Source organism: Alosa alosa, chromosome 6 (assembly GCF_017589495.1).
Source record: "Alosa alosa isolate M-15738 ecotype Scorff River chromosome 6, AALO_Geno_1.1, whole genome shotgun sequence".
Taxonomy (NCBI): Eukaryota; Metazoa; Chordata; class Actinopteri; order Clupeiformes; family Clupeidae; genus Alosa; species Alosa alosa.
The window spans coordinates 3,445,940-3,518,028 of NC_063194.1; the positions used below are offsets into that span (position 1 = coordinate 3,445,940).

The window sequence follows — 72,089 nt, forward strand, 5'->3', positions numbered from 1 at the left end:
GATGTGGACCACTTGTAAGGCTGACTTTGTATAAACATGTAGCTGAGTTATGGATGTTCTACAGGATGTGAAAAATTCTTCACAGAATTGTTCACCTATTAAATACTCAAAATATAATATGTAATACTGTATAAGTTAAATACTCAAATAAACATCGCTAGACATTCCATATACAAGGATACAAGGATACAAGGAAGTTTATTGTCACATGCATATAGTTACTGGAAGTAAGAAATGCAGTGAAATTATGTCTGGTGTCAGCCTATTTGTGCATTAATGGGGGGTAAAAAAGTGCAGTAGAAGAGGGGTTTAGTAGATTAAGTGGCAAGGGCTGCATAAGAAAGGTGGGGGAGGATTGGGATTGGGGGGGGGCACCAACAAGGAGCACCCAAGAGCAACAGGGGCAAGGAAAAACTCCCTTACCAAGAAAGAAACCTTGGCCAGATCCACGGCTCAAGGGGCTAACCAAACTGCCAGGGGTCTTGGTGTGTGTGTTGGGGGGATGACAGGGGCAGAAAGGCTATCAGAAAGGCTAGGCAATCAAGGACATGGGTAGATAGATGGAGGAGAAATCAAAAATAATAAATAAAAGTTCTATGGAGATGTGCAAAAGTTGGAGAAAGTCAGATATGTGTTGGGAAATGTTTGAGAGTGCTGAGGAGTGAATGTGTTCAAAGTCAGTATAGTGTGAGTTCAGAGTTCGGATGGCCTGGGGATAAAAACTTCTCCTGAGTCTCTCAGTTCTGGCTTTGTGACTACATAGGCGCTTTCTTGATTTCAGCGGTAGGAATAATCCATTGTTAGGATGAGAAGAGTCCTTCAGAATCTTTTGGGCTCTTAGGAGTACTCTTCTGGAATAGATATCTTGTAGAGCAGGGAGTTGAGTTCTTATAGTACGTTCAGCTGAGCGCACTACTTTCTGCAGAGTACTACAATCTCTAACTGTGGAGTTCCCATACCAGGTGATGATGCTACCAGTTAGAACACTCTCAACCGCTGTAGAAGGCCTTCATGATGGATGTAGAAACTTTGAATTTCCTTAGCTGACGAAGGAAGTAGAGTCGTTGTCTGGACTTCTTCAGAACATATTGAGTGTTAACAGTCCATGTTAAGTCTTCAGTAATGTGGACACCAAGGTATTTAAAACTTGTGACTCTCTCTACAGGTTGTCCGCTGATCATTAGTGGGGTGTAACTGTAGTTCTGCTGCTGCCTTCTGTAATCCACCACCATTTCCTTGGTTTTATTGATATTCAGTGTCAAGCTGTTAGATTGACACCACTGTGCCACCTCATCAACCTGATCCAAGTAGAGCTGTTCATTGTTGTTACTAATCAGGCCCAAGATCACTGTGTCATCTGCAAACTTGATGATGGAGGTATGACTACTGTTGGCTTTGTAGTCATGTGTGTAGATGTTATACAGCAGTGGACTCAAAACACAGCCTTGGGGAGCACCAGTGCTGATGGTTAATGTGTCAGATGTCAGACCCCCCACTCTAACCACTTGTGAATGGTTGGTGAGAAAGTCAAATATCCAGTGACACAGGGTGGTGTTCAGTCCTAAGGCCTTCATCTTTGTGACCAAGGTGAGAGGTACTATCGTGTTGAATGCTGAACTAAAGTCAATGAACAGCATCCTCACATAATTCCTATTCCCCTCCTCCAGGTGAGTTAAGGTGGTGTGCATGAGGTTTGAGATGGCATCCTCTGTAGACCTGTTGGCTCTGTAAGCAAATTGGAGGGGGTCGAAGGAGGCAGGGAGGGATGAGCAGATAATGTTTTTCACAAGCTTCTCAAAACACTTCATCACTGTAGACGTCAGCAGAGTTCGTCTTGAACATCTTCCAGTCAACGTTGCTAAGGGCGTCCTGTAGCCTGGCTTCCGATTGGTCAGTCCAGCGCTTGACCACCTTCGTCACTGGGGGGTCCGTCTGACTTCTCTGATATTCCATATTAGATATAATAAACTTGGTTTTAAATTATATTTTAAACTAGTGTGCTCTTAACTTGAAACTGCTGTAGTTTATCCTATGGTGAGTAAGACTAGGCTGACTATTTGGGTCAAGTTAAAACCATACCATCTGAATCATCTAAGACATTGTTTTGATCTAAGTATATATATATACTCTTTTGATCCCGTGAGGGAAATTTGGTCTCTGCATTTATCCCAATCCATGAATTAGTGAAACACACACAGCACACAGTGAACACACAGTGAGGTGAAGCACACACTAATCCCGACGCAGTGAGCTGCCTGCTACAACGGCGCTTGGGGAGCAGTGAGGGGTTAGGTACCTTGCTCAAGGCCACTTCAGCCGTGGATGTGGGCATGGGCCCCTAACAATCAACACATCCCCTTCACTGTGCATAACTAAAATGCCCAACATTGTGAAGCCAAATCCACCCACTACATCAGCTAGCCCCACTCTGTGTGCGTGTGTGTGTGTGTGTGAGAGGGAGTGAGTGAGTGAGTGTGTGTGTGTGTGTGTGTGTGTGAGAGAGAGTGAGTGAGTGTGTGTGTGCGTGTGTGTGTGTGTGTGTGTGAGAGTGTGTGTGTGTGTGTGTGTGTGTGTGTGTGTGTGTGTGTGTGTGTGTGTGTATGTGTGTGCATGTGTGTGTGTGTGTGTGTGTGTGTGTGTGTGTGTATGTGTGTGTGTGTGAGTGTATGTATGTGAGTGAGTGTGTGTATGTGTGTGCATGTGTGTGTGTGTGTGTGTGTGTGTGATGTATGTGAGTGAGTGTGTGTGTGTGTGTGTGTATGTACAGAGTTGGGTGGTAAAGCAGTTTTAAAAAAGCAGTTTTGAGAACACAACTGCTGACTCATGAACAGACCAGGCGCCCAATTACAGCCGAGGAACGCCTGGCGCCCCACCGAGAGACTGAGCCGCCACTTGAGCTCCTCACGGCAATTTGTCACATCATGCCATTTAAGAGCTGTGGACGAACCCCATGCACACAGCACAGCACTGCACAGCAGCAGGAATTAGTCCAGTGACCAGGCTTATTTGCTGCCCAAATGAAGTCCTTGCCAGCACTGCCAAGAGAGTGGCTCTAGAGTGGTTTAGGTTGTGCTGGTGCCCTCGTCACGTTGCCTGCATATTTTTCACTTGAACTTTCAGTCATAAGACTGACATGAGCTTGTTATGAGTGTCTCTTGGGATGTCACTAGTCATCACAGCAGTCAATGCACATTGTGTCCATCAGAGTGCCATTTTACCCTCTGTAATTCTTAAGAGAGATCTGTAATATTTTGATAAAAAAGAGGATAAACATAAAGTGAGTACTCTATAACAAAAACATACAAGTGTACAGCAGGTGTAAATATAATATGCTTTAGATATGGCATAGGGATGCCATATCGAAAGGGATTTATGGGATAATTCAAAGTCAAGATAGATTTTGGACTCAGTTGGACTCAGTGTGTGTGTGCGTGTGTGTGTGTGTGTGTGTGTGAGATGGCTCAGTCCACTGAACAACAGACGACAAAAGGAGTTATTTATTTGCCGACACTGATTACCTTTCCCGACAAGGCTGTACCCGGAGTAAAACAGCAATTTCCAATTTACAAACCCTGCACAGCAAATAACGCCGCCAAATTGGCCAACTCTGGGCACAACGCTAGTGGCAGATGCAGATAAGTGCGCAAAGGCGCAGTAATTCAAAAGCGAGGGGCCGACCTAATCTGTTGAATGTGACAAAGCCTTAACCCAAAACTCATTTCTGCTTCAGGGGCACTGTGCTTTGTCTGCAGAAAAGGAGATTTGTAGAAAGTTTTCTTTTCTCTGTCTCTCTTTTTTTCCAGCACAAAAGCCCAGCCCCGCAAAAAAAAGAAGCGAGTTATAATTCACGTCACACCAGATGGGCAGTCGGCGCTTGTGCTCAGAGGGATACTTCTACCACTCTCGCCACTCCATCGCTCGTCCCCATCAGCCCCTGTATGGCTTCCTCGAGTGCACTCAGCAGCAGGACCATGGGAGGGGTGTGTGTGTGTGTGTGGGAGGGGGAGGGGAATAATGGAGTGAGACAGGCAGGGGGGATAAAGGAGAGAAAGACAGAGAGAGGGAGAGAGAGAGAGAGAGAGAGAGCGAGAAAGAGAAAGCAGCAGAGCCCATCAGCAGACCTCATTAGCGGCCCACTCAAACTCACAAACAGGCCTCAGCTCTAATTGGGTGGCGAGCTGGGGAACTGGAAATAGACAACAGCTTTCAAAACAAACATTAGTGCGCCATCTACGTCCCCTACAGACGTGGCACGAGCACAAGTGTCCCTGTCAACGGCACAGCCAACGGGGGCTGCGGAGGTTCCACCTGCTGGCACGGCTAGCTGCTTGGAGGAGCTTCAGAATAGAGAGCTAAAACAAGACGGCTGTACTAGCGTTCCTGTTTGTTTTGGAATTGAAATGCAAGACTAGCATCCAATGGCACAGTTCAGTCGCAGAGTCACATTTCAAGAAAGAGCGCCATTTCGATGGTGGAAGCCTGAGGAAGGGATATGGATGTTCATTAAATACCAGGTAATTCCCAGCGGTCTCTCTGCCATTCATAATAATATTAATGAAAAATATACCATGTTTTTGGCCTCTCTCACTCTTGCCCAAAGGTACGGACAGAGATTAAACCAAATATTTCAATCATGTGTGCACGAGTGTATGTGTGAGTGTGTGCGTGTGTGTGTGTGTGTGTGGGTTTAGAGGCCTTGAATGGGATAAAAAAACTAAATAAAAAGCAGAATGAAAGCCTTAAGGGAGAGAGAGAAAGAGAGAGACTTTTAATCATAGATGAGGAAACAATGGTCCAGCTTTGGTTTGAATTATGAATGCCAGAACAGTTCCCTATTGAACTGTGATTATAACTAGATATCTCTGACATGCAAGAAAATGCAATATTCATGTTTTTCCCCCTATGCATCTAATAAGAAGTGTGTCTCTAATTCATGCGTTTGTCATCGGGATCTGCCTGCACAAGTAATTACTTGCATCAGAGATTACTTCATTAATCCTTCCGTTTTAAGATGGCATTCCAGAGGAGATTACGCCTCAGCATTCCAGAGGAGATTACGCCTCAGATGGAGGACGAGAATGCTGCGGAAGCCTGATGTGGAAAGATCCTCACCACCAGCCCTCAGTTCATGAACGCATTAACTGCATCTCCAATGTGCACATGTTGGAAATGAAACAATGGCAATTGTGTTACAAGCAAGAAGAGTATGCCTTGTTTGGTGCATGCATGTGTGCGTGCGTGCGTGTGTGAGTGTGTGTGTGTTGGTAACTCGAGTGCAAAACCCCCTTTTTCAGCACGTCTGTTGTTTTTCCTCTAGCTCATCCACTGAAAGGCTGATTCATTTTATTGACTGATGAAGACAGGGAGTAAGGAAAGCTGAGGAATGGACAGGAAATGCTTGCAAAGAGACAAACACTGCCTGATGATCTAAGTGTGTGTGTGTGTGTGTGTGTGTGTGTGTGTGTGTGTGTGTGTGTGTGTGTGTGTGTGTGTGTGTGTGTCTGTGTGTGCGCGCATGCGTATTTGTGAGTACTTGTGCAAGTCTGATTAAGTGTGTATGCTTGCGAGTGTGTGTGTCTGTATGTGTGGAAGTCTGATTGTGTGTATATGCGTGCATGTTTGCATGTCTGTATGTGTGCAAGACTGAGTGTGTGTGTGTGGCTCTGTGCCTGTGTGTGTGTGTGTGTGTGTGTGTGGCTCTTTGCCTGTGTGTGTGTGTGTGTGTGTGTGTGTGTGTGTGTGTGTGTGGCTCTGTGCCTGTGTGTGTGTGTGTGTGTGTGTGTGTGTGTGTGTGTGTGTGTGTGCGCATCCTTCTGCACAAGTGCGCCCCTGCATGCATCTCCCCTCTCCAGCTCTCCTCGCTCGATATGTGATGGACCTCATTGAAAAGGCAAACTGACAGCTATGTTTAATTTCCCCGCAATAACAGAAAATTGAACACACCACGCGAACGGGAAACGAAAAAAGGCTTTTCATCAAGCAAGAGAGCTCTCCAGACAAAACACTGCTACTGTTGGCCCATAATTCGACTGCCAGCGTCTGGCCCAAACAGCTTGCACAAACTTATTTGTCACAAATCATAACGGAAGAACAAATAACCTTGGATTGATACTCCACAAACCCTGGGCAGCGAGGTAGAAATGGCCAAACTCAGGAAGACTGAGTGAGCAAGAGAGTGTGAGAGAGGAGAAAACAAAAAACTGAATATGATCATGGGTCTCCTAACCTGACCTCCAGTGTCTCTGGACTAAAACAGACAAGGTGAGCCAACAATGCATGTCGCCAGGACACTTCGGTATTCCGGAATCCGTTTCTCTATTTCCGGCCAAAGCTGCATTGTACTGATGATATGAAGTGGTTTCATATGATGGTAGTCAGAACAAAAGACCGGACGCATCCAAAGCCATATAAAAGTAAACTTATACTGTATTATATAAAATATCCCTATTGAGTGCAGAGTTGTCAACCATTCAAAAGTTATATAAGTTGAAGAATATTCAAGTTATTCAAGTTGCGCTCAGTTGTACAGCATGTAAACAGAATAGGTTAAGATGAAAACGGAATGGAACGGAATGAAATGGAGGTTTCAGGAATAAGGTGGAAACAACAGTTCTGTACAACCACAATGATGCCCACACATCTGTGATGGCCATGGACAGATTATGAGCCCTTGGGCCCAGACATGAAAAGGCCCCCCCCTGCTCACCAGAGAAAGTTGGTAAGGTAAAAAATAACTCCTTAAATGATTTAGATTTAGATAGATTGAGACTGACAAATATGGCATAACCATCAACAGATTCAAGGCATCTTCCTGTGAAAAAAGATGCCCATTACAAAGCATTATTATTACACATAGTATAACCTGTTATTGAGGAGCCCTACTCAGATATCGGGGGTGGGGAACATAGTAGCAACTTCACACAGAGGCTTGGGCTTCAGGACCCCCTGGGGACCCTGGGCCTGGGCTCAGTAGGCCCGTTCAGTAATCCATCCCTAGTGATGCCCACACCAACCACACACACACACACACACACACACACAAACACATACTGCCTCCAGCACTAGGGCAAAGCCATGCCTCTGGCCGCGGTTACGTCACCATTGACCCATTAATGAGCTTGTATAGATGAGTCACCGCAGCAGGAGGAGAGTAGCAGCAACCCTATGGTGCCGCTCACATGCGCTAATCACATTTCTGAGGCGTAGAAGCCCATCCGTGCCCCGCGCACAGAACAACACAACAGCGGCTAAGTCTATTTTCTGAAAATTTTTCTTGTTGCTGAGATGAAAGTGTTTTTGCAAAGCTGACGACGCAGGCGAGCGGAGCGAAGATGAATATTTATACATGTTTATATATAAACAGCACACAAGGGACCCTTCCCTTCGCCTCCATCGAAACTCCAGCTGCAACTATCCTCCACCTCCTCCTCCAACTCCACCTCCTCCTCCACCTCCTCCTCCTCCTCCTCCTCCTTCACCTCCTCCTCCTCCTCCTCCACCCTCTTCCCAGGCCTCAACAGCAAACTCGGAGTCGGAAAACACAAACATGCCCGTTTCTCCTTCTCTCTGTTTTTTTTTCCAACTATCTTTCTCTCTCTGTAAGAACTCATCTAGTCTTCTTCAGTTGTGTCAGTCCAGTCCAGTCCAATTGCACTCAACTTTTCTGGGGAGTGCTCAATTCAGAGGAACGCTAGCTCACCCCGCTGCCAGAGTGTGGTACAAAAAGCTAGCACTGGCACATATTCCCTCCAACGACTGTCCTCCTTAAAGAAAGTATGTTCCCTGTGGAGTCCCTATCTCACTGGCTGAATTATGGGTCTGAGTGAGAGAAGCAGCTCAGGCGAGACGCCCACCACTCTCAGATGAAAGTGATGGCGGGTGTCACTGTGCTGGCCATTTTCGTACGACACCCATCACCGCAGGCCCACTAGTTGATTCCATTTCTGTTCACTGTGTACTAACGAGGCTGCTGAGAGACTGAGAGGCATGTCGACATAAGGAGAGTGCATCGGCCGGTCAGACTCGGTATCCAGCAGACACCGTCAAATCCTTCACAAACTACTTTTCTCAACTCGCTCTACTTACTCAAGACTTGGCAAGATATACTCACATACAACAACATGTTTAAACACTCTATTCATTCTATTCACTTATGCACTTATATAACCATCATAGAATTTTGTGAAACCATGAAACACCATCTGTGTCCTTTGAATGGTCCTTAACGTGGAATTAGAATCGGAAAGTTCTGTTCAATTCCCCTTAATCTGTTCTTAACCTGTAGCAATCCCCTTTATTACCACAGAATCCATGCATTTTACATTCCCTTTCAGGACATTGAAGAGGCATGAGCACCACTAAGCGCTTGTTGGTCTTCATGTTACATGCATGTACAGTACACAGGGATGGATTACTGCACGGGCCTACCGGGCCCAGGCCCAGGGGCCCAAGGGGTCAGGGGGCCCTGAAGCCCAAGCCTTTGCATGGAATCATTGCCTCAATATTATAAACAAATCAGGATGTAGGCTATGAATCTGATTGAATTTAGCATTGGCAATCCCCAAAATGCACCAGAATACAGGAAATCACAAACAAATTAAAACATTTCTCCCCGCCCACATATACAACAATTAGTGGGGGGCCCTTAATACATCTGGGCCCAGGGGCCCAAAAGTTCATAATCCGCCCATGCATGTACAGATGACTGGCTTATGTATGTAGGGACACCGAAGCCTATGTTCACACTACGCTCTCTGCTTATTATGCCTGTATGCGATGGGGAAACTAAAGCTGAAAAGCCCTCGTATATGCATGTGTGTGTGTGTGGAATATGACTGATGCAGCCAATTTGGAGCAAGTAAATGAGCAGCAACAGCCATGTGTGAAAGTGGGGCTGTTAATGCTCGGCAAAGCTCCAGAGTGCCAAGCACGGGCTGTCACATGGTTCCTCTCTGTTCATTAAAAAGATATCAATGTAAATGGTCCCCATACGTTTTAAAACAGCAGCAAAGCACTGCTTTCCACCGCGCTGTCCCTTTCAAATGGCAGAGAGCGGATCAGAAGTCCTTAATTCACACAAATGCACGGACACACGTGCACACAAACACACACAGTGTCTTTCTCAGACACACACAGACATGTACATGTAGACACACACTCTTTCTTTCACTCTCTCTCCTTGTCTCTCTGACATACACAGAGACACACATGCTCTCTCAGACTCACACACACACATACACAGAGAGAGAGAGAGAGAGAGAGAGAGAGAGAGAGAGAGAGAGAGAGAGACCCATGTTCCCCCCACACACACACACATACACAGACTCTGTTCTCTCTCCCCTCTCACAGCACTCTAGTAATCATCCTTCCACAGTGCTGCCTGGCCTCACCTTCCCCACTTTGCTGGGAGACACACAGGAGGTCCCCTAGGTGACCGCTGAACCCGCCTTCTACAGGCCAGTGATTGCATCTCAAAACGCTTGCAGTGGGAGCAAACGCGCACGCGCGCGTGTGCGCGTGTGTGTGTGTGTGTGCGTGTGTGTGCGTGTGTGTGTGTGTGTGTGTGTGTGTGTGTGTGTCCTCTTTTCCGTCCTGATACACAGGCCGCCAGCTACATCTGCATGAGGCACATTCATCACTGCAGCAACACTTTTTTTCCTTCTCCCTCCCCGACACCGTCTAGTAGACGAGGAGAGAGGGAGGCCTTGTCTCGTGATATTAACCATATGGTTTGAAAAGATGCAAAAATGTTTGGGGATGAGCGTCACTTAAATGATTGATGGTGTCTCCTCACAGGGCGCTTTAAGAGAGGAGGAGGAGGAGAGGGAGAGAGAGATAGAAAGGGAGGAGGGGAGAGAGAGAGAGAGATAGAATGGGAGGGAGGCTCCGTCACTGCTTCCATAGACAGAGAGACAGTTTCTCCTGACGAGGAAGCCTGTTTGCTGTTGATCTTCTTGCAATGCATGGCACATCATGTGACCATAGGCAACATGCACGCCACGCACACACGCCTGTGCACTCATCCGAGGACCGGAATGAACACGCCAGAGCCCAATGCTGCACAAAATTGGAACTGATGGAATGGCGGCTTAATATGGAAATCGTGTGGTCCCATAGTCCCCATAGTGGCCCCCTCAGCTCAATTGGCAGAGCAAAGAATGATCACCAACAGCACAGCATAGACTCCCTTTCCCAGTCAGCACATGCACTGATGAAAGACAGATTTTTCACTCGGCAAGTCAAGTCACAGCAAGTCGTCTGGCATAAAAGCATGGGCTATATGAATAAATAATTATAAACATATACAACTCCCTCCCATTAGGAGGCTATGGCCCAGAGCTACTGCAACGAGCTAAGCACACTGCCTAGAGGGTTAGAAATGCAGTGTGGCTGGAGGCCAGCTCACAGGAGATTAAATCCTGAGAAACGTTATCTAAACATATAGGCTGTATGTGATGCAAATGAAAGGGAAGTGGAGCTTAGGCCTCCATGCTGAAGGCTCTGTAATGATCTACAAGGGTCTGCCGCTGAGGAAAGTCATATCACATGAGAGAGTGGAGAGTGGAGAGTATTGGGGTGGAGGTATGGGGGGTTACTTGAGCCAGCGAGAAGCCCAGAAAGATCAAGAAGCGAGTCTAGCGAGACTAGCGTCTCCCAAGACGGCAGCGTTAGCCTGCAGATACATGAAGCTAGGCTTGACTTGAGCCCTCAGAGCGAATCCTTGATGTTTCATCTCCGCACTAGGGACATTCGTTTGATTGGTCATCTTCCCGAAAGACGAGTGGCTCGCCTCCGGGCATGTAAGAGGGAGAACACAAGCGAGAGTGGAGTGTTCTTTCAGCGGAACTGGAGTTGAATAAACAAACAAACAAACAGATTCGTTCTGATTTGTTGTACACTTCTGGCTGCACATGGAGAGATTTGTTGTAATGGTGGAATGTCAGTTCATCTTTTGCAAATGGCAACAGCAGCATTTCCATCAGCATTTCCATCTGTCAAGGGCAGAGAACAACACAAGTCAGTTAGAATGCAAGTTTGTGTGTGTCTGTGTGTCTTTATGATTGTGTGTTTATGTGTTTGTGTGTGTGTGTCTATGTTTGACCATCATCATCTTTAATTTACTCTAACCTCTGTGCATTGGAGCACAAACACAATGCAGCGCTAGTTCATTAGCAAATTCAGTAAACAAAAAATGAGTGCCGCTCTGAACGACCTCCGACATCTGTTTGGGCTCCAGCATTGAACACCATCCAGATGCTGCAGCAGAGGCTCGCTCACAGGGCAAGGGCAGGTTGTCAGGACAAGAGAAGAGCGCTGTTAAAAATCCACTTTTAAAAAAAATGTTAAAAAAGAAAGAAAAAAAAGAAAAAGAACAGATACGGAGGCTAACTGCGATTAGCGGCTCAGACACCTCAAAGTATTCCGCTCTGCGTTTATCTGGGCGAGGGAGCGAGGGAGCGAGCGAGCAAGAGGCCTCTCTGCCGGCTCTGCGCCACCGAGATTAAGTCAGGTGATGATGCATACTAGTGCCCCGGTCGAGGGTCTATCTTCTGGGTGCTGACATTTAATCCATGTTCATTCATCTTCACTCTTGACTCACTGGCAGGCAGGCAGCGGCTACTGCGCTAACCTACCGTTACCGTACCAAATGGAAGACGCGCACCGTAACTGACACTCATACACACTCCAGCATACACACACAGACACACAAAAGCATTCATGTGCATTGAGATTAGATATATAAAAGGTCTGTTTTGAAAGGATATAATTATATGTGGCATAGCCTACTTCATCCACGGCATGAAAAGGGACGTTTTTATGACAGCAGTTCACTAACGCTATGAATCTTGGGTAAATTGATTAGCCGTGTGGGGAGTGAAGCGCACAACTTCCTGACAGACTTTCATTTGCATATTTGCTGCATTGAGAAAATTGAGTTGGGGATTGCCTGGGCTTCATAAATAGTGCGGGGGTCAATGGAGAGACATCCATTACGTGTTTCTGAAATACCAACAGGCTCACTGCGTCCATCAGCCAGGGCTTCATCCTGAAGTCTCAAATCATCATCGCAGACTAGGGGAATATTTTCACACAAGTCTACACAAAGTCTGGTAAATCTGTCCTCTGTCTACGCAAAGGTAATGAAACACAAATTACATTCATTTCACATCATTTCACACAGACACTGTGAAGCTTTTCAGAGGGCACTGAATTGGTTTGCCACACGCAGAGACACATACACACTCTCTCTTACACACACAAACACACACACACACACAAAGCTTTAAAACATCACAGGACAACTCAGGCTCCACTCGGTCGCGTTAACCATTCAGAAAGCGTCTGCTCAGCGCCGTGGGTGCTGCGCTCGGTGTCGTGTTTGTGTTGGCTGGTTATGGAGTGTGTAGGAAAGCAGCAGAGAGCAGGCTCCATGGTGGTGCGGTGGCATGGGAGACATTTGGGTTGTGGGGTGTGAAGACTTGGCTAACACTTACAGCCGCATTTACACAGAAATAGAAAGCATCAAATGCAAATACAAATATATACAAATATAGGCACAGAAATTGGCAAGTATATATGTAAGTTTGTATTTGGCGTTACCATGAAAAGCTTTTCATAGAACCACGCCCATGTACAAAAACATCCACACAAATACATCCACCTCCACACACACACACACACAAAACCTCCAAAAAAACTGAAGCAGAAAAAATATTGTATTGATGTTTTCAAGAGAAGAAAAATAGTTTGGGCCATGTGGTGAATGCTAGATGAGCAGGATAGCCTCCAGATGTCAGACAGATCTCCTGTCTGAAATATTGCTATTGATTGATTTACCACCATGTCTCTTTGCTGTAGCGCAAGACAATGAAAACATCACCCAACCCAAAACAAGTGGGTTCCTCACTGATAGGCCACGGATGGCTAACCCAGCTGGAAAGGGCTTGGAGAGTCGTTTCTAATTAGGCAACTAACAGGCAAAGGCTCCATCCAGGGGCTTTTTTGTCTCCCGAGCCTTTGTTCCACTTTGCCGCATCGAGAACCACACTAACGAACACGAGGGGGCTTGCTCGTATCGTGGACAGTATCATTTCACCACTCTTCCCATTCCTCTCTTTTTTCCACAGCTGCCAAAAAAGCCCGACGGGCAGGGTTCGGCCTCTGTGACCCATCAGTCCGGCACGGACCTCCGAGGAACTATCCATCACTGGGCCCTTGCCTGCAGCCTGGGGATAGATTTCCGCTCCCCCGGCCAGCTCATCAATCAGGGAGGACGCTGCTGCATACCCAAACAGGCTGCTAACTCAAAGAGAGCCGAGGGGTGGGGGGTTTGGTAGAGACAGAGGCAAAGTAACACCTACACCTACCAAAGAGTGGGTGTGTAGGATAGGAAACTGGGAGATAGGTAAGGGGACCTCCTGCTTCTGGTCAAACAAGACAAACAGTGAAAAGCAAGCCAAAAAAATGCAGTAAAGTCTTGGTGTGGTACACTGTAGAGGAATGACTCAATCTTTTTTGGGAAGGCAGAGAGGCTTCTCTAGACCATAGCTACTGCTGATGGGCAAACAGAGTGGCTGTTATAAAACTTCATAAAAGCCTGTTGCACCTTCCCCCGATTTCCACGAAATTACCGATGACTGATCCAAAGCGAACATGGACTCAACGGGTGGCCACTGTTTACTGATGCAAACCGTAGCAAGGAATGAAAAAGCACCGAGCAAAGCAGCAGACTACAGATGATGGTAATCAGGAGTGCTGTGGAGACACACAAAAGGGCACTGATGCAACAACTATGAAAGAACGCACACGGGGCGTGAACACAGACAAAAGAGCGGGTGCAACTGCAATCACACAGCCTGGTGGGCCAATGGGAGCTTTAATGAGACGGCATGGGGCTCAGGAGTGCTCTCTGGGGCTAATGAAGAGGACCGAGTGTCTTCTGCAAGGCTAAACCAGGGCACACAGGTTTCAAAGGGGCTGCAAACAGTGTTAGCATTTCTTGCTAACTTCCGGCAGACTTAGGCAGTGTAGACTTGCTTGGTAATTTCCACCAGATTTAGATTTTGCTAGATCAAGTCACTACAGAGTCTTGAAAGAGTCCCTGACACATTTCTCTCTCTGTTAGAGCATCTAGCCAGCCAGCTGAAATATTGCTTTCAATGGGCTGAGAAAGCTGTGTTGCCGTAGAAGTGCTGGATGTTGGTTGACATGTGCCACAAAAACAAAACCCTTAAGATGAGAGCCAGCAGGTGCCCCCTTCACTGAAGAAGTGACATGGGCTTGGGTGAGGAAGTGACATGGGCTTGGGTAAGGAAGCTGGTGCTGAAGAAGTGACATGGGCTTGGGTGAGGAAGCTGGTGCTGAAGCCTCTGACGACGATTTGGCAATTAAAACCTCTAATTAATCAGAGCTATTTAAAGCAGGCCATTCATCCGCTTCGGTAGCAGCTCAGACTGAGGGGAGGTGGGGTGGGATGTGGTGGGGAAGATAAACTGCTAACTGCTCTCTCTGATTTACCTCTTCCCCTCTCTTCTCTCTCTCTCTCTCTCTCCAACTCCATCCACGGTTGGTTTCTCAGTGGGGCTGCCTGCATTTGCTCGGACGTGTGGCATAAAGAATGGCAGGCGGGAGAGAAGCGAGGTGGTCAGGGGGGTTCTGTTGGCTCAGCAGAGGTTACCCAAGGCTAGAGAACAGGTGCAGGATTTAAAGCTCTACAGGGCAGTAGGTTTATGGGAGAGAATGAAGAAACGAAAAGACTACAGGAGCCTGGTGCAGAGAACACGTTTCTTACCTCATCACAACCTCAGGAGAACATTATGACCTATTGATTACCACCTAGGAAGGATCAACACATTGCATGTAAACACAGCCCATAGTTAAGTACACAGATCCCACACACATCTCAACAGCATACTAACAAGGCATAGATTTTTATATAACAATAACAAATAGAATTTAGAAGAAACAACTCATCTACATTCACACTCATATCAACTGATATTAACTTTCCTCTACAGTAGTTAACAGCCTCACATACAACACGCCCAGGCATTTCTTGTTTTATTTTTTTTGTCCTGTTGATACAGACTTGGTAGTTGGTCTTGTTTTAAAATCTCTAATTGCCTTCCTTCTGCTAGGCCATGAAATAATTACTTGTTATTTTGGAGCAACGCTGCAGTGAAATGAGTGCGATACATCAACAGCAGCCTGACTGGGGCTGACTGAGGGAGAGCAGCTCCATAATCTAGCCATGGCACCACTGGAGGGGTAGAACTTCAATCAATAGCCACAACAATTTTTGCTTGCACTCTTGACATGCGTGGGCTAAAACTTTACCCACAACACTAATAAAAAGTAGGGTTTTTGAGCATTTAACAGAGTTGTTGTTTTAAATGAGGGAGCTTTATGAAGGGGGCCGGGGGGGTTCTCATCCTGTTCAACTGCACTACCTGCAGTTATGTGTATGCCTTTGTGTTAAAGTAACAATCACTGTCAACACTGTCTATTTTCAACACACTGGATACTCATTTAGCACTAAGGGGGTACCCACTCTAAAACTGACATAAAGGGTACTGTGGTAGCCTGGCAAATGACCATCCCCTTGGTCTACGCTTCGCTTCGTGGAGGGAGATGAAAATCGAGCGGAAGAACGTAGGAAGGCAAGGCCAGGCTAGTACTGTGGCAACAAAAGTAATTATCAGTTTAATGCTACACCTTCCTGTATAATGTGTAATTATCAGTTTAATGCTAGACCTTCCTGAATATGGGCTTATGTAACAGATTAAAGTACCAGTAAAGAAAACGCTACCATTATCTTATTGCAAGAATTGTGTCTGCTCTCCAATTGCTCGGAAAGCGGGGCTATTCTTGAATTTCTGCTGGCTAACTCCTTTTGTGTTAGACAAGCAGACCTAATGTGGGTTATTACTGTAATGAAGTTGAGTAGATAATGACAGGGTTTTTCTTTATGGGCGTACAATCCTTTTAAGCTGAAAAGTAGGCTATTTTTTGATGCTGAAAATTAAAAGGGATAAAGAAACAGAATGTTCCTAGGAATATGCAAAAAGGATAATAACGTAACTCTCGCCGGAGGAATGCAATATTAGAATCCCCACCTATCCCTTAATGTCTCTGAATCTGAGACTATGAACATATGTTTTATTAGATGTCTAGACTGGTGAGTTATGGAGAACTAGTTTAGAAAAACTAGATGTACCACATAGCGATACAAAACAAACAATATGATGAGTGCATGGTGATGTCATGTACTGTCCAAAGAAAATAAAGCACACTTCTCAACTTCTCTCCATCCCATAGTCCTGCAACTCCCTGTAAAGCACAACTCTCGCATGCACTCTCTTTGGATGCTCAATGATTGAAAAATGTGTTGCTGAGGTAGGCCTATATACGTACATTTTTGTACAAAAATACATGTGTTCTAAAGCCACACTCATCCTCATATTCCCTATAAAGTCACCCAAATGTACGACTACAAAGTGTGTCAGTGTGCATGTGTCTGCATGTATACCTGCGTGAGCGTGTGTGTGCCAGTGTGTTCTGTACAAACCTGTGTGTGTCAGGCATGTGCAAATTCCAATTTGATTTTTGAATTTGAATTGTCAAAAACAGGATCTAGAATTACAATTTGTAAGTAGAATTGAATTGAAGTTTAATTAAAATTCAATGAAATTCAAAGAAATGCATATATATTAAGGGTAGTGTTTAACAATGAAGCTTCACAGTATATGTCAGATATGATTGCATCAAACATACAACTTATAACAGTAACCAATTAGCCTACATTTCCAAAGTAACCTTCCCAACACTGAATGTATGTGAGATTGTTTCAACACATTCTTTCTGTTGTGTGCGGAATTGCTTTGAATTGCCATGAATTTACCGGTAATTCCACTTCCTTCAAATTCAACTTCCCGGGGAGTCCATTTAAATTCCAATTCATGAATGAAATGGAGGCCCATTTTAAAATTCTGAATTTGGCACAAGCCTGGTGTGTGTGTCTGTGTCTATATGTGGCAATGGTCAGTAGAAAGAGAATGAATGGAGGGTTTGATGAAGGGAGAGGGGAAGAGGTAAATCAGAGAGAACAGTTAGCAGTTTATCTTCCCCACCCCAATCCTCTTATCAAACATCAAGCCCTCCTTTCAATCTCTTCCTACAGAATAGTCTTTCTTTGCACACATTTTGCATGGGCCTGGAATATTCCTGTGCTAATTAAAAGCTAACAATTAACAGTTGACAATTCACAGCTTGTGTCATCCAAGGATGGCCTTTCAAGAGTATGCTACCAGTCAAGAATGGCAAATGGAGCCCACATCCTGTGAGTCGTTTCTAACCCCAGCAGAGAGAGAGAGACCGGCTGGAGGAAGAGAGGAAGAAGCTTATTTAATTTGAGGAATCATGTTGTTTGCTCTTCTTTCACATCATGAATGTAAGAATACTGCACTTTATTTTGCCGACATGATTCACTATTTGAGGACACACTACAAATGAATCGAAGCCTATAGGGCTAATGGCCTCTTCCTTATCCTGCAGACTCACTCAAGTTTCCTCAATTTGAATTGTCTCTGCCAGACACTCTGGCAGTGGCAATGAGTAATGATGCACGTTACTTTTACCCCTTGCATCACGAGGAACCAGTTTCTGATATAGGCGGGCCAGAGACGAGCTAAATAGATGACAATAGCGCTGCAACAAATCAGTCAGTAAACATTGGTTGTAGTGTTATCCAATTGCATCGAAGTCCGGAATGAGTCAGTAAACATTGGCTGTAGTGTTATTCAATTGCATGCAGTGAGATTTTCAAATGCATGCTTGGTGCTGCCCCTGGAGTTGGGCCATTATAATTTCCCTTGGGGATCAATAAAGTATCTATCTATTACATTAGTCATGGCCAGACCCTTAATCTTTCTCGATTACCAGGGTCTGGATTTTCCAGGCTAAAAATGGTTTTCAAGCCATTGCCTAAAAAAAGCTGAGCCTATTCCCCATTCAGGTGGAGCTAGCAGGATGTTGAAATTAACATCTTGCAGGTATACAAATAGTCTATAGGAGCCATAGCCTACACCAGAGCCCGTCTTACTATTAGACATTCTCTGCCTACACCAAATTTCGTGTACATTGATGAAGCATAAGCAGCCAGAGACTAGCTTCTTTCTACATCTACCCAGGTGGTCTGCTGTCCGTGCTGCTGAGCCGAGGTGTTCTTCGGTCTTCAAATAAACTCAAGACTCAACTCGCCCAGAACCCCTAAGAAGTCCAATGCATTTTAAATTCCATAGTCTATTCACTTAAAATAGTCTACTGGGGTTCACGTAGGGTAGGTACATTTATAATCATAGTTTGACAAGCAAATTCAGCTCACAAGTTTCAGCAAACAGTGAGAGAAATGCCCCTTCGGTCTTTTAATAATTTCTGTTGAATACTCGACAGCAGTCAGCTCCGGTGCCCATGACATCCTGTGGGAGTTTCAGACGATCCGCTTATCTTTTAAAGGCGGCTGCCTCACAGAAACGGCAACCTATCAATCTGGGACAGGCAAGTATGGTAAAACTGACCTTTAATGTTTCTTAGATAGTGATGTGCATACAAATCTTCCTTAGACCACCTCAACCAATAGGGCTATTTGGTACCCTAATGGATTAACTTGTCACACCTCATGTGTGAATGAAATAGAGAATGAATGGCACATCCCTTTTTCACAACAGGCATTCGGACATGAAATAGGAGGGTAAGGTAGCTATTAAATAGCCTACGTTAGTTAAGTCTCTGTTCAATTTAAGTGTAGCAGAATCAGAACCTTAATTAATGTCATGTCATTAGTAGCCTAACATCTGGGCCGGGCACATATTTCATGTCAAAAATGTCTGCTGTGAAAAAGGGCCTCAGCACTACTTTCCATCCAAACCTCATCTGCCCTTCGCATCCAATTCTCTTCTGCTCGTTTTTTGCCAAATCCATTCCTCACATTCATATCCATACTACTAACCATTACCTATACATTTCAGTAGAAGGCACAAGCACATGCATATTTATCTAACTAGAAGCTGCATCGCTCGCCCCCATCTTCAAAACGATAACCATAAACGCAAGCAACGAAGCAGCATTGACACTGACTTTACAACATGAAATCTATATACGGCTCTGCCTGAAATTGCCCAGCACTGCCACCTGGTGGATATTTATTTCCTTTTTCTTCATTCACAATAAAGTGATACTGCAATAAACCGTCCATGCGCCTCACAGCCTATTCAATGACTGCCCACCTATCTTGAATAAATATTATGCGAATAGAAGAAATCAATCATGTATGCAGCATTTCATTTGACAGACCCATTCATGCAGAAGTCCTTTAAGTACTTGGCAAGCGGGAACCCTACTGAGAGAAAAGCTAACTGCAACAAACAGGAGCGCGTATTACAAACTGTTTGTGAACGAATTGCTGTAGAACACCAGGCACAGCACAGAAATGTATGAACTGAAGCACTGTATGACAATAATCCATCATGGACTACGGTGGCGATTGTGATGAAATCATGCACAAATAAATAAATGCAAATAACAATAAGAAAAAACAAAACAGGACACAATTTAAATTTGAAAATGTGCTTTACATATATGAATATCTATAAACATTTTAACACTTTATGTATGTAAATGTGGATTATATACAAATGGCTGCAAACTAGGAAGGCACCTGGACACAGAGACAGTTTTGCATTGAAAATGTAAACCACCTGGCTCAAAGAGGACAAATCAAATCCAACAACTTCAGACTTCATCAACACATCCCTCTTTAAAACATCCTGAAGTAAAACAGCTCTCTAACTTAATCTTATTTATTTATGTGGAATAAAATGCTAGTAAGACAATAGTGGTGTTGTGATCGCTAAAATATATTATTTCTTAATTAAATATGATAGTCCTAACCTTGCATTTTTAATGTCTGTACTGGTCTTATTCTTCTCGATATCGCATCAGCTGGTTGCAGACAAACCTCTGTAGGCTGGCGTGCAAGTGTTGTGTAGAACTGTGTGAGCATCACATCCAATATCTAATTGTATTGATCACTATATCTGTGCCATAAAGATACTAACAAAAACTTAATAAATTATCTTTTTATGCCTCATAAAAAAAAAACCTTACTGTTTAGTACTGGACACGGCAGACTGTCAGTCGCTGAACATCACTTTGCTGTCTCCAGAGAAGAATGAGGCTATGGCTGAGACGTGACATTCGGCATGGCGGTATGTGTGTTTTTGTATGTGTGTGTGTGTGTGTGTGAGAGAGAGTGTGAGAGAGAGAGAGAGGGAGGTGTCCTATCTCAGGAGAAAGGAGAAGTCCCCAAAAAATAGGTCTTTGGCCCCGCCAATGCCTTGCATCACAATAGGACTGAACAAAAATATGTGTGTACACATACTCTCACACACCTGTACAAATGCACAAAAAAGGCATAAGTGGTGTTGGAACCACATCTCACCTCATGCCACATGGGTGCACACATCCTTACACAGCTGCTTTACTAGGCCTAAGTGTTTAGATTGGAATGAGTAAGCCAAAGTTGTGTGTGGTTGCTAATGTGTTAAGAAGCCCACACACCCAACATAGTCCCTGCATCGTCACAAAAAGACAGGGGAGGGGGTCGCCTTTGCCCCATCACAAGAGTGAACTTGTGGATTCCACCCCTCCAAGACTGTTATAATGTGTCCCAACCTCTTGGTGTGGTACCTGAGTATCCCGCCCCGCATGTCAGGTTATCCTCTCACAGAAATAAAAACAAAAAAAACGAACATGACCACAGAAAGAGAGAAAGCGAGAGCCATGACAAGAGACAAATGAGCACAAAGCTCACAGCGGACCGGTGCACCCATGCAAATGGAGCTCCGCATTCAGCTGTGGCGGTGACGGCACATTCATCATCCCGTCAGGCGCGGGCAGCCTCAATACCTCACTCGCCCCCCCCACCACCCCCGGCCTGCTGACCAGGAGCTCAAGTCGGAATGAGGACGCCCAGGAAGCGGAGTGTGTTCGCTGTGCCCTCGTCTTTGGTCCATTACACCACAGCCTGGTCCCACTGAGAGGTCCGGAAAGCAATGCAGTGCTTGGTTGGTAAGGAGCTGTGATTTTGGTACTGTAAGAGTCTCATGTGGCGTGGCGTGGTGGAGAGGTGCTATGAGGGGAGATGGAGGAGCTGGGGTGTGGGGGCAGCACATTGCTGCAGCCCGTCTGTCTGTCTGTCTGTCGGGGACGTCAGAGGTCACTTGTTGAGGGTGATGCTGACGTAGGAGGTGGGGATGTAGCCCTCGTCCCCGTTGGAGCGACGCACGCGGGTCCAGCCGTCTCCTTTGTCCTCCTCCACCACGGACAGCACCTCGCCCTCCTGCATGGCAATGGTGCCCTCGCTGGAACCTGCAGGTTGGACAATCAAGAGGTCAAACACAGAAGATGACATAATTAGCCATTTCAATCTTTGATAGTGCATGCATCTAAATGAGATATTTGCTTAAAGCAACACACCAACTTTGAGGCACCCACTTCCAGTGAATTACGCTAAGCTAGGCTAACAATGTCAGACTGAGTTATTGTTATTGCATGCACAGAGAAGATAAGGGGACGTATCCGCTCATCTAACTCTGGTGCAGACAGCAAATAAACTGATTTTTCAGAGAGCTGGCGTGTTCCTTTAAGGCATACCTTGACAGAAACGGATCGGGAGATTTCGGTGTGTACCTGGGAAGTTATAGAGCGCTGTGCACTGGCCAATGGGAGCGGCTAACTCCTCCTCCTCAAAGTCGTCATCAAACTCGGCGTAGATGGCATGCGAGGGGTCTGGGGTGCCCTCATCCGAGTGTGCTCCGTCTGGGCTATAATGATAAACACTAATTCTAGACCCATACCTACTGCTATTTCTACTGCAAATACGACACATACGGCATCCATCCACAAATGTTATTACAGCAGATGGCATAATTAAACTCAATTTCATTTTATATATACATCCATTACATATGAATATGTCTCGGGGTACTTTGAACTTCATCCCCCAAAAAGCAAGCACTAAGACAAATTGGGCTTAAACAAAAAACCTCCCCTGCAGGAAGAACCCTTGAGCAGGAGGGGGCGCTAACTAAAGCAAGTCATCCATATTTAAATATACATGGCATGGGGTCATAAAAAATAATCCATGAAGATGACAACCTACCTGTTCTTGTAGCTCAACTGCTAGTTCAAGGTGCTAACAATACAACAAGGTTGTGGGCTAGACACCCAGAGGAAACATGCACTGATAAAATGGGTGTCTGTATCTGTTGTGTAAAGCCCTTTGCATTGGCATTCAAGACCAACCTGTATGTATCATGGGCTCCATTATTGTTGAAGGATTGCGATGAGTAGCGCAGCGTGTCCCCTCGACCTCCTGCCTCCGTGAGCCAATTCTGCCAGACGACAACAGACAGATTGATGGGATTGAGCGCCACAGCGCTAATACTGATTCTCAATTAATCCCTGAAAGCCCGTGCCACTGCAGTGACCGCAAGCTACCACCAGGGGGCGACCCGCACCTCATACTTGCTGAGCTCTCCCCGCAGCCTCTCCATGTTCTGGGTTGTCTGGTTGATCTGAGGGGCCAGGCTGGCTGGGTCGCCCATCTGAGGGTTCTTCTCGTAAACGTCCTTCATCTTACCCAGGGCCTCACTGCACAAGAGAAAGAAAGAGAAGATATGGGGGGAGTGAGAGAGGAAGGGACAAAGAAATATATAGGGAGAAGGGAGAGCAAGACAGAGAGGGAGGGAGAGAGAAGAGAGAGAAGTGAAAAGGGGAGGGAGAGCAAAAAAAGGAAGGGAAGGGGAGAGGAAGAGAGGAAACAGGAGGGATAGAGAGAGAAATAGAGGAAGAGGAGGGGAGACGTGGTTACGGTCTAGGCCTACTGAACTGCATTCCCTGGTGACCTGAGCGGCTCAGTAAACAAAGCTGACTAAAGCCCTGTGACCTCAGGGGAGAGGAGCTGAGGGCTACGTCGGGCTGCACTGTGATGCACGCCACTGCCACAGACGACACGCCAGGGAGTTGCCACGGAAATGGTTGCCGTGGGGGGCAGCGGCACTCACCTTTGATCCACCTCCTTCTGCAGCTCCTTGCCCAGCTCCTCGATCTTCTGCTGCAGCCGTTTACGCCGCTGCTCAGGGGGCAGGTGGCCAAAGTCCTCTGTGGCTGTGGGCTGGAGAGGAGGACGCATGGGAGGGCTAATCAGTCCACACCATACATGAACACACACACACACACACTTCCTCCAAGGATCCCTCAACCATTAAACAAAGGTAATGAGACACACACACACACTTTCTCCAAGGACCCCTCAACCATTAAACAAAGGTAATGAGACACACACACACTTTCTCCAAGGACCCCTCAACCATTAAACAAAGGTAATGAGACACACACACACACAAACTAACACACACTTTTAATGATTAACTACTGTAAAAATTAGATCGATTTGGTTAGCTAGTGTACTAATAAAAGACCAAATTGTATCTTATCTCCGGTGTGTGTTACTCTGTGAAGTTATAAATAAAAGAGAGATATATATTTTATGCTGAGCCAAGACCAGAACAGCTTCCTATTCACCACCAGACACCTCCCGTGCACCGTCACACACCCTTAGAGCCACCCTGCGTGTAGGCCTAACTCTTAGATCAGCGGGATTCCTCCTGGCAGCTGGCTCTGAGATTAAGAACTCAGGGTAAATCTGTCAGAACCTGCCTTTGATGGAACCATTTTTGTTTCGTTTTAAATAGCCAGGGATAGTTTTGTGCTGCCGAAGATAGATCTTCCTTATAATGGCCACCTCCTCAACACACTTTTCCAATCCATGTATGGGCCAATGGGGGTTTGCGTGCACGGCAGCGCTACAAGAAGCTGCCACTTGTCTCTTTTGGTGATGTAGGGGCCCTGGCCCCTCCTGTCCTGTCTGTCCAACAGTGATGGAGAGGTGGTCATTTACGCCTCAGACGTTCCCACGCAACAAAGTGCAAAAGGCTGCCACCCTAAACACACCCCTACACCACAACTGAAGAGTTTTTCTTGTTGTTTTTTATTTTTACAGTGATTCTCTCAGGGGTATACCTCTGGGGAGAGCAGACACACAAACAAGGCAAAAGATGGTCCGTTAAACGTAGTCAATGACATTAGCTCATTATGTTCTCACTCAGAAGGGGGGTTTAGTGACAGTGTGCTCGCAGCAGAGTTGAAGTCCATGCACATGGGTGTAATGTTTACAGTGTGATGAGAGAAGAGATGACAAAAACAAAACAAAAGAAAGGTACTGTGACCTTCTTTTAGGCCATGCTCGTCTGGTCAGACCCATCCTCACAGCTTTGGCTGAATGCCCAAACTCTAGTTGTAGCACCACACACGTTGGCACAGGTTGGCACCGACGCCAGGCCTATGCCTTGGGATTTTTCTGGAGGGGAGGGTGGAGCAAGGGGGACTCACCGTTCTCCTGAGGGTCCGGAAGGACGAGATTCGGGGTTTGACAGTCTTATTGATCTCCTTCAAACAGTACGACAGGGGGTCCCGGCCGAACTTGGGGGAGGGGGGTCCGTTAGCAGGCGAGGGGCAGGGGGAGAAAGGCGTGAGTGGTGATGAGAACTGGGTTTTGGAGGAGAGGGATGAGGAAGGGAGGGAAGGGGGGTTGTTGGGGGAAAATCAGAGGGCAAGACCAGGCAGAGACCCACATGAACGAGGATGAAGGGATTTGGCGATGAGAGAGAGGGAGAGAGAACAAAAGGAGGTCAAGGGGGGGTAAGGGACAAAAAAAACAAAAAACACAAAGAAAAAAAAAGCACACAAAAGACACACAAACAAATGACAAGGGAAAGAAAGAGACACCGTCAACACCTTAAAACGCACATCAAAGGAGGGCGGCGAGGAGGACAACAGTGGACCACCCTCAGCAGAAGCCCCAAACAAACACTGCAAAGCACTGAAGCCCCACCACCAGTCACAATCACAGTCACAATCACAAACCCCAACACCAGCCAATGGGACACAAGCCAAGAACGGAAAGCAAAGCAGGGGTTCACTTTCAAAGGTAGCCGTCTTAGTTTTTCAAAAACAATAAATACATAAAATGACTGCTGTTTAGACGAAAGCAACTGCATTTGGTCTCAAGCGAGACCTGCAATTTGACATGAAGGGTTCACCAGCGGACAATTTTCAGATTTGGCCGTACCTCCATGAAACCCCACTTTGCCCTCTAATCATGCAATTTTATGGCCTGCCTTCCAGCAGAGAAAAAAAATAACTGCTCTGAACTGCGTAAAAAAATGATCTGCAATAGCATGGAGTGATGACATGTGATGGATACTAAATCAGATTAGTTCAGGTCCCGAAAGGGCCGTGAACAGAAGGGAAAAAATTACAATAAATACAATTTAAAAAGCCATGGACCTCCCAACTAAGACGTTTCATAATGGACAAGCTGAATCCAAAACTGCCCAGAGACGAGTGTGTAAGATGACAAACAGAAACTGTGAGAAAACTCTTAAGGTGAAAAACTCCCTGTAATTGGTTTCTAAAGAATCCAAAGCAAAGAATAATGTGTTTTGATTTGGCTTTTTTACGACCGCACACAAAGGGGTGAAATAAATTCTCATCCTCAGTCAGCGATGCGGAACTATTCTTTTACTGGTCACTAAGGTCAAATAAAACGGGGGAAAAAGAAAAGAAAACCCTCACTGCACCACAAACTACATCCTCTCAACTCCCCCAGAGGAGCCGCTCCATTATGGAGCCTACACTCTCCTCGGCCCTAAAAGATTGCTAAGTGCTATTTGTTTTAGTAAGTAGGAGTGAATGATGTGTCTATGGCTGAAAGAGTGTGGGAGATGTTTCTGGAATCAGCTATCTGGTGGCAAAAAGAGAGAGGAGTGGAGGGTGGAGGCAGGGGGCAGAGGGAGTAAAAGACCTGTGGTGTGTTTGTTTACATACTCAGACTAGTAGAGCGGGGGGCTAATCGCTAAAGGCTAACAAAATGGCTGCTACAAAATGGATGACCAATGATGCAGAGCAGTGCTTCACACAGACAAGGACACTAGAGGTGGAATAATTGGAGATGAAGAGAAAGAAGGAGACAACAGTGGACAATATGGGAGACAAACATGCAGAGGAGGATAAGAGGTGGGTGGGGGTGGTGGTGAGTGGAAGGTTTTTTTTTTTTTTTTTAATGGGATGAGGTGCATGCTGGGAAGGGGAAACCAGAGGGCAGCGAGGAGGTAGGGGTGCAGTGTGGTTAGTCTGAGCCCACGATCATACTTCAGGTTCAGCCCCGTTTGGCTGGCTCTGGACTCACTCAGGAGTGCCCACACAGGCTGGTTCCGAATGACCTGGGCCACCCCCCCTTTAAAAGGGACAACAGAGCAGACATGGGGGAACCCATGATGGACCGTTTCACTTCACTTTTCGATAGAATGCCACAATAGCCAACTAATGACACATACAGTGAGGTTATTTATTGTTGTTGTTGTTCTTATTTGTTGTTTACATCCGATTTAGCAATGTATTCGGTGCAACATACTGTAGCGTCCAAATGCCACTCCCAGCATATTTGTCCCCCCGGTAGATGACATTTCACAAAGGTATCATTGTGATGCGCTCGAGAAAGACAGATTCTGTTCAGCATAAAGGCAGCAGTGTGTGTTGCCTGATGCCCGTGGCAGAGGAGTCAGTGTTTGTGCCCTGTGTCCATAAAAGCATACACAGCAGAATAATGCTAAACCATGGTCACACGCTGCAGAGGGGAGGGGCGAGGGAGGGGGGGGGGGGGGTGGGCGGTTGGGCTGCTCCACTCTCAGCCAGAAAGACAGCCATGCAAAGACGGGTTCTAGAAAGATACAGTCTGTGTGTGTGTGTACACATGGTGTGTGTGTGTGTGTGTGTGTGTGTGTGTGTGTGTGTGTGTGTGTGTGTGTGTGTGTGTGTGTGTGTGTGTGTGTGTGCATACGCACATGTGAGAGTGAGGGAGAGAGAGAGGGAATGTCATGCATATACTCTTCTGGGTAGGTGAAAAGTCAGGGGTGGGCAGGAGGAGCATGTGTGAGACCACAGCATCTGGGCAGAGTCCATTCTGAAGACTTCCGAACCTGAGAGATGTCAACTAATCAGACACACCTCCACTTCCTGCTCTCCAAGCCTCAACGCCCCCCCTCCCTCCCTCCCTCCCTCCTTTCTTTCCTCTCGGTATGTCACACAGCAGCTCAGCCCTCTGGCTTGGCCTACCTCGCTCACAATGAACTACTTTCTTGCCGATATCCACTTTGGACCATCTGGTAGACAAAATTTCAAAACCCTTAATCTAATTAGCCCCGGTGAATAAATAAAGCCCCTGTTGCCCACAGTACTGCCTGTTGGCAGGGACACTGCAGGACGGTGACCTTTTGGCTTGTTCAAAACACATTCAGCACACTACACATACACACACAGCAAGAGAGATATGCACTTAACATTAGGCCTGAGACTACTACACGCCAGCAACATCCTATGTGTGAAGCATCACGTCAGTCACATGCTGGCCTACCTTGCTCTTCTTGCTGAACAGCCAGAAGGGCTTGCTTTTGTTTTTGCCCAGCAGGTCTAAGGGGCCTTTCGGCGTCCCCAGGCTGCTCTCCGACGAGGTGCGGTTGATGCCCTGGCTGTAGTCCTCGAACTCCAGGTCACCCGGCCGCTCAAAGCCAGACTTGTGCTGTTCAATGACAGCCAGGGAGTCCTGTGTAGACGCGACAGCAAGGCACAATGTTTAACAAATCCTGGTGCTGAAGCTTCATACATCTACTTCTAAAGTAGTGATTTAAAAGGTATACTATGCAAGATTTTCACCTTAATATAACCCTTATGAACCCAATTTGATGGTAAACAAACTTGTAGTAGGGGAATCGTTCACCAAGCATAGCCATACAGCATAGCCGTAGTGAGTCGCTAACGAGAGGACCAGCCATGAAACTTCAACAATAGTCGACCAGAAGACATCTCGCGAGAATCATGAAACATGACCTTGTCAGTAGATATAGCTCTTTGAAGATTGTCTGTTCTTAATCCTTCACCTCCACAACAAAAGCATTTTCATTGTGTACAGGGGGAACAAGCCACGAGAAGTAGTCTATTTACAACGGCAGAGTAAAATATAAATATATCGTGACTCTAGGGAGAGCTGTACAGTCGCCAAAAATACCTGAAACTGCATAGTATACCTTTAAACGCAATTTGAGACTACAGTCTCAAATTGCAACCTGTAGGGGTTGCAATGGTATGAGATCTGACGGCCACTTCACATCCATTCAGTAGCATTCTTTTCAATATCAGTATTAAATGTGTAGTCAGGCATTGCGCAGGAAGTCACATTTGTTTGTGTTTATGTTTATATTTACATTTATTAGCAGACGCAAACTTCATATTTTAACCAAGGACCAAACAAGACACGCTAGAGAGGTAGGTCACCCCTACTTTCAGTATTCCCAGAGAAATTCCACGCAGGGTTTCATTTTTGTTTAGGGACAGGCTGCCCCCACTTTGTTTGTTTCCGGTTTTCGGAGCCAGGGCTGCCTACAGACACCGGGCTTTTTACAATGTAATCATGGAATGGGCAGCTAACGGTTGTATGAGGAGATGATTGCGTAATGTGACAAAAAATGTTATGGGCTTGAAATCACGTAAAATCCCTGACCTCACCTTTAAACAACATAACTATGGACTTTTTCACTCCACGGTGTGCTACAACACCGGTACTACACCACTGTAACCCTATTTGGAATGCACTCACATTGCGTTCGTTCACATTGTTGCCCGCCCTGGTGATGCCATCCAGGCACTTCCCGATAATGGGCATCACGTGTTTCTCTGTGTCGGAAAACAGGACATAGCCCTGTGCCAGCCTTCGTATGCGTTTCTCGTCCATGTCCTGCAGTTTCTGTGATGGCGACACACAACAAAAGAAGTCACCAGTCTATATTTAGAGCCTTTGATTGGTAATGACAGAGAACAGAACGTGATGGCCTTTGGTCTTGGGATACAGTTCTGTCGCGCTGAAAGATCACCTATTACAGTATCTCACCATCTTGGAACAAACAGAAAGATAAAACCAGTCCTTGGGACCCACTCAGGCAAGAGAAAGAAGAGAGTGTCAGGTTCCTGCATGCCAACAGTGGTATGTACTGTGGCTAGCTGGGGGAGGCAGGGCCTTACGTTGAAAATGAGGGGCATGTCGGTGAAGTAGAACTGGGACTGCTCCTTGTTGTATTTCTGCAGCTGGGCGGCGTAGTCGTTCTTGCACTCCTCTGCCACGTGTGAACGCATGTGTGCCTGCTGCTTGGCCTAAGCACAGCACCACCACCAACAACAACAAAAACAACACGTTTGAATGTTCAGTGTGCCACAACAGAGTCAAGGAATGGTAGATTTTGTTGATATTTATACTGATATAGGACAGATCGTGTGGGGCTGTGTACCTTCTCGACGTCGGCCTTTGTGGCGTTGATGTCTAGGTCTGTCTTCTCCGCATACTGGGCGGCCTTCTCCGCTTCCCTCCACTCCCTCTCGAAGCGTTTCTTACTCTGGCAAAGGCAGATGGTTCTAGTTCAATCAGCTAGCTAAATCTACACAAGACAAATTTCACTGCTACGCAATGCTGGGGGATGGCTGACATTTCCAGAGCAGTATTCTGAAACAGGCAAGCAAAAAACACTTCTTCAGATCCACCTTTCCTCTGAGAAATTATAAAGGCAAGAAACCTATATCCAGCTCTTTATTAAACAACCCTCAATATGGTCCATTGCACATAATCCAGCCTTGATCTCCTTGTTTGCTTTAACTACATACATAGCACCTGCCCAAACACTGTTCACTAAAATAAAAATGAAAAAAAAAATGTCAACAGCTTTACAAAGCTCAAAAACAACAAACAACAAAGCAGACATAAACAAACAGGGGCCCAGACAAAAGCTCCCCACTGTTTCCCAGTCATCGCTCACGCAACAAAGAGACACATCGGCACTGTGAAGACAGACTGAATTCACAACACACAGATTGAGCTCTCTGTTTTCACGCTGAATAGAGGATTGCTATATGGGGGCTGCTGGACACAAGAGAGTCATACATAGACAGACGGACACAGATACTGACTGACTGCCTGACTGACTGACTGACCCCCCCTCTCCAGTAAAACAACAGCCACTTCAAAATCTGACCCCTTTATTCAGTGTTGCTGGAGTGGGCTCAAGGGTGACTTACACTGTCCAGCTGCTTGTAGGTGCTTTCCAGAGACTGCTGCGCTTTCTTGGCCTCAGAGAGATGCTGTGAGGTTCGAAAGACAAAAAACAAGAATGGGGGAGGGTGTAGGAATGGAGAAAAAACACACAAACACAGTGGGTATGAGAAAGAGGAAAAGATGGAGGGGGAGGGATGTATTTATATTTAAATAACAAAACAACAGCAAAACAACCCTGATAGTACATGAACACTGCACATTTCCCACTGCGTTGTGGATGTGTGTACACGGAGACTTGATGTTCGACATGGGACCACATACCAGTGGGAATCGGCTAAGGAATTCTGCTTGGGAGTGTGACACAACAATAACATGACACCCCCCCACGAGACGCTAACGTGTCCTTAAAGACACCACAGACAGAATTCTCTTCCTCTCCTCCTCCTCCTCAGCCATAATTCCCTTTCTTTCACCCTTCTACTCTCGTGTGTGAGTGTGTGTGTGTCTGTCTGTCTGTCTGTCTCTGTCTGTATCTGTATATACACTATATGTATTTATCTACCTCTTCCTTCATCTGTCTCTTTCTCTCTCCCCCTCTCTCCTTCTCTCACTCCCTCTCTCCTTCTCTCACTCTCTCTCTTTCTCACCGTCTTGCGTTCCTGCTTGAGCTCTTGCAGGTACTTGGTGAGCTCGATGCAGATGTTCATCATCATGTTCTCTGCAATCAGCTCTCTCTGGCCAGCGTAGTCATTCATCTCGTTCAGGACATCCAGGAAGGACTGGTGGTTTGTAAACCTGCAGGGTAGGGCAGACGGAGGGGGGTGTGTGTGTGTGTGTGTGTGTGTGTGTGTGTGTGTGTGTGTGTGTGTGTGTGTGCAACATCAGAGTGTAACAAGAACCCGGAGATCTACCCTTACTCAGAACACACAAGTGAGGGACTATAAAAGGTTATAAAGCCTCCTGGCCTTAAGGACAGAGAACCAAGCACCAATCAGGACTCAGCAGGAAGTCATTTCCACCCCCAGTTTCCTTATTCCTGCTGCCCAGGGGCAATGAAATTGGCCTCATTTGCATCGCACTGCCGGTTGGATGAGACCATTGTACGACAGGGCCCCAGGTTTGCTCGCGGCAACAGTGTGACTTATGGTCAGGGTGGCTGCCGTGATGCTCTACTCATGCTGCTGATGACTCACTGGGGTCTCTCTGCAGCTTAAAGGTGCAGTCCTCAATTCTGGCCCAAAGGTTATTGACATTCCGCTCAACAGCCAATCAAATCACAACTCCAATCCAAGCTCTGGAACCAATGTTATTGATTGGCTGGATAGTGTATAGGTTGATCTGAGCCACTCTGTTTTTGTTTTGTTTTATTTATATTATAAATGATTATGTTGAATTTATATTCAACAAGGACTATACCTTTAACTACTGGCTGGAAGTGAATTGAGGTCTCCTCTGAAGGATAGCCTGAAATCTAGAAAGATTTATGGTCTGGCTATGAAAATAGCCCAACTCAAGGTACGTCACCAAGCATGCATTTGAAAATATCATTGCATGCAATTGGATAACACTACGACTAATGTTTACTGACTGATTCCGGACTTCGACGCAATTGGATAACACTACGACCAATGTTTACTGACTGATTCCAGACTTCCGACGTTGCAGTGCGATTGCCATCTGTTAAGCTCGCCTCTGGCCCGCCTATATCAGATACACCGATGTGATTGGTGCAGCTTGGCTCCATGGGCATGGGTAATGAGCATCATTACTGATTACCAGAGTGACTCGCAGAGCAAATTCAAATTGTGCTCTTGCGAGAACTCCATGGTATCTGAAGGAGTCCAGGCACCAGAAGAGAGCGAGGGAGCTTCAAGTGACTCACCTGCATTCCTGTTCCTCCTTGCTACCTCTTTTGGGGCTGTATTTCTTTGTCAGGTTCCTGTGGGAAACACAAACACAAAGCTCATTTTTTAATTATACCAAGAGAGGGAGAGGTTACATGCAATAACACAGAAGAGGAAGCAGCTCGTGACAGACTTTCACTGTTAGGATGACATAACTGACTTGCATTTATTGCTGTCTACAAAACAGTACAAGTTATCTCCAGTCAGGGCTAACAAGTTTCCTTCTATGATCAGTGCAATCACTGCTAACTTCCAGGAGTAGTCTGAGGAAGGAAAGACCCCACAATTGGAGGTAGAGCAGTTCCCATTACACTACAGAGCCAAAATCCTTCATATTTCAGGGGATTTTGTACAGGCAGAATAAGTAGATTTGTGCATGGATTCAATGATAATTAAGGACCTGGTTACCACATGCCACATCAAATACAGAAACTCAAGGCTGTTTCCAAATACAGGGATAAATACGTAGGACTATGGTTAGTTGCATGGTTTCAGGTACAAATGAACGCAAGTCCAGCCTAAGGAATGTTAAGGTATCTTATTCCTAGTATTTTTTAAGAGCTCTGGCTTTTCCCGCTCCTCAAAATTTTTGCTCTCCTTTTCTATCCCTCCACTTCCTCTCAGTCATATGTCTGTCTGCTTCCACTTCCCCTCCTCCTAGACACAGCGAGACAGATGAACCTTCATGCAAAGGAGGTGGAAAGAACCAGAGCAAGAACAGGTTGAGGGCAGGAGTGAAAGTAGGAGAGAGAGAAAGAGATGTGTGTGTGTGTGTGTGTGTGTGTGTGTGTGTGTGTGTGTGTGAGTGAGAGAGAGATATATATGTGTGTGTGTGTGTGTGTGTGTGTGTGTGTGTGAGAGAGAAAGATATATGTGTGTGTGTGTGTGTGTGTGTGTGTGTGTGAGAATGAGAGCACTGTCTCCAAGACTGCCTGGGCAGCGGCCAGGGAAGAAGCTCAGGGGAACAGACAAGTTCAGTTCTGCCCCAAACCAGTCATGAGACCCAACATATATTTCACAACTCACCACACTGCAGCACAAGCACACCCCAGATACTGCCTCAATAAACACACACACACACAGAAACAAACAATGCTGGCACACACACACACACTCTTGAGAAACACAGAAAACACACTGCTGACATAAATTCAAACAAACTGACACTCAGAAAAAAACAATGCAAGAACACACACTCTACTGCTGAGACACAGACACAGACAGACAGACACACACACACAGAGAACACACAGAACACAGAGAGAGAGAGAGACAGAGAGAGAGAGAACTGAATGTACAAGCATCAAGGGACACAGGCAGGCCTACCTCAACTGCTTGGCATAGTTTTGCTCAATCTCTGTCCGTTCCTTGACAAACTTCACATACTTCTCCACCAGATCCAGCCCCGACTGTGTGTGCTTGTCAATGATGTCATACTGGTCCTGTGGAAGAGACCAAAGCAAGATTAAATATGGACATAAAACAGGAGGACAGCGTAAAAATATGGACCGAACACAGGGGGAGACGTTCCATTAGGACATTGCTGGACTGACTAACACGTTGGGGATCCAAATGTGTTGACATTTGGATCATGCTTCTGTGGCCGCCGCGGATTCTCACTACGTCTGCCCACACACTGGGCATTCCACGGATGCCTTGCATGCTCATATAACCCTTGACCCCAGCTGCATGATCTGTGGGAAGGCTGCCCCGCCACTGTAAATCATGCTGTGCTCCGATACAGTTAAAGGAAAGGGATGGAGTCCCCGAAGCACCACCACCACAGCCCTCAGACAGGAAGCAGGAAGTGCAGTTCCATCCCATTTCCTGCCATGATGTTTCTGCGCAAACACTTGATGGATGAAAAAACGGCTCATAATGTCAATGCCATTGACAACCCCTGTTGCATTCATAGCTCAGAATCCACTTCACAGAATTACAGAGGGTGCTTTTTATTTGCATGTTAAGTACAAACACAGGGCCCAGAGTGTGCTCGGCATAAAGAGGCACACTTTCCCAGCAGCCTCGGAGGCCTGTGTTGGTTGTCCTGCTCATTCTGGTCCTTCTTTGGCTGTGTGATCTTTTCAACCCACCACATGCCTCAAGCATAGGCATGCCGCCAGGCGAAGAACGATATCTAGCTCGCTCGGCAGCCCCACAGCACAGCACAGCACACACCTTCCTCCTCGCCGCAGTAATAGGCTTTACTGTAGCAGGCTAGGGGGAGGGGAGAGGGGAACCTCAGCGGTGGATTCCTAACAAGCTGAGCCACGTCCCTGACCGACCGCTCCTGCTCTGCTCTCTCAACAACACCCAACCACCACAAATCACTCACCTGCAGCAGTTCTATCCAGCTCTTTTTGAAAGAGTGCGGAGGCTGTTATTTCAACCCCGCCAGTGCCACTTCTGCAGCCCTCTACATGGCCTAAGGGTGGAGAGATTCAACCAAGGAGCAAGAGCAGTTTTACCACTCCGTTTTGAAGGGCAATGAAAGTATCTATTTAAAGCAAACTTGACGATCACACCAGGAGCAGTCTACAAAGCCTACAGGGCCTAGAGGGGGAGAGTGTTTAGCACAGTGGCTTGTTATGAAGACCGACGGCAGGGCAAAGAGATGAGAGGGGAGTGTTTGAGAATGCCTTCATGAAGCGAGCTATATTATTTGCAAATCTCATTCTGTAAACAACAACATAAACAATTAATGGAGGTTTGTCACTCAGTCACATACCCGTAGATTGCAGGGTTGTAACTCTTCACTTAATCACAATAGCCACCACAGTGTTAGAACTGACCCCAGTGTGGGAAACCAGGCCTAATTTGACGTGCAGGACACAACGGATTGTTTGATTTGAAACGGTAAGCTTTATATAGACTAGGATATTTACAGTGTTTACTGCACTTCATCTCCCCTCTCTCACTCTTCAGTGGGACTATGTAGAGATGGGCCAAACTCACTCACATGGACACACACACACACACACACACACAAAGTGTGAATAGAAAATTAGTTATGGGGGCCTTGTCATGAACATAAAGACTTAATAAGGAGCCTGCTGCAGTACATTTTTCTAAGTCATGTACAACACACACTTCCAGAGAGAGAGAGAGAGAGAGAGAGAGAGAGAGAGAGAGAGAGAGAGAGAGATGCAAAAGGCCTGGACATTCACAGAACAACAGGCACACTTAACACTGGAGACTCCAAAAATAGACACTGGATTAACCATAAGGGAGGGAACATATGCCATAGCAAAGGCTTGTCCGTGTCACTTAACAACAATACTAAACCCTACCTGAGCCAAAGTTTGAAAAAGCCGCAAAGACACGATAAGCATGTGGACTCTCATCTCTTCCATTGAGGGTTAGAGTTTCTCTTCACTGAATGACAGAGTGCCTGGATATATTTAGGGACATGAACTACATGTTGTTGTGGCTTCATTAAATTAGGGCAAAACTAATTAGGTTGACGTTCCAACTCTGAAGATGGAAAGGGGACAGAGGAAAGGGGCCCAGGGGGCGCTGCGGAATGAGGTCAGGACCTAGCCACCCTTTTCCCCCCTCTGATGCTCCACAAGCTACAGCACACTGCGCGTGAGTGCTAGGACAGTAAGGCTCAAAGGGAAGGGAAGGGGAGGGGAGGGGAGGGGGTCTTGTAAGGCAGCTTGCTGACAATCTGAAACCGATGGGCTGTCGGTTTCTTTATTTTTTCCAAGCTTTGTTTTAGTTTATGGAGGGCTCCAACTTTTTATCCACCCAAACCCTCTCGACAGGATGAATATGTCACAAAAACCGGATACTTATCGCTTCACCGACACTTACGAGCTTTTATTTAGAATGTACAAGGCAAACTTGGGAAAAAATGTCCTGTCCTTGACATAAATTCGTGTCAGCGCCAGCCCTCAGCAGTGAGGTGGTGTGGGAGTCAGGCGAGATTGCCCTATTTCTAAATATTTCCCAGCTCCAGTGTGGTAGCAAAGGAATGCCCAGTGATATTGCATGACGGTTAGTTCTTCCTTACACAAGAAAAACGGCAAAGATCGCCAAAGTAGTAACGTTATCACAATTTGCCCAGGATTTTAAAACTCGGAGCCAATATCCAATTGTGCTGCAAAGTAGGCTAGGTTAGCGGCTAACTTAGATGAATGCTGTTTGTTGGTTAACGTCACAGCTGGATATCATTCCATCAAAACAACTTCATGCAAACTTCTTAACGTTAGTCACTCCCTGCATAACTAAATTAACTACTAACTGTTTGGTGTAACTTCCTAACATTACTCTCTTCTAAAAAAAAATCTCAGATGTTAAGCTAACATTGTGCAGCACGGGGGATGTTGGATGCAAGTTTGCAGTTCACGTTAGTGGGGGACTAACGTTAGAGGGAGCGAAGTTAACGTTCACGTTAAATTAACGGTGCCACAACGCTTCTTCAATGCCAAACATGACCAGGAGGAAGAATGGCGTAGCTTCTAGTCAAAGTAATGTCAATTTACTCGGAAGTTTTTATGACCGCTGACACGTCAAAAAATATATAAACACCAGTGTCTCTTACGATTTGAACAGATTACACTATTTTGTTAATCGTTTATGACAATTCTACATTAACGTTACTTGCTAAATTATCAGCTAGCATAAGTTTGACGTTGACGTATGTTTGAACTAAATATATTCACTTTCGTGTATTCGTAAAACAAACTGCCGTTATGCCATCCACTTTACATCAATTTAATCTGGATTCATACTTTAAATCACCTATGTAGCTTAACGTTATCTGACCAACTCACCCAAAGATCTGTTCCCCAATCCATGTTCAGCCTGGTCTTCTTGTCAGTGTAACGTTGGCTATCCTTGTGTACAAAGAAGTTATCCCAAAACTCCACAGACGGTCACCCGCGTCATGGACAAAATCTTTTCATGTGTTCGAGATAAAATGACTGTTTGCACCACTAATTTGCACATTCAAAAAGCCTACAATTCAGTCTCAACCAAATGACCAATGATGCATTTATTCGGATTGCAAAATAGCCATGTAGAAAAACTACCGTTACCGTTAAATTTTCTGTGGCAAAGCGAAGAGAGAGGGATCAAGTAGCGCTCATATCCGCGTCACTCCCAAATCCTAATTCTTAAAGGAGCCGCTGGATTGAATTACGGGTGTAACGTTGAGTACCTTTGGAGTTGTTAGCAGGGGCGCCGCTAGAAATGTTGGGCCCTGTGATAGAGAATCATGCCGACACCCCCAAACATTAAACATTTTTCTTGAAGAATCAACCAAAAACTATAACAGCATGTATCTACTAGCTAGTGCCGAATTAACAAGCTGCTGGGATGTGTAAACAAAGAACACATATACAACAGGCTAGTTTTTTCCATTTCCAACTGTTTATTAATAATGTAAAATCAGTCATAGTACCCTGGACTACTGTGCAAACGTTTTAGACATTTGGTGGACAACACTTTTTCCCTTCTGCATTAGTGTGTCATTATTCAGATTTGTTAGGCCTATTTATTTATCCTTTACTTTAACAGGTGAGTCCCATTGAGATCTTACATATCTTTTTCAAGGGAACCCTGGGTTTTCCATACATACATTCCATACATACAGTATACATAATTTTTTCTATATGTTTTGTATGTAAGTTATAGCTGTACTGTACATTATATACATTAGGCCTACATTCAAATTTGCTCAAACAGGTTCATCTAGGTTCAGTCAGGCTGTCTCAGTGTAGCTGCACTGACTGGTGTTCATGCATTTCCATTGGGAGTTTCAGTCAGAGGGATATGGGTCTGCACAACGCTGTAATTCCCCTGTTTACTTTTTAAGTATCGAAATGCAAGTATCAGGACCAATATAATCAGAACAAAGATGAGAAAGATTATTATAATAGTGGTTGTCCAGTCAGCTGCAAGAGAGAAAAATAAATATGTTATGTTAAAGGACATTATCTGCCCATGAAACATTCTAAACAGCATAAAGTGGGAAATCAGTTTAGGTGGTTAAGTCAGTTTGTCCCAGACTGTGAGGAAAACATTTGTTTGAGGATAAATAGGCTTCAGTCCTCAGTGGATACATATTACCTGTAGGCCTCCAACACCCTGTGTAACTGTGCATGTAACTGAGTATGCATACATTTCAAAACTTGCTGAACAGCGCCCTCTGTTGTCAAATCAATGGCCTCCTTTTTAGTAGCTTTTGCACACACCCAAAATAATGAAATGGGATAAGAACGTTTTGCTGTTCACTAAGATAATTTAATAATGTGTATAGAGATTAACAGTAGGCTATAACAGTCTGAAAGATGTCAGTCTAGATTTAGATGATAATTTGATTTACTACATTAACTACTTGAGATGAAATGAACTGAAGAAATTTACAGAAATTTCATAACTTATTAATCATTCAATTTTGAGGCATGAAATTATAATGTCAATTATATGATGACAATAAATGTAACTTAATAAAAAAAAAAATCCTGTAGCATTTTTGGGACATTTTCAGATAAAAAAACAAACACATTCTTATCGTGCTTACAAAGAACCCTCTGTTCTACATAAACATAAAGCATGAACATTTTTTACTCACCAGGTATGTTAATGACACGATGGTTTGATTCGACTTCAAGCAAGGCAGGGCCAAGATCCAGCTGTGCCTTACACCTGTACTGTGCTCCATCATCAGATGCAGTGGGTTGAATACGAAGGTCAAAGGTCAAGTTTTGGGGACCCTCACCGGTGCCCTGATATTTGTGCGGTTCGTTCAGCAGAGTCTGTCCTTTGAACCACATCACGATTAGGTTCTGAGCAGGAGCAACGTTTTGAATGTGGCAAGTAAAGATGTAATCTTTGCCAGCAGTCATTTTGCCAGTATGATTTGTTGTCAGGGTTATACTGCTGGGCATCTCTGTGGAAAATATGTGAGAATGTGAGAACATTCTTTTGAAGTATTTCCTGGACTGATTGTTTGAGCACCATAAAAGTAAGACTCACGGTAAACAATGACATTGAGCAGTTTTGAACACTGCCCATCATCAGTGTCAATGACACACTTGGGCTTCACTGACCACTCTGTCAGGCTCTCCACGTTCCAGGTGACATGTTGGATATCCCTCACTTTGCTTACAGGTCCAAGAGTAGAATTCCAGCCAATTCCGTTGTGAGGTATTAATGCACGGCAGTCAGCTGAAGCTGAATCTCCATACCTCACCACCAGAGGGGAAGGACTGATGTCAATCGGACAGCCACCTGTGATGATACAGTAGAATGCATGACACATCACACGTATCACTGAAGCCCTGCAGGATGATTCATCTGAGCTTAAATGAATGTCAGGCCAACTTACTGTACACGATGATGGTGAGTGGGGCTGAAGTCAGTTTAGGGGGTCCTCCTGGCCCTAAGTCCAGCTCTGCCTCACACCAATATTGTGCTCCATTATCTGATATATGAGGAGCAATCAGGAGGTCACTGGTAATATTTTGTGAACTAATACTGCTGATGCTCTGGTGTTTTGGGTCATCCATCAACATCCTTTCAACAGTGCTTCCATAAACAGTGTGTCGTTTGAACCACTTTACAGTGAGGTTCTGAACAGGAGCAATGTTTTCAATGTGGCAAAAAAGGCTGTAGGTCTTGCCTTCAGCCATTGCTCCAGCAATATTCGCTGTTAGAGTGATAACATCTGGAATAGCTGTAAAAAAGACAATATGGATTAACTAGAAATGCAATTCCAAGGAATTACCAGTGCATGAAAATGCAAAAGTTGTGATGTAAAATATCATGTATAGTTAAAATAGATAATACAGAGATGGTTACTACGGTGATGCTAGGATTTTCATGCACTCTAATAAGAAGTTGCCTAGGAAGAACAGTACAGTGCATTTTCATGCACTGTAATTATATCAGGTCTTTGTAAACATTTACATTTTTTATGTTACTGATTGACAATATTGGACTTACAATAAACAGAAACATTGAGGTCTTGACCACACTGCTCATCATCAGTGTCAATGACACACTTGGGCTTCACTGACCACTCTGTCAGGCTCTCCACGTTCCAGGTGACATGTTGGATATCCCTCACTTTGCTTACAGGTCCAAGAGTAGAATTCCAGCCAATTCCGTTGTGAGGTATTAATGCACGGCAGTCAGCTGAAGCTGAATCTCCATACCTCACCACCAGAGTGGAAGGACTGATGTCAATCGGACAGCCACCTGTGATGATACAGTAGAATGCATGACACATCACACGTATCACTGAAGCCCTGCAGGATGATTCATCTGAGCTTAAATGAATGTCAGGCCAACTTACTGTACACGATGATGGTGAGTGGGGCTGAAGTCAGTTTAGGGGGTCCTCCTGGCCCTAAGTCCAGCTCTGCCTCACACCAATATTGTGTTCCATTATCTGATATATGAGGAGTAATCATGTAGTCGCTGGTAAGATTTTGAGGACCAATACTGATGCTGCTCTGGTGTCGTTCATCATCCGGCAGTGGAACAGTGCTTCCATCAACAGGTACTTGTTTAAACCATTTTACAGTGAGGCTCTGAACAGGAGCGATATTTCCAATGTGGCAAGTGAGGGTGTTGTCCTTGCCCACAGCCATTGTACTATGACGTTTTGTGGTAATGGTCAAACTGTCCGGAGTTGCTGTGAAAGGCACATTGAAAAATTATATTTTTGTTAAGTTGCTAAGCAAGTACTTCATCTTTGAACTAAACAGTTGGTGACAATGGAACTCACTGAAAGCTACAACAGAAAGTTCTTTTGAGCACTGTCCCCCCTCCCTGTTAATGAAGCATTGTGGAGTCACTGTCCACTCTCTCAGCTCCTTCACCGTCCAGTTGAGCTCAGTGACTCCCTCCTCCATACCCACAGCCCCCACAGGGGACTCCCAGCCCATGCCGCCGATGGGTGAACTTGAACGACAGGTGGATGAAGCAGGACCTCCATACCTCACCACCAGAGTAGAGGGATTGATTGCAACTGGACAGCCACCTATAGGAACACAGTGGGACAATTACAGCTTCATCACATCTCACAGGTCTCAGATGAGTTTCGCAAATTAACTGAGCGCAATAGCAACTTACTGTACACATCAATGTTGAGGGTGTTTGATTTGTGTTCAAGAAAAGACTCCTTTCCTGGTTGCTGGAATTCTACAACACACTGGTATTTTTCCCCATTATGTTTTATAAGGGCTGTGTACAGGAAATCACTGGTTATATTTCTATCCCCCCAGTTCTCTATTATTTCTGTGTTCAGCAGAACCTGTCCTATATACATCTTCACGGTGACATTGCCAACAGTTTGGGGGATTTCGATGTGGCATGACAGGGTGTAATTTTTGCCCACAGCCATCGCCCCAGGAGAAACCGCCACAATATCGATGTTTGACAGGACTGCAGAAAGAAAGAGAGAAAAACACAATAAGGACTCTGTGTATGTATGTATGGCATGGTATGCTTCTGATGTTTTGTTACATTTAGGCAGTATATTATTGGTAGATATTGGTTATTGGTGAAAATAGTGGTAGTTGTTTTTGATTCATTAGTTTTTACCAACATCAGTTGAAGGATGGCAGAAATTAAAAGGTAGAAAATCCAATAGTGCATCCAATCCAAAGAGTGAAAATACATTTATGTTTGTTGTCATCTAGCTAGTTGTCATCACTACAGGATCTGTGTCAGGTAAATAAGAATCCAATATGTTTTCTTGGTTTGCTGAATCTAAAACAAAAATGTTTTATGGTGACGGAATCTGATTAGTATAATTATGACCGCCCGCCGCTAGCGAAGCTAACGAAGCGGTCATATAGGGATTGTCAATTTTTTTTTTTTTTTATTCTGTCATCTACTTCCTGAATTTTTGGTCAACGATACCCGGGACACCGAACCACCGGGGCACATGAATTTTGTTTGGTCCCTGGGGGCCACTCCCCCCCGCGCTGGGCCCCCCGAAACCCAAAAAATGCAGTTTTTCCTAAATAACTACCTGAGCCGTGGCACCAAGGATGAAGACATTTTTATGGTATGTTGGTCTCAAGGGCCCACATCAACCTAGCCCATAATCACTAATTTGTGATTTGCACCCCCTCGGTAAAAAATTAAAATGCAATATCATTCTGCTTTAATCGCCCCTCTCTTCAGTTAAGATGTTCAGAACTGCACCAAATTTTATGTGTATGATTAACCTGACATTCTCTGGGGGTATGCCAAGTTTCGTTGAATTTCATCCATGGGGGGGGGGTCTAAAAAAATTAAGTTATGTGTACATTTAGTGACTGTACACTCATTGGTCTGTAGATGTTGGTGCACACATATACACACGCACACACACACACAGGCACGCATATACCATCAGTATCGGCAATTACAACGGGCGATACATAATTTCAAATTCAGTAGGATTAAAGGAAAACCAAATATTCATCATAATAATTTGGCTGCATTTCCAGTATTGGCGTCACGTAGTCGTTTGTCCACCAGATGGCGCATCGTTGCAGTGAGACATAATTTTTTTTGGAAAGTGGGTTGGAAAGACACTATGCTTCCTACAAGGACAAGACTGTGGTTTACCGCAGAGAACTCTGAAGTAGGATGATTTCTGCATGACATGTAATTCCCATTTCTTCTTGAAGCCGAAATAAATCTGAGAATGTTTATCGGACATGCTTGGTTTTTACTGCAGGTAGGCTATGTTAATCTTAAGTTATATCAATAGCCTAGAGTAGGCTAGGTAAAATAATTTGTTAGCATTGGTTGAGTGATGGAGGCCAATTTGATTATTGATGTATTTGTCGAAAACCATAAATGCGGTTATAGGCTACCAAGAAAATTGATAACAACACTAATTGCTTCTTTCGACTGTCATCTCATTTGCTTATGACCATAATCTAGGCTACTAACAGGAGCTAAGTGAGTTAGCCACAACACGTTCGCTACGTGATTGTTTTCTAATGGAAAATATATAGGCTACCTGAAAGATAACCTGTCTATGATGCATCCTAAACACCGGGCTGGGACATTTAGCTCAAAGTCTCAAAAAGCATCTGAGTCTATGTTCATTCCCAAACACCCATATAGGCTACTTCAATACTCTATTTTCAAAGGTGATTCAAGTAAGGAAGAGCATGGCTCAAAGTAAAGTAACTAGGACTGAAACTGCATAAATTGAATAATTTGTGTCAACTCGCAGCAATGTAGAATTATTGTTTGTTTTTTTTAATATATTTTTTTGGCCTTTTATGCCTTTAATTTACAGTACAGTAGAGAATGACAGGAAGCGAGTGGGAGAGAGAGTCGGGGTGGGATCCGGAAAGGACCACGGGGCGGGAATCGAACCCGGGTCGCCGGCGTAGGTGCCCCAGCCAGCCGATGCATCCAGGGCAGGGCGGTACACATATTTGTTGCACGTGCTACAAAAATCATTCTTTGCGATGGATGATTTAGTACCAACGTTACACCGGTCCAATACAGTTTTGCCTATGGCAATACCGTGAGACTGAGACGTTTTTTGTTTGTTCGAAGTGCGTGTTTAGGGTGTGAGAGGGGAGTCGATGTGCTTTGATTCCAGCTTGGTAGTAGTAGTCTATGCGATTAAAAAACACGTGTGTGTAAAGTATCCAAACAATGATAACGCTTTCATTATGGCTGCTTTAGCCACAGACCTTGAGCTACTGTACAGTGGGTTTGGTTCCATTTAGAAGTGTCGCTTTCCGTGATTCACACAGCTGCTGATATGCAAAACTATTAACTTTTCGACAAGAGGTGGCAGCTTAAGTCCGCTTGATACTGTAAGCCATTGGTTCCCAAAGGAGATTTGATTTGGGTCGCCAGCATAGTGACAATTTATGTTGTGTAATAGGCCTAGCATAGGGCCTACCTTATATAGCTTATAGTTTGTTAACAGTCACGGTTTTGTCATAACTCCCTCTATGCATTTTGAATAATAGGCCTAGCTCTGAAACCGGGGGCGAACACGTCGCAGGGGGGGCGCCAGTGCGTGGATATCTCAATCGCAAAATTAAACAATATTTCTATCGGGCGCCTACCATGGACTAGGCTGGGTGAACTCAGCCTGAAATGCCGGCGATTCCTTTTCGATTTCTTAAAAGATTGAGCTTGGTTTGGCGAAAGCCAGACTAACCAGTTGCAAAATGCAAGGGAACATAAATCAGCATATTATTTGCACAAACAATAACGGACAGTAGCTCTTCAACTTGGCCCGTTAAAATGTGTATGAACAGTCTAGCAACGCGTTTCATGAAGGCCCTTTTGGACATGTCAGTTATTTGCACCACTGGGTAAAACTGCATTTTGTTTTAGACTACTGGTATTTAATTTGTGCATTGACAATAAAGCTGAATATCATATGAACTAGATGACTAAAGTTATGCATATGTAGAAGAAGAAACATTCACAAAAATCCATGACATGACCTCTCTTCTTGATAGCTGTTGAAAACTGCAACTGACAGGGATTGTTTTGTTTAATAATAAATAAATAAATAAATAAATAAATACATTATGCTGCTACCTTCTGCTTTTCCCAAATACAATGTAGCCTACAGGTGTACCTTTCATCAGTCCAGTTGCAATGGATGGACTGTGATGAACTGCCTTACTTGAGATTGTTTAGATATTTTAAAGGTTTTATAACAATGCTACAATTTTTTTGGCAAGTGCTACAAATCTATTCACCTTTGCAGCGCCAGTAGGCTACTTTGTGTGCGGCCCGCAAACACACATTCCAAACAAGCATACACAAAAGTTTCAAGAGTGGGCGGTGGGGTAGAAGATGGAGACAAATTGATTAGTGTGATTTATTTTCGCGGAACGGATGTACAGGACTGAGCGGCGATCATATTTTGTACCGCTATGCGGTACATCTTGTTAGTGAAGACTTTACTCTGTTTTATTACGACCACCGTGCTAGCGAAGTGGTGATCATATAGGTTTAGTGAGTTTTTTCCCCCCAGTACATTCCTGTCAACTATTTCTGGGCCACCTGGCTGCATGTAACTAGGTGGGCTTGTAGCCACACAAGGATGACACAGAACTATTGTTTTTGTGTTTTTCCGTCGCCCACCCGATGCACTGGGCCCCCTGAACGGACACAGTTTTCTGTGAATACCTCGAGAAACGTAGGGCCTAGGATGACCACCTTTTTGCATGTTGGTCTCAAGGGGCCATGTCAACCCATCCTATATCCACCTATTTGAGGTATAGCTCCACCATGTTAAAAATGAAAAGGCAAAAACGAGGCATTGTAATCGCAGGTATCTTTGGCTGTCAGGTTCAAAACTGCATGCACACACACAGGCACGCACAGACACACATAAATGCACTGACACACGAACTCACACACACACACACATAAACACACACATGCACACACACAGGCACGCACAGACACACATAAATGCACTCACGCACACACTCACACACACACACATAAACACACCCACATGCACACACGCATGCACACACACACACAGACACACACTTTGAGTGTCTAGAAAATAAATGTAACGTGTTGTTGAAAGTGTGGCATGCTGTCCTGTTTTCAGATGGACTGACTTACTGTCTGGTAGAGGAGTTGATGTTGGGACCCCAGTTGTGCCTGTGGTTACAGTGGCGGTGGTTGTGATCGCTGACGTTGGCATTGTTGCCACGGCAGTCCTTTCTGCATCAGTCCACAGAGACAAATCCTCTGAGAAAGTATAAGGTAGAATGTTCAAAATCTCTGTATTTGTCAGCAGTGCAATAGTGAAAAGGGAAAAGTCTAAGAGGGCAGAAAACATACTTTTCACAGTGATGTGTAGCTGATCAAATGAGCGTGTAAGAGGTGGGTTTGGTCCCAGTGGTCCCAGATCTAGCTCTGCTTCACACCGGTACAGAACTCCATCGTCCTCTCGGGTTGGAGAGATCAGGAGGGAAGCCGATACATTACGTGGACCCCTCTCAGTATCCGTGAATCGAGATTCATTCACAGTGACATTTTCTCTGTACCATCGTACAGTTAGGTTCTGAACTGGAGCAACATCCAAGACGTCACACTGGAGTTCATATTGTCTGCCATCACCCATTACCTCGGTGTGGTTCACAAGAGTGATGGATACATTTTCAGGAGCCTCTGCAAGAGGAAATCATTTCAGTTTTCACCTTTATTAGGCTACTGGATACACTGGATCCCATCAAGCAAAATTTTAAGCATATATTAATCTGGTAAACAATCAGCAAAGAAATTCAGTGTTGTAATCAGTGTTTTTCCAGATCAAGTGATAATATATGAAATATATATAATATGAAAATATGTAGATATTTAACATGATTTTTTAAAAATTGTTTAAATGATATTTAAGAATAACTGCACACACACTAGTTTTAAGTAGTATTAATGTTGTGCACTTACTGTAGACTGTTAAAGATAGGTTTTCATAGCACTGAAAATCAGTCAGATTATCAGTCAGATCATCAATCATAATCAGATCATCAGTCAGACTATTATTCAGAATTAGAATGCATTGTGCTTCTATGTCCCATTCTTGCAGGTTTTCTACTGTCCACCGTGTGTTCCATAGGTCATAGGGCTCCATCAAGTCATTGAGATCTGGACGTATCTGCCATTTTACTGCACTGTTATTAAGAGATGTGCAGTTAACTTCGAGTGATCCCCCATATTCCACCACCAGTTCAGATGGATGCAGCTGCAGAGATGCAGGAGGGCACCTGTCACTGGCCACTGCTGAAAGAAACAGTAAGTCAGACTTCACTGGTTTCAAGTAGGACTAAAGTCAGAATGAAGGCAAACTATTAGTACTACTATTCGCTAACATGAATGATACTAGTACCACTAATGAGATTGAGAAACTACACATTAACTTGCTTAGTTTGCTATCGTGGGGACCGAAGGACGTGTCCACACCAATGTCAAATTACGACTGAAATGTCCGCACCAATATTCAGGTTGAAATGGGGGAAAAAGCGCTCACATGCGCTACACAAAGAGTTAAATCATTTCTCACTTCAGTGCTGAGGATCATCTCGTACAGATCTTGTAATGTGCAGTGGCCTATAAGGGTAAATCGCGCTGATTTGAAGTTACCTATAATTACTAGTGAGCCGCAGTCTCCTGCGCAGCATGCAGCGCTGCAGCTTTACTTCAAGCATGCAGTGTGTCCAAATTCACCCATTCTTCTCTGTTGAACTCCTCGAGAAGTAGGCTACTCATCACACATGTGTCACATGAAAGAGCCTTTTCTCAGCTTTTAAACGGTGCTAGCTAGCCACTGTTTGCTGTGATAAACAGTTCGCGAGAAAAATAACTTCAAGCGATTTAATAATTATTCTCTGCGCCCATCTCCACATCCATTCGTCTCGGTGGAATATCGTAGGCCTACACACTCTTCACACAACACATGACAAACCATATATCAGAATAAACAGCAGACCTTACCGAACACAAAGGTGTAATGCATTCCCGTGTATAGTTAGCTGTTCCAAAACGATTTTCGTTTTGAAATAAATTATAGCAAAATTCAACATGGTCTTTCGGCTGCATTTCTTAAAACTGAACTGTGCTTACATCGCCTAGATATCTGTAAATATTAGAATCAGAGAATATACAGGCAGCTCACGGTTAAGACTTTGTCAATGTAGCCTTAATGATTTCTTTTCACAAAATGCTAAGCATGCATGTATTTAAGTTTCTTAAAACTGAGCTGTGGTTAAATGGGCATGATTTCATAACAGACCAAATAGAAAATAAATGTTAAATATAGCCTACATATCTGTAGCCTAAAATCAGATTATGTAGGCTACACAGTGTAGTTAGATCAAGTTGGGCAGTAGCACATTTTAATCATGGATAGTTGGACAGTAGCACATTTTAATAATTTTAGTGGCTGGTGAAAGAGTTGAGTGTTTTTTTTTTTTCGGAGGGGGGCGGCTTGGCTATCCTTATTATCATCACTGCTTTATCACCATCACTGCTTCTCAGAGCTAAGCTGCTAAACCCTTAGGCTACAGAAAAAGAACTAAGAACTATGGCCTTGTTATACTGTAGTGTATAATACTTCTGTGATATTCTGTAATTATATCCTTGCCCTCTATTGTGTTCCTGCAGTCTTACTAGCATGTCCCAAAATAGGATAATATATATAGTATTCATATAAGATTACTAATCAAAAATGATTGAACAGGGCTGATGCTGGTGTGTGGCATAATTATGGTTATGGCTATGGTTATGGTTAATTTGTTAGGAGGGCATGTTTAGCAGTGATGATACAGGATCAGACTACGCACAGACAACTCTGATGGCACAGTTTACTTTAAACTGCAGAATATTTATGTGTGCATCTGTCCACCCAATGACAGAATTATATTGGTAGCTCTGTTTGCTTTCAAAATCCTGTGTTAACCGCTAGCTACTGGTCCACACCCTGACAGTGCCTGACACCACCCAGCCACCTACACCCCCCCCCCCATCACCATCCAAAGGCAATGTTGTCAGCTGAATGAAGAACATTATGTCCTACCCTTAAATAAAAGTAGTCAAACTATGAGACTTCTGATAATATCACAGTTTTACAAATGATCAATACAGATTCAAACCACAGTGACACATTACACTCTACCTCTGTCCTTATTAAGCAGTGGCGCATATTAAAACTTAGCTGGGACATCTTCAACTCATGATGTAAAAGAAGCCACACGTATGCAACCGCAGTCCTGCACCAACAGGCCAGTGTTCACCAAGGCAACAAAAACCCATATAAAGTTCAGACCCTTATTGTGATTTATCGATGGCAGACACAACCGAACAGTATTTCATATTGCCAACATGGGGCATCTACAAAAGCAACAGGACACTCACCACTGGCAAACAGAAAGATGATCCAAAGGTCCATGTGCTGAAGAGACATACTGAAGTTCAGAGATGCCTAAGGGCCTATGGGTAGGTTAATAAGAGACTCTTAGCCCTTGGAACCTCCGTAGTAGTTTCAGCATAAACCCAATTGTATTCTGAATCCAAATCTCCTTTTCGATCTCTCAGTGATCAGACGGTGAGAGCATGGCTTTGGCGGCTACGGAAATATGAAGAAACCAAAGAGGAAGTCCTGAGTCTGCTATGAAGAGTAGCTGTGGAGCATGACTGTGCTGGGGCTTCCTGCTGTGTGCTTAGTTGCCATTAAGTCTTTACTTTAAGAATGACATACTGTATCAATGTGAGAAGGGAAGGCTGTATGTAAATGAATCACATGATAGAACTTTCATATGTCTGCAAGGCAGTTCATCAGATAGCAGAACGACAGAATAGAACAAAAACCACACAAATATGCAGAGGTAGATAAACACACTAAAGTAAAATGTTTCATTCCACCTCTTACAAGTGCATGGATTGTGGTTTGTAATAAATTAAGTATAAATTGCTTTCACTGAAGTTCAGCCCTGGTCTTAAGATATAGGTTTTGTGGGTGTCTATCTTCCTGATGCAAGATGATGCTTGTGTCACAGAATGGTTGCCTCAGAAGTGGTTGTCAGCATTCTTTTCCACTTGTCTGACAGATCTTAAATGTGAAGCAGCTCAGGTTTTCAAATGGCAGTGTGGAGAGAGTCCTGACTGACTGTGCTGTGTGATCAGACTTCAGGATTCCAAGTATGGGAGAGGGGCAGCTGTGGACACAGGGTATTGCTCTTCAGTGAAATATCACTGTCACTTTTACCCCAAATCCCCACCCCTGTTGACTGATGGCTATAGCTGCTTTCAGAGATGTCCTCTGCAGGATCATTGTCAAATGGATGTCCGACCCTTCGGCTGATTCAGATATGATGCTTATATACGGACATTATGTGTGAACGACACTGATGGACATGAACAGAATCTCTGTGTGGTTGAACAAGTTGAACGTGGTTGAACATGCACATGCACATGAACAGAATCTCTGCATGTTCTTCGCTTCATTCAGACGAGCTCATTTACATATTGTCCGTCGGAAATACTAGGAGGGGAGTAGTGTTAGAGCCGGCTAAGTTCGGAGTCCCAAATGTCCAGCTATGTTGTTCAGATATACGGCCCAACCGCTTGATATCCGCAGAACATGCAGACTTACACCTATGTCTGAAAGCAGCTTGTGATATAGCTGAGAGCATGGCAGCACTGGGTGTCTGCCTCCTGCCCAACTCACAGGTGTGTGCTGTTTTCTGTTAGAGGCTGCACACGTCTGTGCCATCTTTTGTTTTACGCACTTCTGGTAACCCAACGTTCAGCTTGACAGCTCTCACGGCTCTGGCACTTTTGTTGCAATCGTGTGGCTTACAGTTGGTCACAAGAGTTAGTGCAGTTCTGCTCTGTTTCTGGCGAAGTCAGCCAAGCGGTGGTCATATAGGTTTATTTTTTTTTTTCTTCAGGATTTTTTTATTTTTTATTCTTCAGTAATGTTGTGTCAACGACAAAACTGCCCAACATTGGAGGTGTAGGGTCATTATGACACCCTCTGAATGCATGCCAAGTTTCGCGGAAATCCGTTCATGGTGGGGGCCACACAATAAATGAATTATGTGTACATTTGACTGTACACCAACTGGCCTGTAGATGGCCGGACACAGTTTTCTGTGAATATATCGAGAACTGTAGGGCCTAGGATGACCCATTTGTTTTGGTATGTTGGCCTCTAGGGGCCATGTCAACCCATCCCATATCTACTCCTTTGATGTACCGGTATAGCGCCACTTAGTTAAAAATGAAAAAGCAAAAAGGCATTGTAATCCCAGGTATCTTTGGCTGACAGGTTCAGAGTAGGATCATTATGTCACCCTCTGAATGCATGCCAAGTCATGGAATTCCGTTCATGGGGGACCATACAATAAATTAATATATGTGTACATTTAGTGTGTGTGCGCACACACACATGAACACACGCAAACACACACATAAAGATATATGCACACACATGCAGGCACACACATAAACACACACACACACACACACATACACACACACATAAACACACACACACATAAACAAACACACACACACACACACACACACACACACACACACAGACTCCTGACCTCAACCCTAGGTGTTCTACCTTTGGGATGAAGAGCGGACACTGAGTGCCCTTCTCGTCTAGGGCAATTCCACGGAAAATTGACTTTTTGTCACATCCATAACGCCAGTGAAATGCCTTGGCATTTGTATGATGTGAATCATCACATTCATTTTTTGTGCATTTTTTCTCATTTACATTCATCAGCCAAAAATAGCAAATGCTCAAATTTCATGTAATCATTCACATCATACCATACCATCACATTTTATTGGCGTTATGGATGTTACAAAAAATGTCATTTTCCATGGAATTGCCCTCTAACATTAGTGTGTGGCCTCACAAATGTGCTTCTGGAAGAATGGTCAAAAATTCCCATAAACACACTCCTAAACCTTGTGGAAAGCCTTCCTAGAAGAGTTGAAGCTGCTAGAGCTGCAAAGGGTGGACCGACATCATATTAAACCCTATGGATTAAGAATGGGATGTCACTTCAGTTTATATGTGAGTCAAGGCAGGTGACCCAATACGTTTGGCAATATAGTGTGTTGTGTGTATATATGCATAATTATATATATAACCACACAAAGATATATAATATAAAAGTTGTAATTTGCTTTGGACTGACAGTCTCTCATTGTTTTTTGTGTGATGGTGAAAAACTGAGTTTATTGTCTATTGTGGTTCCAAGATATTAAGAACATCTTCACATTCTACTACATACTTAAGATTTATTTAATTTAGCAGACACTTTTATCCTAAGCGACCTACAGCAAGAGAATAGCATTCAAGCTACAGTGCATGGGAGACCTTTGCTAGGAATTACTACTGCATCTGTCAATACTACTAGAGAGTGCTGACATTATAAGTACTAGTCAAAGTGTGATAGGAGGTGGTTGAAGAAAAAGGTAGAGGAGGGAAAAATGGAAGTGCGTGGTAGGTATACAAGCTACTGTCCTGGACCACGAGCATGCATCATAATTAGAATGTGGACATGACACATACTTAGGCTGTCACTTCCTTTCCAATACCACAGAAGAACAAGACACGAAACGGAAATTCACTTGTTTGGTTTGTTTAGCCCAACCACACCCGCCTAGCAACAGCTGAAAGTCACAATCAACCCACACCTATTTCATCAGAAACTTCACCAAATAGAGTGCTCTGTAAACCTTCCCTTCTTTAGTATGAACTGAGCTGTGTTTTAAAATAAAACTTGTTACCAGTTCTGTCTGATACAGAAGCCATACAAAGGAGATTAGAGGTCACGCTAGAGTGAAGGCTATAGGCCTACAGTCCATAGAATTCAAACTGTTTATTTTATGTTTATGAAACTGTTCATTTTTAATATCAAAAATGAAATTTCTATGCTAGTGCTCAATCAGGTTCCATTGATTGATGCATACATTCAGTTTAGTAATGAGTAGGCTAATGGTTCCATAGTTTTAGCGGGGTGGTGTTTCTAAACAGTCACTTTAGTCCCATCACTCATACCACTATACAGCGCTTTTGCTACGGCATTTCCAATACTCCCTCTCTTCAATGTCCTTCCACCCTCTGTATTGTGTTGGACGCATGTGGCTTGTTCAGTTGCAATGTTTCTAGTCACCAACAGGTGGCAGTATATTACAAAACTCAGAGATGGCCTCATTTCCAGGGTTGAACACATCACTTACTGTATGGCTAATTTCAATATAATAATATAAAAGACAGTATATTATTAATGGGAAATAAAGTCCTTCATTGTTATGATCAGTTACAATGTTACTTACTACCTGCGGTGTAAGTACATGTGACAAATGCCATGCATGACTAACCATGCATGCATGACAATGCAATCTTTCATGGTTCAGCTCTTGCTTTCAAGGTAGCAACACCGCAACCAGTCGTCAGAACTCTAAATGCACCACACCACTGACACTGCTTCTTATACAGTCATTTTGCTGTGTGTATGCGTGTGTGTGTTTGTGTGTGTGTGTGTGTGTGTGTGTGTGTGTGTGTGTGTGTGTGGGCAAATTAGGCTATAAGTAGCCTAAATGAATACAAATAATATACATTCTGAGCATTTATGTGGTAACATGGATTACTAAGAAGATTTCAGGGGAACAGTCATTTTATTGTTTTTTAAAGAAACATAACACAGGAACAGAACCTTCTTCCCTGAAGTCCCTGATACCATCAAGTCATCACCCCTCACTTGAAATAGCCTACAGTTAATGTGTCATTATTCAGCTTTACTTTACCAGGTTGGTAACATTGAGATCTTACATTTCTTTTTCAAGGGAACCCTGGGTTTTCCATACATACATTCCATACATTGTTTTGTGTGTAAGCTATACTTTGATATGTAAAGATATTGCATATGAGCTATATACATTTGCACAGTAGGGGGTGCCTAAAACCCCCTTACCTACAGACCTACAGACTCGAGTGGCTTATTGCTTTTCTAAAACTGTTGCTATAAATACCTGGCAAAGTTTCATAAAGTAAAGGCAAAGCAACAAGAAATGTAACGATTTATTCATAGATAATCATTCTTCCGCCAATAAATATATTTCCTCTATCTGAATGGTTGCCAAGCAACGTCGAGACGTAGCTACTTTTGTATCAAGTTATGATAGCGCAGTAATATTGAATGGAATGCGGTCAAGGTGTATGTTTGTGCTGGATTTTACAACGGCATCAAACGCAATTCAGCCAATCATAATCAAGGACCGGAACTATCAGTTTTAGATATACATTAGACCTACATTCAAATTTGCTAGCAGTCTCATCTGGGTTCACCCAGGCAGTCTCAGTGTAGCTGCACTGACTGCATTATCTATAGGTCTACCCCTGGTGTTGATGCATTTCCATTGGGAGTTTCAGTCAGAGGGATCTGGGTCTGCACAACGCTGTAATTCCCCTGTTTACTTTTAAAGCATTGAATTGCAAGTATCAGGACCAATATAATCAGAAATATAGCTGCAAGCAGCAATGTGGGGGCCAAGCAAATAAGCAGAAGTTGGGATTGGACTGGACTAGACTAAACTAGACTAGACAAGGCTGGACTGGACTGGACTGGAATGCATTGGATTGAATTGGACTGGATTAGATTGGATTGGATTGGACTGGACTGGACTGGACTGGACTGGACTGGATTGGACTGGACTGGATTGGGATTGGGATTGCAGAGATATGAGCCTACTTCACGTGATTGTTGATTGGATTGGATTTAATTGGACTGCATTGGATTGGACTGGACTGGATTGGTTTGATTGGACTGGATTGGGATTGCTGAGATATGAGACTACTTCATGTGATTGTTGATTGGATTGGATTGAATTGGACTGGACTGGACTGGATCGGATTGTACTGGACTGGATTGGATTGGATTGGATTGGATTGGATTGGATTGGACTGGACTGGACTGGATTGGACTGGACTGGACTGGATTGGGATTGCAGAGATATGAGCCTACTTCATGTGATTGTTGATTGGATTGGATTTAATTGGACTGGATTGGATTTGATTGGACTGGATTGGGATTGCTGAGATATGAGCCTACTTGATGTGATTGTTGATTGGATTGAATTGGACTGAATTGGATTGGATTGGATTGGATTGGATTGGGATTGGACAGGACTGGACTGGATTGGATTGGAATGGACTGGATTGGATTGGGATTGCTGATATATGAGCCTACTTCAAGTGATTGTTGATTGGATTGGATTGAATTGGAATGGATTGGATTGGGATTGGACTGGACTGGACTGAATTGGACGGGATTGGATTGGAATGGATTGGATTGGATTGGATTTGGACTGCTGAGATATGAGCCTACTTCATGTGATTGTTGATTGGATTGGATTGGATTGAATTGGATTGGATTGGACTGGACTGGATTGGGATTGCAGAGATATGAGCCTACTTCATGTGATTGTTGATTGAATTGGATTTAATTGGACTGCATTGGATTGGACTGGATCGGATTTGATTGGACTGGATTGGGATTTCTGAGATATGAGACTACTTCATGTGATTGTTGATTGGATTGAATTGGACTGGACTGGATTGGATTGGATTGTACTGGATTGGATTGGATTGGATTGGACTGGATTGGACTGGACTGGATTAGATTTGATTGGACTGGATTGGGATTGCTGAGATATGAACCTACTTCATGTGATTGTTGATTGGATTGGATTGGGATTGGACTGGACTGAATTGGACAGGATTGGATTGGATTGGATTGGAATGGACTGGACTGGACTGGATTGGATTGGAATGGGATTGCTGAGATATGAGCCTACTTCATGTGATTGTTGATTGGATTGGATTGGATTGGATTGAATTGGACTGGACTGGATTGGATTGTACTGGACTGGATTGGATTGGATTGGACTGGACTGGACTGGACTGGACTGGACTGGATTGGACTGGATTAGATTTGATTGGACTGGATTTGGATTGCTGAGATATGAGCCTACTTCAAGTGATTGTTGATTGGATTGGATTGAATTGGACTGGACTGGACTAGATTGGATTGTACTGGACTGGATTGGATTAGATTTGATTGGACTGGATTGGGATTGCTGAGGTATGAGCCTACTTTATGTGATTGTTGATTGGATTGGATTGAATTTGATTGGGATTGGGTCTTGAGTCCATGTACAAAGTTTGGTTTCAATCCATGAAAGCGTTAGTAAGATATGAGCCTAATTCAAGTCATAGTTTTCCCTAGTGGTCAAAAGACACCAAATGTATTGTAGCTATTCAGGATGTGTTCATGAGTCCAATGCACCAAGTTTGGTGTTGATCTGAGAAAGTCTTGCTAATTATAGCACCCCTAGTGGTCAAAAGTCACCAAATTTATTGTGCGTCCTCAGGTTGTGACCACGAGTCCACGTACCAAGTTTGAGGTTGATCTTGAAAAGTATTGCTAATTATAAGCCCCTAGTGGTCAAAGTACACCAAATGTTTTGTGTGTCCTCAGGATGGGGTCCCAAGTCTATGAACCAAGTTTGGTTTTTGATATGTGAAAGCGTTGCTGAGATGGGAGCTAACTTCCTGTAACTCTAAGCCCCCTAGTGGTCGAAGGTCACCAAATTGATTGTGTGTCCTCAGGGAGGGGTTCCAAGTCCATATACCAAGTTTGGTTTTGATATGTGAAAGTGTTGCTGAGATATGAGCCTACTTCCTGTGATTATAGCGCCCCCATAGTGGTCAAAGGTCGCCAAATTTATTGAGCCTTCTCCTAATTGGGTCCTGAGCCCATGTACCGAGTTTGGTTTTGATACGTGAAAGCTTGGCGGAGATAACATTTCACTTCCTGTTTGGAGGCTTCACCAATTTAATTTCGATTGGTCGTCACGACTGACTTGTTTTGAATAAAGGTCCAAAAAGCAATGTGTTTGTGACGGTTGGTCTGAAGATCATCTGTGCCAAGTTTAAGGAAAAATTGGATGAAATTTGTGACCTGTGAAAACGTTTTAAGGTTTTTGATGAAATCCAATATGGCGGTCCAATCAATTATGTTAATGTCAAAAGCTGATATGTGTCAGCTTAAGGCCCTCCCAAAGTATTAACAGAGATAACTAAAATGTTTTAGTTTCAAACACATCACCCCATAGAGGCGAAAACATACTTTTGTTAATTATAGCGCCACCTGTAGGTCAAAAGCCATGAAATTTATTGAGCCTCCTCCTAATTGGGTCCTGAGGCCATGTAGTGAGTTTGGTTTTGATATGTGAAAGATTTGCCGAGATCTGAGTTCACTTCCTGTTTGGCAATCAATTTTGATTGGTCGTGACTGGCGACCAGTTGTGGGTATGGGTGTCGAAGTCAATGTAATTATGAGACATGGTCTGAAGATCATCTGTGTCAAGTTTCGTGAAAATTGGATGAAGTTTGTGACCTATGAAAACTTTTAAGTGGTTTTGATGAAATCCAATATGGCGGAGGTCCAATATGGCGGAAAGTAACGTAATAGGAGTCATTGAACTCAGGTCCGTCAAGGGGTTCCAACTATATATAGATGTTCAAAATTGGACATACGGTTCAAAAGTTAAGTGCATGGATGCAACGCCAACTTTGACACATTGGTGGCGCTAGACTGCCTGGGGTTCAGACTTGAAAATTTGTGAAATGGAATATGGGAATGTATGGAATGAATGTGCCAAATTTCACAACTTTTTACTGTACGGTTTTATGGGCTGCCATAGACTTCCAGAGGAGAGAAATAATAATAAGAAAAGGTACAAAAACTATGGGTTGCCGCGCAGCTTCGCTGCTTGGCCCCCAATAATGATGAGAACGATTACGATTGTATGATCGATTACGAATAATGATGAGAACAATTGTAATAGTTGCTGTCCAGTCAGCTGCAAGAGAGAAAAATAAATATGTTAAAGAACATTGTCTCCCCATGAAACATTCTAAACAGCATAAAGTGGAAAAACAGTTTAGGTGGTTAAGTCAGTTTGTGAGGAGAACATTTGTTTGAGGATAAATAGGCTTTGATCCTCAGTGGATACATATTACCTGTAGGCCTCCAACACCCTGTGTAACTGTGCATGTAACTGAGTATGTCAAATCAATGGCCTCCTTTTTAGTAGCTTTTGCACACACCCAAAATAATGAAATGTGATAAGAACGTTTTGCTGTTCACTAAGATAATTCAATAATGTGTATAGAGATTAACAGTAGGCTATTAACAGTCTAAAAGATGTCAGCACATATAGATTTAGATGATAATTTGAGAGATCTATGGGCCAGTAATTAGTAATTTACATACATATTTAATCAATATGTACTACATTTACTACTTGAGATTAAATTAAACGTATTAATCATTTAATTCTGAGGTTCGAGTCTTTGCTTTACTGAAATTATAATGTCAATTATATGATGACAATAAATTTAACTTAATAAAAAAAAAAAATCCTGTAGCATTTTTGGGACATTTTCAGATAAAAAAGGAATCTATTTTTTCACAAACACAGAAAACATGAATGAAGGGTACTATATCCAATTTGAGCCATGCTGGGTCACAACATAAACAAAAGTAAGAGTGAAATATGCATTATTTTATTCTACATTCTTATCGTGCTTACAAAGAACCCTCTGTTATACATAAACATAACTATAGCATGAAAAATGTTTAACTCACCAGGTATGTTAATGACACGCTGGTTTGACTTCACTTGAGGAGGTGAGCCAGGGCCAAGATTCAGCTGTGCCTTACACCTGTACTGTGTTCCATCATCACATGCTGTGGATTGAATACGGAGGTCAAAGGTCAAGTTTTGGGGACCCGCAACGGTGCCCTGATATTTGTGCTGTCCCCCCAGCAGAGTCTCTCCTTTGAACCACATCACGATCAGGTTCTGAGCAGGAGCAACGTTTTGAATGTGGCAAGGAAAGATGTAATCTTTGCCAGCAGTCATTTTGCCAGTATGATTTGTTGTCAGGGTTATTCTGCTGGGCATCTCTGTGGAAAACATGTGAGAATGTGAGAACATTCTTTTGAAGTATTACCTGGACTTATTGTTTGAGCACCATAAAAGTAAGACTCACGGTAAACAATGACATTGAGAAGTTTTGAACACTGCATCATCAGTGTCAAAGACACACTTGGGCTTCACTGACCACTCTGTCAGGCTCTCCACGCTCCAGGTGACATGTTGGATATCCCTCACTTTGCTTACAGGTCCAAGAGTAGAATTCCAGCCAATTCCGTTATGAGGTATTAATACACGGCAGTCAGCTGAAGCTGAATCTCCATACCTCACCACCAGAGTGGAAGGGCTGATGTCAATTGGACAGCCACCTGTGATGATACAGTAGAATGCATGACACATCACATGTATCACTGAAGCCCTGCAGGATGATTCATCTGAGCTTAAGTGAATGTCAGGCCACGATGATGGTGAGTGGGGCTGAAGTCAGTTTAGGGGGTCCTCCTGGCCCTAAGTCCAGCTCTGCTTCACACCAAAATTGTGTTCCATTATCTGATATTTTAGGAGCAATCAGGAGGTCACTGGTAACAGTCTGTGGTCCCACATTGTTGCTTTGGTGTCTGTTATCTGTTGTCAAAAGTATGTCTCCTTTGAACCACTTCACGGTCAGGTGCTGGACTGTGCTGTTTTCAATGTGGCCAAAAAGTCTGTAGCCCTTGCCTTCAGCCATTGCTCTAGTAGTATTATCTGTTAAAGTGATTACATCTGGAAAAGCTGGAAAAGGGATAATATGGATTAATTATATCAGGTCTTAGTAAACATTTACATTTTTTTATGTTACTGATTGACAATATTGGACTTACAATAAACAGAAACATTGAGGTCTTGGCCACACTGCCCATAATCAGTGTCAATAACACACTTGGGTTTCACTGACCACTCTGTCAGGCTCTTCACGCTCCAGGTGACATTTTGGACATCCCTCACTTTGCTTACAGGTCCAAGAGTAGAATTCCAGCCAAATCCGTTGTGAGTTACGAACGTGCTGCAGTCAGCTGAAGCTGAATCTCCATAATAATCCAGCTCTGCCTCACACCAATATTGTGCTCCATTATCTGATATATGAGGAGTAATCATGTAGTCACTGGTAAGATTTTGAGGACCAATACTGATGCTGCTCTGGTGTCGTTCATCATCCAACAGTGGAATAGTGCTTCCATCAACAGTGCGTTGTTTGAACCACTTTACAGTGAGGCTCTGAACAGGAGCGATATTTTCAATGTGGTAAGTAAGGGTGATGTCCTTGCCCGCAGCCATTGTACTATGATGTTTTGTGGTAATGGTTAAATTGTCCGGAGTTGCTGTGAAAGGTATATTGAAAAATTATATTTTTGTTGTTAAGCAAGTATCATCTTTGAACTAAAGACTTGGTGACAATGAAACTCACTGAAAGCCACAACAGAAAGTTCTTTTGTGCACTGTCCCTCCTCCCTGTTAATGAAGCATTGTGGAGTCACTGTCCACTCTCTCAGCTCCTTCACCGTCCAGTTGAGCTCAGTGACTCCCTCCTCCATACCCACAGCCCCCACAGGGGACTCCCAGCCCATGCCGTCGATGGGTACGAGTGAACGACAGGTGGACGAAGCAGGACCTCCATACCTCACCACCAGAGTAGAGGGATTGATTGCAACTGGACAGCCACCTATAGGAACACAGTGGGACAATTACAGCTTCATCACATCTCACAGGTCTCAGATGAGTTTCGCAAATTAACTGAGCGCAATAGCAACTTACTGTACACATCAATGTTGACTCCTTTCCTGGTTGCTGGAACTCTACAACACACTGGTATTTTGTCCCATTATGTTTTATAAGGGCTGTGTACAGGAAATCGCTGCTTATGTTTCTATCCCCCCAGTTCTTTATTATTTCTGTGTTCAACAGATCCTGTCCTATAAACATCTTCACGGTGACATTGACAACAGTTATGGGGATTTCGATGTGGCATGACGGGATGTAATTTTTGTCACAACAGCCACAATATTGATGTTTGACAGGACTGCAGAAAGAGAGAGAAAAACACAATAAGGACTCTGTGTATGGCATGGTGTGCTTGATGTTTTGTTACATTTAGGCAGTATATTATTGGTAGATATTATTGGTGAAAGTTATTGGTGAAAATAGTGGTAGTTGCTTTTGATTCATTAGTTTTTTTTATCAGTTGAAGGATGACAGAAATTAAAAGGTAGAAATGCAATATGTGAAATAATGAATTCAATTCAAAGAGTGAAAATACATTTATGTTTGTTGTCATGTGTGTTCAGTGGAAATGTCATGTTCAGTGGAAATGCATGGAATCCAGTTTCTTCCAGTAGCAGCAACTGGAATCCATGCATTTCCACTGAATTATTTTTGGAATCTGATCCCTTATCATACCTGTTCATTCTTACTAGTTGCTCAACTTATCATGACTAAATTCAAGATGGCTGCAAACGCTAAACTTCGTGAAGATACTGTCTGTATAAATCGTCTTGTAAGTAAACTACCAGTGCTTTTTCAAAGTTCTCAATGTCTCGTTTTAAATGTCAGGGCCCTCGGAAGTCTACCAATGAAGTGTGGAGATCCATTGAGCCTCGTAAATGGGTGTAAAACAGTGATTTATTTGCATGGCTAGCCCGATGCCGAAGCACCACTATTGAAAAAGCTGTTGGTAGCATCGGCTAACTAGCGCCAGATTTTGGAGTGCAGGGGACAAGCCGAGATGGGCTATGAGACATACGTTCACACTCGGTATCATGTTTCAATACTCTTTAGGTCAATATCACACCGGAATTATCCTTTAAAACGTTTCTTATATCAAAAAGGAGATATCAATTATTAACATGTCAAGAGTAGCATGACGCTCAAATTAGATCTAGCCTTAGTGGAGATTGAGAGGACCCATATCATTGCATGTAACTGTTACTGTATTTTGACATTGTAAACGTTCGGAAGAATGAAAAGCAGCTTGAAGTAAAGATGAACCCAGAGATGGCCTCGTTTCTAGGGTTGAACACATCACTCACTGTATGGCTAATTTCAATATAATAATATAAAAGACAGTAGGCCTATATTATTAATGGGGAATAAAGCCCTTCATTGTTATGATCAATTACAATGTTACTTACTAGCCTACCTGCGGTGTTATATGTGACAAATGCCATAACAATGCCATGCATGACTAGCAATGCAATCTCATGGTTCACCTCTTGCTCTGGAGGTAGCAACACCCCAACTATCACTTGTTTAGCATGCTGCCCTCAGGGAAAAGGTTCAGGTCACCTCAGAGGCAAAACAAACAGACTGAAGAACAACTTCTACCCTTGGGCAGTCAGAACTCTAAATGCACCACACCACTGACACTGCTTCTTATACAGTCATTCTGCTGTGTGTATGCGTGTGAATGTATGTGTGTGTGTGTGGGTGTGAGAGGTTACTGTTTTGTGTGTGTGTGTATGTGACACTGGTTCTCAAACAGTCATGCTGCCACTACAGACTATCCCTTTATTAGTATTATTTACTATCTATGATGCCCTGTTTATGACTTGATAATCTTTGTTTTGTACTTGTCACTTGTCAGTCTTTGATTTCTTTGCACCTTTGTGGCCTTGCTGGCAAACTTTCGTTGAACAGGCAACTGTTCAATGACAAATAAAAGTCTTGAATCTTGAACATTCACTTGACTTGAGACATTAAACCTTAAACATTATTTACCACTAGTGTAGCACTGTACATATCAAATGTTTTATTCTTTTATTTTGAACAATTAGTGTGGGCAAAGTATAAGTAAATGTATAGTAAGTTGTCATGTCGATACAAAGAATATACATTCTGAGCATTTATGTGGTAACATGGATTACTAATAAGATATACTTTCAGAGCAACAGTCGTCTTATTGTTTTTTAAAGAAACATACATTTGAACACATGAACAGAACCTTCTTAAGTCCCTGATACCATCAAGTCATCACCCCTCACTTGAAATACAGTTGTCATACTGCCAAAAATTCCATTTGGCACTTTGGACCCTCAAAGTAGAAGTCCAGATTATGCACATACTGCATAGCTTTATAAAGACAACATACTGCTCTGCAGAGGTGGACAGTAACTAAGTACATTTACTTGATTACTGTACTTAAGTTTGATGTTTGAGTATCTGTACTTTATCTGAGTATTAATCTTTTTGGAAACTTGTGACTTTTACTCCACTACATTTGAAAGAAAAATACTGTAGTTTTGACTCCACTATTTTTGAAATATGAGCATGAGTAGCCTACTCGTTACTTTTAACCACATTTGATTCTTTGAATGCAATAATGTGATAAACCATCTTGAAGTTTAATAATAGTCCAATTTTAACTTGGCTGAATTGCCTATGGTAATGATGTTGACAACAGATTCTTCATCCTCCATATAGCCTAAGTGAACCCAGACAAACCTGTTAGCAATTGAGATTTGAGAAGTGGTCTGGTGTTAACCAGGCTATCCTCCATGATAATTGTGAAATTGGAATTAAATGAAATAGCTATCTTTAGCGTACATCATGAAACGATAAATAATCTATTGTAACACCCCAATTATCACCACTTTTGTTCGGAAATTCTAAAACAACGATGTTTTTTAACACTTCAAAATAACATTTGCTATATGAACCTTACATTTTTCAGTAGCCAAAGCTGTGTAGATTTGAAAAAAATCTGGTTTGGTTCTTAACGGGAGCATTTACTGCCTGAAATATCCGATTTTGTTTACCACGCTCGGAGTTATAGTGCTGGCCTGATGGGTCGCCTATTTACGCCGTTTCAATGGCACATGAACGGTTAGTCCGAGAATTCTCGTCATGATATTAAAATCCACTGGAGCTCCAAGCGGATGTGTACACGCAGCCTTACAACACTGTTTACAGATCTTTGGGTCACGGTAAAATGTCATTTTTGGTACATAGCTAATTTAGATACATCTTTAGGAATCTGCCATCTTGGTTTTTATAGAAATGGATATTAAGTGACACATACACGCAAGACGTGAACAGAGATTTGTGAACAGAGAATGATTAATTATTTCAGTTATATTGTTGCATCCATTTAAACAGTTGCAAAGTTATGAAAATAGACAAAATGTTTTTGTTGGATGTAAGGAACTGAAGGTCTGTTCAAGTCCTATGACTGACCAAAGGATATACCCTATTATTGACCAAATAAACATTACATTAATACATGAAAAAGGACAAATACTTGTACTTCTGAATACTTAAGTATTTTTAAAAGCAAATACTTCTGTACTTCAACTTAAGTAAAAATCTGACTTACCAACTTTCACTTGTATTGGAGTATTTGACAAGGTGTATCTATACTTTCACTTAAGTAAGGGAATTGTGTACTTTGTCCTCCTCTGCTACTCTGTGGGTTGGCTCAAGAACTCATCACATACTGCATCGCTTTATAAAACAACATACTGCTCTGCGTGGGGGTTGGCTCAAGATCACATACTGCATCGCTTTATAAAACAACATATTGCTCTGCGTGGGGGTTGGCTCAGGAACTCATCAACAATCGATGAACACACATCACTATAAAACCTATCTTTTCTCATTGTGATTTTTCATATATATTCAGAATCACACATCATTAAGTGGAAAATGTCCACTTGAAGCTGGGACCTTTTTTTCCCTCAGATGTGTGGACAAAAAGTGTGTCTGTTTCGTCCACACATTGTTGAGTGACAGTCCACACCTAAAAATCTCGCCAAAAACCTGAGACGCCTGGTGCTCAATATGTCCATCATGTGAGAGCTGTGACCACAGCGTGTCTTTGGTGTTGACCTGACTGATTTAAGTGGGTTTGATCATCATGGTGACCTTCTTGAGAGAGTATGCACCTCCGTGGAACTCTTGCCAGTAGACTCCGTCCTGGTAGCGGCTCCGGTAGTGCCCGCCCCTGTACCACACACCGTTCAGGTTGGAGTGGGCACACATGTTGTACCACCAGCCTCCTTTGTGGTAGTGGGCACAGTTTCCTGGGAGAACAATTGAAGAAACAAGATTGCTTCAGCTACTACAATTTGATCTAGTGTTACTCAAAGTGGCTCACAAGCAAGGTAGACTACTACAACATCCACTACATAAATGTATTCATTTTAACAAATTAAAATTAATTTGAATCCCAAGCCATTTTACAGAACGATATAGAAACATTGTCATCTGTATGTGTGCTCCTTGAAGATCAAAACCATGACATTGGTGTTGTTAGACCCTTGCCATAGCAGCTGTGTAGTGTCATTAACCTGAATAAATAATACATGCTACCCACAACACACATAGTAAAACTACAAATGCAGATAGTGAATAACGAGTATATGAGCATGCTAAGAAAATGTATTACCTAAATATGAATCTTTGTCACGGTCATGAGTGGTAAAAGCTTTGTTACTGTGCCACGAGAGCGAGTCCCCAGCATTGCCATTGTAGTTGCCCAGACGCAGGCGGTACCAGTCACTCTCCGGCTCCAGGCGGAAGCTGTCGTACTCGGCGAACACATGGCGCCCCTTCCAGTCCTCCATGGCCACCCTCAGCTTGTAGGTGGCCTGTTCAGCAAGCCAGTAGAGGTGCTCCAGGCCCAGCCAGTACTCCCCGTCCAGATTCCCAAAGCCTTGCTGAGCACCAGGGAAAGAACAGAGAGGATTCATTCACATTCAGATTTCAACGTGAATGTGAGAAGCACTTTTCAGCAAGGCAATCAACTACACAAAAAAGTGAGTTGTATTGCGAGATGAAATGTTGTTAACGTTGTACCTTTGCAATTGTGCAATACTGCCGTTTCAACAAGTAACACTTTCACACCCGTTATTTCAGTAAATTCCATTTCTATTCACAGTGTTTCCCACAGAATTGAATTCCATTTGTGGTGGTTGGTTTGCAGAATTTACTTGAATGCAACAGTTTTTAACAAATAAGCACAGCGTGGTTATGATGCTAACCAGATTTAAGCACAATTTATTGTGTGGTGGTCAATGATATTGTGGTGGGCCGCCACAAATAAGTCAATGTATGGGAAACATTGTATTTGTGTATATTTACTGATCATCACAATATGACTCTTATAGGTAGACTCTAAATAATGATTATGTGTGAAAGCATTCATTGTTGAAATGGCAGTACAGGTATACTCTTAATGGCTTCTTATAGCAGCAAATAGGCACTACTGATTCACTCTTCATGGCTTCTGATAGCAGCAAATGGGCACTACTGATTCACTCTTCATGGCTTCTGATAGCAGCAAATGGGCACTACTGATTATCTCTTCATGGCTTCTGATAGCAGCAAATGGACACTACTGATTCACTCTTTATTGGCTTCTTATAGCAGCAAATAGGCACTACTGATTCACTCTTCATGGCTTCTGATAGCAGCAAATGGACACTACTGATTCACTCTTTATTGGCTACTTATAGCAGCAAATGGGCACTACTGATTCACTCTTTATTGGCTACTTATAGCAGCAAATGGGCACTACTGATTCACTCTTTATTGGCTACTTATACTCACTCTTCACTTTGAACTGTTAATGTAATATGTATCATTGTAAGTCACTTTGCACAAAAGCCTCCGCTAAGAACTAGGTAGACTTCTCCAGCCATATTTTCTTTGATGTGTCAAATGAACCGTGATGCCAGGGAAACGAGCCCACCTTGTAAAACTCCCAGGTGCGGAAGAAGTTGACGGAGCCGTCCTGCCTCCTCTGGATGACGGTCCAGCCCCCCTGGGCGCGGCTCTGCTCGCACCAGGCCTGCACCAGGAGGTTGGTGCCCTGCGGCCGCAGCAGGTAGATGCCGCTGGTGGTCTCACCGGACTCCAGCACATGCTGGCAGTCCCGCCACGGGCCTGAACATGAGGAGTGCAGAATGTACTCAGCCAGGTGAAAATCTTTCATACTTTTCTAAACAAGGAGCTTTGACTTTTTATTTATTTATTTATTTATTTATTTATTTTCTTCTGTAAATTTGTGTTAGAGATTCCCGAGACACTGAAAGACCAGGCCTCATGAAACCTGGTGGGCATGTTGCCACGCACACATACACACACGCACATAAACACACTCACATGCACACACACACACGCACATAAACACACCTACACGTGCACACAAATAAAAACATACACACATGCAGGCAAGCAGACACATGCGTGCACACACGCGCGTGCGCGCACACACACACACACACACACACCATTACCCCCACATACAGACTCACAAGCGAACACACTCAGAAGCACAGTCCACACCTAAAAATCTCGTCTTTTATGTGCATTCGTGGAACTCAATACACAAAAACAAACACACACTATGCACACACTCATATTATTATTATTATCATATTATTATTATTTATATACACAAAAGTTGCAAGAGTAGGGTCTGGAGTAGGAGATTATTTATTTTTGCGGAGAGAATGTGCTGGACTAAGTGGCGGTCATGTGGCGGTCATATTTTGTTCCGCTTTGCAGTACATCTAGTTAACAATGACTGACAATGAGTCCAAATGACAATAAATCACACACAAATAAATAGTTAGGCGTATGGGAACAGTACAACAGTAAGTCTGCATTGTGCACGCGCGTGTGTGTGTGTGTGTGTGTGTGTGTGTGTGTGTGCATGCGTGCGTGCGCTGAAGAAACCCCTGTAGAAACTGTGGGGGAGTGAAACAATTGATAAGGACTGGAATCCCAGAATGCATTAAGGTCACACACTACAAACACACTTATCACTTAGCTTAGGAGATCTGTTTACATCTGAGGAACATACATGCATCCCTCAACATAGCCATCAAGACCAAAGTCAAATGTCACAGAGTACATGTTACATCAACATGACACATTCTTAGGCCCCCATGTACACACACACACACACACACACACACACACACACACTAATGTAACACAACGTTATCATTTGTGATCTGAGTGCTGCTCCTCACTGTAATTGTGATGAAACACTTTGCATTAGCCCCATGCACGAGGAGCCCTGTCATTTCTGAGCACTTCTTCACAATTCAGGATTGAAACAAGCTGCTTTCAGGCAGGTTGTCATTACCGTTTTGTCTGAACGAGTGAGTGAGTGTGTACACACACACACACACACACACACACACACACACACACACACACACACACACACACACAGAGAGAGAGATAATGATAGATATACACACTTTGAGATATACACAAAGTGTGATTATCTCTTATTCTGTTTGTGCTTGTATGTGTGAGTAGTGTGTGTTTGTCTTTATCTCTGTGTGTGTGTGTGTGTGTGTGTGTGTTAGGGTTAATGTGGATCTCACATTAGTCTCAGTGTTTTTGGAGCCCTAATGAGAACATCTGGCACTGTTTACACATGGCTCAGGCATTCCCAGAGAGATAACCCTCCACACACAAACACACACACAGACAGACACACAGACACACACACACACACGGGGTCACTGACACTCCAGGCCTGTGCCGTTCATCATGGGAGCGACTCTGACACAGTTCTGCAATCCTAAAGGCTTGTTCATCTCATTAGTACCCTAGCTCCCACACTACCCAGTCAGGCTACTTGGGTCTACACTACAGGCTCTTACCTGGGCTCTTGGTGACGGGGAAGCTGATGAATGGGGAGTCAGTGGAGGGGGCAGGTGAGGCTGTGACCACTTCCTGGACGCCCCGCACAGACTTGGAGTTTGGTGGCGGGGCACTCTGGTCTCTCTGGACATCATTGGATTTCGGACTGGACGGGAAACTAGAGGATGGTGCCTTCTCCTGTGTAAAACGAAGACACAAGTTAATCTCTATAGAACAGAAACATTTCTGATTTCATCTGTAATATGAATCGATTACTCCTTTTTAATCTCACTTTTTCTGTCTGTGAGGGTTTGTTGCCGAGTTGACACTGTTTTTCCAGATCTTTTAGCAGATGGCTCTGGTTGCTTATAATAGAGGTTAGGGCCTCATACTTCTTCTCCAGCTCTCTGTAGCTGCTGGTCACCTGCAGCACCTTGGGACATTTGAACAGATGAACTTAATCAGATAGCAAAGGAACATTACATAAGTTTTATACATCAGTAGCCTAAGTCCAGTCTTAGAACATCCTCTATAGAAGTGATATAGTGATTTGTATGTATGTGAGATGTGTATATTTGTGTTTTTGTGTATGGTTGTATAAGCAACTGGATGCCTAAAATTTCCCTCGGGATCAATAAAGTATCTATCTACCGTATCTATCTATCTATCTATCTATCTATAGAAGCAAGTCAACTGAAGAGGTGAGAGACCTCTTCGGTAAGGGACACACCCTCCTTGACAGACCCCGGGTACCTGAGACGTGGCGTTGAGGAGCAGGTTCTCCAGTCTCCGCTGCTCCAGGTCCTGGCCCTTCTTGAGGGTGACTTCATGCAGCAGCTCGGCGTAGAGCTGGGCGATGCGGGCGTTCATGGCACCGCTTTCCCGCCGGAGTGCCCGCACCTCGGTTGCCATGGCGCCCTCCTGCTCCAGCTGCGCACGCACCCTCTCCAGCTGCTCCTGCTGACGGCTCAGCTCCTGCCGCAGCGACACCACCTCTGAGTGGTTGGCGGCGGCGGCGCGACCGATGGACTCCTGGCTGACGCACAGGGCACCCTTCAGCTTCTGCTGGGGCACGATAAAGGTGTAGGAGCAGCGGCCCGCCTTCAGGTCCGAGGAGCGAGACGAGCGTTTCTGAGCTGCATCTTTCAGGGCACGGTCACTGTGAGGTCCCTCCTTGTGCCTCTCAGCGCTGGGCATTAGTCCATTAAAGGCCAGCAGGAGCAAGAGGGCAAAGCACACCAGGCATTCCATGAGCTGGCCCACTGTTCAGTATGTAAAGGGAGAAAGGATATGTTATGCTATAGGACATTTGTTGGATGGCTTTAAGAACTGTACAATGGAAATGTGGGTGATAGGCACAGAACAAAATGTAGTATCTCACACAAAAACACTATTTAATATCGTTTATAAGTGTTTAGAAAATAGATAGTCCCATGTCAGTAACTTAGTGGGATGAAAACAGAGTAGTACGTCCTCTCTCCCAACAGTTAATTAGCAAATCAACACTGGCAACCAATGGTAAACATAATTCCAACAATAAGACAAAGGTACACATAACAACTTGGGAAACAGCTGCCTGGTTTAATGTATTGCACAGCATTTATAAAATATAAGAAGTCAAGCAGTTATGAATCAGACATTGTGATTATCATCCTATAACTGCCCACTTGTACGAAGAATAACTCATTTGTCTATTTCATTTTACTAATGTAAAAGTATCTCAACTATTGTAGGCCCACACTGAAATTGTAAAATTTTGTAAAACTGTAAATTGCAAACTGTTCATGGAAAGTCACCAAAATATATATGTAATTATTCCTATCAATCTAAAATCATTTCAAATAAAGATTTTAATAAATTCTGCAAAAAAAATCTTTGTCTTACCAAAGTCTTCGATGCTACAACAGATCAGCTCTTTGAAGGTCTTGGTGGAGCTTTCTTTCTTGGAGTTTTTGTTCTCTCTTAATAGTTTCTACTTCATTGACTAACTCTGGCCTCTTATTTGAAGCTTTCGGTATGAAATTACCTTCCTATATCCCAATTCTTAATTGTTCAGTTGAAACATTCAGAGAGACGTACATGTGAGTGTGACCCTTAGAAACTGCACACCGCTAGTTTACAGAGACACACACTCAGGGACTTTAAAGTAATAAGACCCCTCCTTGCTTGTAGTCCTTGTACACAAAGACCCACATAATTACAAACCATTCGGATGACACCACCTCCCAAACTCTGGGGTGTGTCCCTGTGCACCCCCATCACAGGCCACATCAGCCCAGGCCAGTCCCCAGTCTCCTCCCTGCGCTTTGTCTGTGGTTGAATAACTGAACTTTAAGATCAGTCTAAAAAGTAATTCACACCGCATCTATTCATTAGACTGACAGTAATTTAAGTATTTCAATGTAAATAAAACTGTGAGGGTTCTGATGGCCCTTTAATAACTCAACAGCAGATTTTAGTAGCCAGGTGGCCTTAAGATGGATAATGCCATGTAATGAATGATTTAAAGTTAGCCCAGTGTAGTATTTTTTATGATAATTATAATCGAGTCATGGACACTACCCATGTTCTATTGAATTCTGATTAGTTCATTATTATGCTATACAGCTGATATGTTGGTGAAAATCTATAATAACACACAGTTTACAATAGGCTTACTTATCCTGTGTGGAAAGACCACTATCTGCTCAGGCACCCCCTGGAGGATGACAATCTGTAAAAACGACATATTTATTTTTTAAAAGAAAAAATCTATCGGCTATGCAATTTGTTTAATCCGTCGAAGTGGACACGTTTTACGCACTTCCCGCCAGGCAGAACCTTGTTTCCGCTTTCTTGGAGAGCACGGTCCAATGTCAATGTAACACATATGCATGCACGTGGCTAATGTGCAGTACAGCAGTAGTAGTTCAAGTGGTAGAAGCTGTCCAACCGCTGAATCGGACGAAATGCGGACAAAATCATAAACGAAAGAAGAAATAAACTGATTATTTTAAGCTTGTAGTCAGCGAAGAAGACATTCTAGTTACATCTGTCTCAAGGCTCATGTGACAACATGGGTAAAAATAAGGTAAGTAACCATTGACTTAGCTAGCTTAGCAATCAGTCTGACGTTACTCGTGTAACTTTATAACGTTACAGTTTAACAATGTTAACTCAAAGTGGTCTGTAAGGGGAAAAGTGAAATTCAATCATCAAGAAATAATTTTAATTGTCCGTTCTTACAGTATTGTCCTGGCGGCATGCGTCAATCAGTATTGTTATTAATTATATTTTATGGGTAACTTTAGCTAAAGCGCCTTAACATTAGCTAATTGGTGTTGGCTAACATTAGCGTTAGGACGCCTGTTTTTTGTAGTTGAAGTGTTTTGTGTAATGCGGTGACTTTCTTTCTTCTAGCGTATCTTGCTTGATACATTATTATTTGTGTAAATAAGCGTGACATTATGTAATGAGACCAGTATGTTAACGTCAGTTGACTATATTACGGTAACGTTATGCATGAAGGGCTAATCTTTTGCCTGTTATGAACTTCATATTTGCAGACCAAAAACCAGAAGACCTCACGTCAAAAGGCTAATCAGTTGGCGGAGGAGACCTTTGGCTCAGTCCCACACAGCTTTGTCTTCCACAGGGGGAAAATTGGCAAGAATGTCGGTCAGCTTGTGTCGGACATGCGGCAGGTCATGCAGCCATACACGGCAGAGTCATTAAAGGTCCGAAACTGTGGCTTTATAATGTTAACCTTACTAAGTAGTACACACCTCTTTTCATTCACATATGCT

General features: G+C 43.6%; 5 protein-coding genes across 6 annotated transcripts in view; 1 reads left to right on the forward strand and 4 right to left on the reverse strand.

The window, feature by feature from the left end:
* Positions 1-21,216: 21,216 nt before the first annotated feature.
* Positions 21,217-37,272, reverse strand: trip10a (thyroid hormone receptor interactor 10a). 2 transcript variants are annotated; one of them, XM_048245369.1, is made up of 15 exons: positions 36,957-37,272; positions 33,505-33,620; positions 32,157-32,213; positions 30,922-31,069; positions 30,298-30,360; positions 29,517-29,621; positions 29,254-29,382; positions 28,832-28,978; positions 27,593-27,781; positions 24,511-24,666; positions 23,124-23,233; positions 22,578-22,710; positions 22,363-22,451; positions 21,748-21,881; positions 21,217-21,426 (listed from the first exon to the last, which is right to left on the reverse strand). In XM_048245369.1, the coding sequence occupies exons 1-15, from the start codon at positions 36,978-36,980 to the stop codon at positions 21,275-21,277; spliced, it is 1,752 nt and encodes a 583-aa protein (XP_048101326.1). In that variant the 5' UTR covers positions 36,981-37,272; the 3' UTR covers positions 21,217-21,274. The 2 variants fall into 2 exon arrangements, with proteins under 2 accessions (XP_048101326.1, XP_048101327.1); XM_048245370.1 differs by lacking the exon at positions 24,511-24,666.
* Positions 37,273-37,920: 648 nt separating this feature from the next.
* icam5 (intercellular adhesion molecule 5) lies at positions 37,921-49,300 on the reverse strand. The gene is made up of 12 exons (XM_048244871.1): positions 49,054-49,300; positions 46,591-46,923; positions 45,982-46,311; positions 45,760-45,888; positions 41,266-41,577; positions 40,989-41,173; positions 40,484-40,721; positions 40,132-40,386; positions 39,515-39,862; positions 39,163-39,417; positions 38,759-39,076; positions 37,921-38,078 (listed from the first exon to the last, which is right to left on the reverse strand). Exons 1-12 carry the CDS (start codon positions 49,100-49,102, stop codon positions 37,921-37,923), a joined length of 2,910 nt encoding a protein of 969 aa, XP_048100828.1. The 5' UTR covers positions 49,103-49,300.
* An 8,287-nt stretch (positions 49,301-57,587) lies between these two features.
* LOC125295559 lies at positions 57,588-59,985 on the reverse strand. The gene is given in 4 exon segments (XM_048244872.1): positions 57,588-57,591; positions 58,859-59,039; positions 59,089-59,260; positions 59,665-59,985. Coding segments are annotated over 4 exon segments (678 nt in total).
* A 4,134-nt stretch (positions 59,986-64,119) lies between these two features.
* angptl6 (angiopoietin-like 6) lies at positions 64,120-69,555 on the reverse strand. The gene is made up of 6 exons (XM_048244874.1): positions 69,058-69,555; positions 68,597-68,737; positions 68,325-68,502; positions 66,392-66,585; positions 65,087-65,357; positions 64,120-64,721 (listed from the first exon to the last, which is right to left on the reverse strand). Exons 1-6 carry the CDS (start codon positions 69,553-69,555, stop codon positions 64,537-64,539), a joined length of 1,467 nt encoding a protein of 488 aa, XP_048100831.1. The 3' UTR covers positions 64,120-64,536.
* A 1,578-nt stretch (positions 69,556-71,133) lies between these two features.
* Positions 71,134-72,089, forward strand: part of ppan (peter pan homolog) — a 4,946-nt gene continuing 3,990 nt past the window's right edge. Inside the window, exons 1-2 of the mRNA XM_048245801.1 lie at positions 71,134-71,374; positions 71,850-72,020. Coding sequence (XP_048101758.1) covers positions 71,360-71,374; positions 71,850-72,020 — 186 coding nt within the window. The 5' untranslated portion in view covers positions 71,134-71,359. The remainder of the gene's footprint in view (positions 71,375-71,849; positions 72,021-72,089) is intronic.

Excerpts from the sequence above, each read along its gene's own strand:
- trip10a (XM_048245369.1), bottom strand. The coding sequence starts at position 36,980 with ATGGATTGGGGAACAGATCTTTGG. Across the intron at positions 29,622-30,297 it reads CCTACAAGCAGCTGGACAGT|AGTAAGAAACGCTTCGAGAG; the intron begins GTAAGTCACCCT and ends TGCCTTTGCCAG. Across the intron at positions 22,452-22,577 it reads GAGAGCTCAGCAAGTATGAG|AATTGGCTCACGGAGGCAGG; the intron begins GTGCGGGTCGCC and ends GTCGTCTGGCAG.
- icam5 (XM_048244871.1), bottom strand. The coding sequence starts at position 49,102 with ATGTCTCTTCAGCACATGGACCTTTGGATCATCTTTCTGTTTGCCAGT. Across the intron at positions 41,174-41,265 it reads CCTCAACATTGATGTGTACA|GTGGCTGTCCAGTTGCAATC; the intron begins GTAAGTTGCTAT and ends GTGTTCCTATAG. Across the intron at positions 40,722-40,988 it reads AGGAGCTGAGAGAGTGGACA|AGCCTCACTGTAAAATGGTT; the intron begins GTGACTCCACAA and ends GCTCCTGTTCAG.
- angptl6 (XM_048244874.1), bottom strand. The coding sequence starts at position 69,555 with ATGGAATGCCTGGTGTGCTTTGCCCTCTTGCTCCTGCTGGCCTTTAAT. Across the intron at positions 68,738-69,057 it reads TCCTCAACGCCACGTCTCAG|GTGCTGCAGGTGACCAGCAG; the intron begins GTACCCGGGGTC and ends AAATGTCCCAAG. Across the intron at positions 64,722-65,086 it reads TGACAAAGATTCATATTTAG|GAAACTGTGCCCACTACCAC; the intron begins GTAATACATTTT and ends TTGTTCTCCCAG.